At 48.4% G+C, this 65,222-nt stretch overlaps 1 protein-coding gene and 1 long non-coding RNA gene across 4 annotated transcripts; one reads left to right on the top strand and one right to left on the bottom strand.

The window, feature by feature from the left end:
- Positions 1 to 4,844: 4,844 nt before the first annotated feature.
- On the top strand, positions 4,845 to 51,528 carry C5H10orf71 (chromosome 5 C10orf71 homolog). 3 transcript variants are annotated; one of them, XM_048421492.3, is made up of 5 exons: positions 4,845 to 5,214; positions 26,111 to 26,217; positions 42,394 to 42,496; positions 42,933 to 43,055; positions 46,472 to 51,528. In XM_048421492.3, exon 5 carries the CDS (start codon positions 46,617 to 46,619, stop codon positions 50,868 to 50,870), a length of 4,254 nt encoding a protein of 1,417 aa, XP_048277449.3. In that variant the 5' UTR covers positions 4,845 to 5,214; positions 26,111 to 26,217; positions 42,394 to 42,496; positions 42,933 to 43,055; positions 46,472 to 46,616; the 3' UTR covers positions 50,871 to 51,528. The 3 variants fall into 3 exon arrangements, with proteins under 3 accessions (XP_048277449.3, XP_085543960.2, XP_048277450.3); XM_048421493.3 differs by lacking the exon at positions 4,845 to 5,214 and adding an exon at positions 25,673 to 25,990; XM_085687834.2 differs by lacking the exon at positions 42,933 to 43,055.
- Positions 15,858 to 25,841, bottom strand: LOC146894874 (uncharacterized). The gene is made up of 5 exons (XR_015001295.2): positions 25,440 to 25,841; positions 18,148 to 18,245; positions 17,588 to 17,769; positions 16,640 to 16,773; positions 15,858 to 16,018 (listed from the first exon to the last, which is right to left on the bottom strand). It is a non-coding gene; the product is annotated as an uncharacterized LOC146894874 (long non-coding RNA).
- Positions 51,529 to 65,222: the final 13,694 nt, after the last annotated feature.

The raw sequence follows: 65,222 nt of genomic DNA, 5'->3' as shown, positions 1-65,222 counted from the left end.
AAAAAGAACCCTTTTTGACATCATGGAGAAACAAGTCAAAGCTGATTAGAGACTTAAATGGTGAACCAAAACCATAAACATCCTTAGAATAAGACTAATCACTCCAATTTAAACCTTTTGATCCCTAAAGCACCATTTATATGAAATAAAAAAATGATACCATAAGCAACATCAAAATTAAAAACTGCCCATAAATATCCTTAAAAGAATAAATGGATCTACATGCAGCTTTCACATGCATAAGAAAGAACTTAAAGCTTATATATAAATAGATTTCAACAAGAAGCAAGTAACACAGTCAAAGATGGGCCAAGGTGTGCACAGTTACTTTACCAAGAAGAATGCACCCATAGGCCTGCAAATCAGGCCATTGATTTCAGAGTCCTGAGGGATGTGCAAAGAGAAACCACTACACATTGTCTGAGTGACGAAGACAGTTGTCTGTAAAAAGTGATGGAGGGGATTGGTCCCTCACTTGTCACCAGGGGGCATAGGAAATGGTGCAGTCGCTGTGAAGCTTCTCCAAAAACTAACTGTCCTCTATGAATATTTATAAAGAATATAAACTTACATCCACACAGAGCCTTGTGTACAAGACAACCTGATAGAAGGCTTGGGGAGGGTGTCAATAATTGGTGTAGGGGGTTCTTCTGTCTATGTGTTGCTTTCATTGGTTGAATAAAAAAACTGCCTTGGCCTTTTGATAGGGTAGCAGCTTAGGTAGGCGGGGAAACAGAATTCGATGCTGGGAAAAGGCAGACAGAGTGCCACCATGCAGTTGCCAGAGTCAGACGTGTTAAATCGTTCCCAGTACGTCATGACCTCATGGTGACATACAGATTAATAGAAATGGGTTAAACCAAGATGTGAGAGTTAGCCAATAAGAGGCTAGAGCTAATGGCCAGACAGTGTTTAAATGAATACAATTTCTGTGTGATTATTTCGGGGGTTAAGCTAGCTGGGCAGTGGGACGCAGCCCGCCGCTCAACCTACAACAAGTAATATAGAAACTGAGCAGTCCCAAGGGGGAGTGACTGAAGAGGCATTCCAGGCTCTGTTGAGAAGGAAGGAACCAGCTTGACTCCCATCTCATTTATTTTCTCGGCTCATCTCGGTCCATGCCCAGGAATGTCTGTACACGTGTCACTGACAATTGGTGTGTTTGTTTCCACTGCTCAGGTCACTGCTACCCTCAGTCTGTGACAGTTAAGCTCTACTTACTCCAGGGACTGTGGGTGCTTCTGTTGGGCCCCTCCCAGCTGCCTCCTCTCCCTGTCTGAGACATTTTCCGGTTCCAGGACACCTGACCACATCTATGGCTTACACCTAGGGCCACCCTTGCCCTGCAAAAGGATGAAATCCAAATGATGAACTAGCCCCAGTGGGTGATTGGAAATGGTACTTCAAGAAGCTGTTAGGAGATTTGTGCCAGACTGGCACATTAGCAATGGGAACCCCCCAGCCACAACCTTGAAGTGACCTTCACTGTCTTCCTACCCACCCTCATCTTAAACTCTCTGTGGACTGTCAAATGCACTACTTGTCTCTGGATTTATCTTAGGCCCTGATGAAGGTACCCAGAAAAAGATGCCGCAAAAGATGAGGATGCTAGAGGAAGTCCCTTTGGAGCCACTGATATAAGGAAATAATGATGGATCGGGTATGGTGGGGAGGTGGGGACTGGGCTCTAAGCTTGGCCAAGGTGAATGTAAAATCCAGGTCAGAGATCAGAGACATCAAGTCTGGATGGGAATGGCAAGGTGTCACTTCCAAGAGCCAAGACCAGGTCAGACTAACAAATGGGTGGCAAATAAAATAACAGAATCAAGCAACTTGCGGGAACACTTCTCTGGAAACCAGGATATGACTAGTTTCCTATCAAAGATCTTGATAAGCTGGCGCACCCCAGAGCCTAAAACGACTGGCATTAGTCTTAAATGGCTGGCACCTGACATTCAGGGGCCCTGTAACCCATATAAGAAATACAGCTGGCACTTGGGCTTTGAGAGAAAGAGAAGAAACCGAGGTCATAACAGTTGGCTTTGTACTTGAGGGTATGAGCTGGCCTGAAGGCTTTAAGCTACTGTCAGTAACTCCAGGGCCAGAGGGACCACTCACAAGGGTTTAGTAAGGCTGTGGCCTTCCTAATCTAACAGGCTGGAAATTCACTTTAGGTGGAAAAGAAACTTCTAAAACCCTTGTATGTCCAGTAGCAGAAGCTGAAACACTGCATGGAAAAGTGTCAGTGCTAACAACAGCAGCAGACACCTCACCCAGGGGCATGAATAGAGACAGGAAGCTTCTATCAGATTGTATGAGCAACACCGAGAGTCTGAATGAAGCTCAAGTTCAGAAATGACTAGTCCATCCAGCCATCCTTCTGCCCATTCAACTGTCTGTTCTTCCATTTGCCCATCAGCCTCTCTGTCTATCCATCTGCCCATTCACTTGCCTCCATTCAAATGTTCATATACCCATCCCATCATTCAGCAGGCCCTTGTAGAGTTTCCTATTCATCCATCCATCCATCCATCCATCCATCCATGCATCCATCTATCCATCCATTCCTCTGTCCATCCACTTATATACTCATCCATCTTCATTTGACAGGCCCTTGCAGACTTCCCCATCTATTCATCCATTCATCCATCCATCCATCCATCCATTCATGCATCCATGCATCCATGCATCCATGCATCCATGCATCCATCCATCCATCCATCCATCCATCCATCCATCCATCCATCCCTCTGTCCATCCATTTATATACTCATCCCCTCAAGCCTTTGCCGAGTTCTGGGAGTCCACATGGTGCTAGGCCCTGAAAGATATCCATGACTGACACATCCTCACTCAACTCATGGCCTCAGAGGAAATGGTCTGATGTACCCCAGGCCCCTAGACAGTAAAGTGGTCCCATTTGCCTCATTGATCAGTGCCACAACCGTTTATTCTGGAGCCTACAAACTCCATGATGAGTTAACGCACATAGTACCATCTTAGAACTCTGCATGGATTAATGCACAGCCACCTGAATAAGTAGGGACTACAGAGCTGAGGAAAAAGAAGACCAGAGAGGTGAGGCAGTTTACCTGAGATCACACAGGAAACCCAACCTAACTACTTATGCACTCCATCATGGCCTTTGTTGCCTAGCGGGAGAGCAGGCTGGGGCTCTGTTTACTGGGAAGAAAGGTCTCAGAAGCTAGAGTGGTGTCAGGTCATCCAGAGCCTCAGCAATGAAGTTATAGGAATCCAGTCAGATCTTTAAAAAATCAGTGCAAGGAGCTTCAGGAGGAGGCACTATCAACAGACTGACATTAAAGCCAGGGAAGACAGAGGCAAGGTGAAGGGCGAGAAGGGAAGAGGAGAGTGAGCAGGGACAGGGGAGGGAGGGCCTGAAGCTCGTGCACAGTCAGAAAGAGGAGCAGCAAGGCCCAGGCTTCTAGGCCCAATTCACCAACAACGGGGCAAAATCAACACATCCAGGGAAGCTGGCAGCTCTAGAGCTTCCAGATGCTACAAGGCCTGGGTGAGGCCACAGGTAGGGAAAAGAAAAGTCAATAAAGACAACTTTGAGAGCGCGGGGGGATTAGGGAGTGAGAAGATGCCATCTGAGATGAGTAAATGTTGTTGCCCCCACCCGAAGCCAGAGCAACCACTGCGTAAGTCCCTCCTGCGTGCAGACACTGCATACTTCACTGGCCCCGGGAGTACAGCCTATCACCCCCAACCCCTGCCAGGTGGGTATACTCCTCTGTTTTGCTGAGAAGGAAGTTGAGCCCTTCCACGTGTCCACAGGCAACAGTGATGGAGGAGCTAGAACAAGCTCCAGGCACCATGTGAGGACACCTGAGTCACCTGCAGTCAGCAATGAACAGGACACGGTGACAGCTGATCAACTTTGTGAGCTTCACGGTGGCAGAGTGCCAAGCTACAAATCACACCACATCATCAAGAGAGCCACAGTAGCCAGCAGGCGTCTCTGTGTGGCCTGCCGACTCCAGCTGTCTTAGCTCAACCGGATCTATTGACGATTCACTAATCCAGCCGATAGGGGGGCAGCTGACCCACCAGCTCCACTACTGCCCAGCCCAAGGTGACACCCAACCTCCTCCCTAGCCCTCGGATTAGATGGTGTTAGCCACCATTAAAGAGCTGTCTTCAGAACTGGCACTACCTAGGCAGCCTGGGGCATCCCCAGACAACATGGCAGAGGCAGTCTGTGCTCTGGATGCATCTGTATCTTGTGCTGAATTTCTCAGCTTTCCTGACGCGATTCGCCTGTCAGTGACTGTCTTAGCAAATTTCGTTTCTGAGAGGTTGCAGATGGTGAACCCTGCCCCTTCCCAAGAACAAGTCCACAGCCTTAGGCCCAGACTTGGGGACTGTGACCTTATTCGGAGAAAGGTGTGATTAAGATACGGAGGCGATACCATCATCTGGGACAGCCCTGACCCCATCAGCATGTGCGCTTTCATAAGCAGGAGCTAGGGGCATTAGAGAGAGGCAGAGGTTGAAGGGACAGTGGGACCTCCAGCATTGGGATAGGTGAGAAGGGTTCTTTGCATGGAGTCATGCGACCTTGCCTGATTTCCAGCTTCCACCCTCCATAATGCAAGAGAATACCTCTGAGTTGGGGCGTGTGGTCATTTACAGCAGCCACGGGGGGTTGGCTGGCAGTGTCTGACCCAGAGTGTGCTGCTATTTGCAGAAGGAATTGCAGGAGTTGGCCGGGTCCTGCTCTGTCTGTCCTTGGCTGGGAAGGGAATCCTGACATTGCATCTGCCAGGGCGTGGAGCTCAGGGCAGGGGCAGGATGAGAAATGGACCTATTTATAACTGCACGGAGCCACAGGGAGGGCACAGGGTCAGGAAAGGGCTTCACCAAGGTCAGAGGCCTGGCCCCAGGAGATAGGGGACTATGTAGGGAAGAACCATGCCTGAGAGCAAATCAGGGTACTTTATGCCTCTCACAGTGCTGGGCCATGGTCCCATTCTGAACAAGAATGTCCAGCCTGCTTCCAAGTCATATCTGGTGTTGGGCAAAGGGCAGGCTCCACTGGGCTGGGCATGACCAGATTCCTTCCTGCTATCTCATTGCCTCTCCGAGACAGGAAACAAGAGTATCCCGGAGGAGGGCACCCCTCTACGCCCAGTCTGTGGACCCTTGTGCCTGCCCTGCTTCTGTCAATTTGAAGGAGTCACCATCACGGTAAGTGGGCCACTGTGCCCTTAGGCTTGAGGGATTTAGTGACAATGGTGGTGTTCAGTTTGGGGCCATCTCACAAAGGATGCGGTGCCAGGCAGCTTTGCTCAGCCCCAGGCAAATGTGGGCCAGGAGACGCTCTGCCTTAGGACTCCAGGCTTCCTGAGAGCCGGCTGCTGCTGTCCTCCACAGCACCAGCAGCCTGGTCAGCAAGGAGGCCTGGATTGACTTCCAGAAAGAGCCTTCTCTCCTGGAGGCTCTTCTGCCAATAGCAGCCCAGGTAGGAGGTATTGTGGTACAGTCTTTCCTGCTCAGATTCGGGGATGAAGGGGTTAATTAATGAATCTCAAATTCTAACTTGAATCACTTCTTGGCTGTGCTGCTCAGAGTGAGTCTCTCAGTCTCTCTGAGTCTAGTTTCCTTGTCTGCAAAATGAGGCTAATGGGCCGACTTCACTGAGGTCGAGGGGCAACATTAGATGGGACGGCATGTATGACCAAAGCTTTTATGTCATTAGAGGACACCTTTGAGCAATTTATTTTCTGTTTATTTTTTCTCCCCGAGAAAGCATGCTAGGGCTGCTGAGATCCACTCCACTGAGCCCTCAGCAACACAAAGGGTACCTCTGGGGTTGGCCTCTATAGTTGGAGGAGGTTTTTGGGATACTCAGACACCTGAAGCTCCTCCCTGTGACTCTGGACCCTGCCCTGGCTAGTCATAGTCAAAAGACCGGGATTCTGGACGTGAAATAAAATTGTGCTTTCATTTATCCATGGGCAAAACATCTCCTGCAGAAGCTCCTGGTGAAGCAGACACAGAGTGCATGTGTGGTAGTGGTCACCTAGGACAGGGCCAGCCTCCGTCACCAGGAGACATGGGTGCTGCTTCCAGCCTCACCCCATCACCAAGAACCATCACGTCACCACACACCCCATACAATCCTGAGCCAGCAGTGGTCCCTTCCCAATATACACACAGACAGGCAGAGGCACACACACAGACTCACACACTCAGACAGCCCCTCTCACACATCTATATAGACTTACATACACGCACACATGTCCACACAGTGGCTCATGCACCGGAACACACAGACATCACCACAGCCACTGGAAGAACAAGCAGAAGGAAGGGCCTGTGTCACCCAGGTGTGTAGCTTGACCAGCGGATTGACTGAAGAGCGTCATCCCCCAACAGAGAGAGAGAGAGAGAGAGAGAGAGAGAGAGAGAGAGAGAGAGAGAACCATGTGCCCATGTGCTCCTCCACACCACAGCCCCACAAGGCTGCCCAGACAAAACATCCAAGAATGAACTTACTTCTAGGAGGGGTTGAGGGTGATCACCTGTATGCATTGTGTTCTACTGAGTAGGGCAACTTTTGTATATGAGGAAGGACTGAGAGGAATAGCCTGTGCATACTGGGAGGGGTTGAGTGGGATAGCCTGTGCATACTGGGAGGGGTTGAGTGGGATAGCCTGTGCATTCTGGGAGGGGTTGAGTGGGATAGCCTGTGTATCCTGGGAGGGGTTGAGTGGGATAGCCTGTGCATTCTGGGAGGGGTTGAGTGGAATATCCTGTGCATACTGGGAGGGGTTGAGTGGGATAGCCTGTGCATTCTGGGAGGGGTTGAGTGGGATAGCCTGTGCATACTGGGAGGGGTTAAGGGGGATAGCCTGTGCATACTGGAAGGGGTTGAGTGGGATAGCCTGTGTATCCTGGGAGGGGTTGAGTGGGATAGCCTGTGCATACTGAGAGGGGTTAAGTGGGATAGCCTGTGCATATTAGGAGGGGCTGAGGAAGGAAGTGGCTGAACTTTGTGGCTAGTTCAGTCTTCCACTGCTGTGCCCAGCACCTGAGAGTGTGTCTGGGGCCCGTGCAAGCTAGGTAAGATGTGGCGAAGGTCTGCTCCTTAAGTTAGCCTTGAAATGTTGCCTAAGTGCTGCACAACATGGGATAAAACATCCCACGGAGACTCTCGGAATCTTGCCACCAAGGAGGAGTTGGAATAGACACGGCACTGGGCAGGAAGGGAGAATGCCCAGTCTGAGCCCCGCCCACACTTTTCACTCGGTGGACCAATAGTGAGAGGACCTTAGGCCTTACTCTGAGTGAACCCATCGCTAACTCCAACAAATCAAAGCTCCATGTTTACAAGCCTTTCTTCTTCACAACGGATGCTGTTCAAGGTGAAAGCCCTGCCTGTCTGCCACCATCGCTCCTGGTCCTGATGCTGTTCAAGGTGAAAGCCCTGCCTGTCTGTAACCATCACACCCGGCCCTAAAGGCAACACTCTGTCATCTGTGAACTGAGCCTTGGCATTGAAAGCAGAATCTTGCAGTGCTGCTGCCCACGAGACAGAGCTTGGGGTCAGGTCTCATTGTCACCCACCGGACCTCCATATTTCTGACTCTGACCCCGAAATTTTAGGATCTGAACCTGGACACTGACGCAGATGCACACAGCCATAAAGCACAATGAGCTGAGAATGGCTGGGAGCTGTGAAGGAAACCCCAGTCCAACAGTCAGACAGACCTTGCCACGTCCACCTCCAGGAGAAGCAGCAACTATCCTGCTGAGCTCTTTCTTCGGATATGCAGAGCAGCGGACAGAGCACATCACTCCAGGGAGTGGAGCTGTCAGGATACACAGAGCACTGTCTCTCTGACACCCTGTACCTCTCAGAAGTTCTGGTCTCAATGGCAGATCTGCAGGGACTATGAGACTGTAGGGACGATGGCCATGATGGGTGAGGAGGCAGGCAGCCCTGCTCAGGAGCTGAAGGACCTTCTTTAACAAAGAGAAGCCTGAAGTGGGCAGGGCAAGGCTGTGGGAAGTGGACAGTGGACAGGACTGGTAGGAATTGGGGGGCTGGAAGTATCAGCACCCCGTTAGAACTGAATCGGCTGGTTCAATGTGAGGACTGCAGAGCCAGCCTCCAATGGTGACCAGGTCTGGAAGAACAAGCAGGGGAGAACCAGAGCCCTCCAACATGTGATGGAGCCAGTCATGACCAGAGATGCCCATGAATGTGTAAGACTTTGGACAAGTTAGCACTCTAAGGCCTGGCTGGGCATCACCACCTGCATCCTTCTGAGCTTGATCAAACAGTCCACCTTCCTGGTAGATGTGGGTCAAACTGTGGCCAAAAGATGTACACCAATCATGCACTATGACCTGGGTGGGCACTTATGTGGGAAAGGGAGTACTCAGATCTTATTACGTCAGGAAACTTGAAATGGGTAACTCCCCATTACCAGGGAGTGTGGAGTGTGCTGGATCCTAAATCCAGTGACAAAGGCCTTATGAAATATGCACAAAGGAGGATTACACCAGGAAGAAGCCACATGCAGACGGATGTCCCCGTGGTGCGAGTCTGGAGAAGCCACATGCAGACGGACGTCCCCATGGTGTGAGTCTGGTCCTTCCTGCCTCAGACAGGAAGCACAGCCATGCTGACAGTCAGATTGCAGACCTGGCCTCCAGGGCTGTGAGAGAATAAAGTGCAGTTGCTTTAAGCCCACTGGCTTTGGCCATTGTTATAGCAGCCACCAAAGACAGAAATAGGCTCAGATCTGCCCGTTAGGATTACAGGCGAGGGTTTTATGGGGTTTTGTGAAGTGTTGTGTTTTGTTTTTGCATCGTTACGTGGAAAAGGACGTGTAAACACCTCCATGGAAACTGGAATGTGTGCTGCACATCAGAGAAGCGGACAGTCGTCAGCAACGGAGAACCAAACATTTTTCACCTTGCTTGTTCTTTTCTGTTTCCAAGTTCTTCCCAATGAGTATGTTACTTTTATTATGAGAAATTAAAAAAAAAAAAGAACTGTTCTTAAAAACAACATCTTTCTGTGGTTGTCACAAGCGTAGAAGCTGAAGAGCCCAATTTTGGATCTCTATCCTCACAACACCCCCCGGCCCCCCGGGAGGTCCTGCTGCCCTCCCATCTCGTAGGTGAATCAGAGGGCTCCATGCAGCAGCTAGCTCATCTAAGAACAGGCCTGGAAACAGAGTACAGCCCGTCTGACCTGGAGCCCAGAGGAGGAGGTCATGTCTTCCCACCAGCAGACAGGCTTCTCTGCAGAGGCCACCACCACCCTCCTCCTCCCTGACCGCACCCAGTGCCTGGCCATGTCCTTCAAGTCAGGTGGTGGGTGAACGTCTCAAGTGCCCTCCAGGCAGAGATAAATATCAGACAGCAACAGGATCCTGGAATTCGGTTTCTGATCTTCAAATGGAATGAAAGATAAATCATTTCTGCTGTCTTTACCTGGCTGCGGGAGATGATGCATCACCATTTTTTAAAAGAAAATTAAGCCTTTAATTCCATGACATGTGTAATAAAATGGTACTTCAGCTCTCTGCACTGAATATATGGCCCATCGTGTCCTAATTTACTATTCTGACACTACCTAAAATGTTCTGGAGCTTTTAATGTGGCAATATATTCAAGCACCAAATTCAGCCTTCATACACTGTTGAAGCACTTAATTAACACAACGGATGGCTGTGGGAGCAGAACGGGGTGGCAGCAAGAGGTGCTGGGTACATTCTAGCCTTGCCATTGAAGCTGAGGTCAGCTGGTGGCTGCATTTCTTATTCTGGAAGGCAGAGATGACCGCACCCAGCTGTCCTCATTAGGCCCAAGGTACTATCATCTCTCTTTCTCCACTAAGAAATCCCTCATGCCATTTCCTTATTCTGACAAGGAATGCCATGGGTGTTTACACACACACACACACACACACACACACACACACACACACACACACACAAAGAGAGAGAGAGAGAGAGAGAGAGAGAGAAATACCTAGCACGTGCACAAATACACACACATACGCACAATCCTGGAGCGGTTCATCCCAAGGCTCTGAGCTGTCATATGTAATGTGTTTTGGATTCCAGGCCTTTATGGCCACAGATATGACCTGATGATCTATACAAAGGCACTAAGGCCAATGTCGTCATAAGATGAAGGGCAGGGACGAGGGGATTCTAGACCCATGCTTATCACATGCAGCTTTCTCTTCTCCTGCTTGCTTATAACATCGACTAGTATGACCAGAGCCAATGTATCAGCGGCCTCCCAACCCTCCCACCCCTGGGCAATGGGAACAACCACTGCATGGGTACCTTTGGATGTACAAATGGGATCATTTGGAGTGGCAGCCCTTCTCTTCTGCCAAACCGTCCGAATGAACTCACAAAGTCAGTGTCTCTAGCTCAGTCCCCAGACAAAGCAAAGTCCCATCTCATCCTAGTCAAAGGGTCAAGTAATTGGAATAGTTGATTTAACTTCTAGAAGACTTACACAGACATTTGGAAGCATGTACATCTTACAACAGGCATGAGCAAGGCTCCTGCTGGAGACAAGAGTCAGCTGAGACGAAGACAATAGCTGTGCTGAGACTAACTTTCTGAAGGAGACACGTTGTTATTAGCCAAACGACCTCACACAAATTCTGTCGCTAACAGAAGCACCTTCCTCATAGGGGTATTTGGCTATTCAAATTCTCCCACAGACTCAGACCCACACCTGACACACCATCACAGTCACTATGTGTTAGCTGCCGACTATCCCCACACATTACAGTGGCTTCATGAACTTGAGTGACTTCCCAGATCCTGCACAGTGAGTGTCCAGCATGATAAGGCTCACGTGTGCCTGTGGTTCCTCGTCCCTCGCATTCAGGCCTTAGCAAGTGCGTGCACACTCCCTGAGAAGGGCACTTCGACTCCCAGGGCCTCCTTCACTCCCCTTCCTATGCCCCTCTCTCACCCAGCTTCTCAATAGCTGCCTCACCCTGCTTTTAGAGCTTTCCATTCAAGGACAGGAGTTTGCGTGTGCTTGTGTGTGCACGCGCACACTTACATGCGTGTATGCATGTGTGTTAATGCACGGTAGGTTCTATAGGCCCTTGTTTAAACCTGCCATTTGCTTCCTATAAAACTGAGTAAATGCCTTGACCTTTAAGCCTGTGGAGATCTGGTCTTATCTGTCCTGAGCTCTCCTCACAATGATTTCTGACACTAAGTTTAAGTCCCGTGCAATGAAGGACTCTGACTATCTCCTTTGCGGTCTGTGGTAGTTAGAAAACAAACACTCTTTGGAAATAAAGAAATAATGAACAATCGAATCCCTGCAAACTACACGTCGAACCCACACACCCCTGAACAGCAGGAAAATATGCTAACAAAATGCATCACTTTAATTATAACCTCTTTTCAATCCCTACACAAAGCCTGGGAAGAAGTGGAAGTTACAAGGAGTTGGTACAAGCCCAGGCTTCATCTCTAAGAATCAAAATGGTCCTGGAAAAACCACTGCATTCAGCTGCAGAGGCTCCAGACTGTATAAATGTAGGAGATTTTAGACAGGTCAGTGCGGCAGGCCTGGGTCCCCAGACTGGTCCATCAGAGTGAACCCCCCACTGAGCCCCTTTCCTGGGTCCTGCCCAGACGCAGCTGTGTTTCTAAACCATCAACTGCTTTCTGAAGATTCCCAAACCAATAGCCAGAAAGCATAACTTGAGCGTTAGGTGAGGATGGAGCGCAGACCAGAAGAGGAGACACATTGTGCCTTAAACCCTGTCTTCTGCTGCTGCTTTGAACCATTTTTTAGTGTCTTGGGCTTCCAGCACCTAGAGACCCTAGGCCGTTTGGCCTTAATTCCACTGGCTAACTGCATGGGTAGCTGATAGGGAGACCCTTAAGCAGACCCTTGTGCTGACCATGTGTGGATTCTGCCTGCAGGAGGCTCTCCTCTTCACCTAGAGAACAGCATGCCCCGGCTTCCCTTACTTTGCCACAGTGGAAGCATAAGATATGGCCGCATGTAAGACCAACGAGGTACAATGGCTGCCTACCTACGACCCTATGCCAGTGTGTGGCAGTGGGAAGATGGACAGACCGCAACTATGGCCCTACTGCCAAATCCTGCAGCTCCCACTAAGCAGGGCTACTGCCTGAGGCTGGTAGAGGCAGACGAGTCAGACAGTCACAGCCTTGTGACCCATGTTCAAATCAGTTTCCACTCCCTCATCTCCGTCTCTCTCCCTAGTCTCCCTGGCCTTCACGGGGCCTAAGGAGACAGGATTCCTAAGAACAAATCCCCACCCCATCCATGGCTGAGTTTGGCTGTTAAGTCAAAGGCTGCCATAGCACTAAGACCAAAACCTGGGGACAGTGCTGCTGACAGCCCCGATGACAGCCCAGCTGGGAGGACAGCTATATTTAGCGCATGCTTGACCTAAGATGCTGTCTACCAGGAGCAGAAGCACAGCGAGGGGGCAGAGAGGAGTGGAGGAGAGGCCCCCGCGCACCCACAGGGCCCCAGCCTCGTAGCCTCAATTAGCTACTCAGGCAAGTGTCGGCTTTCCAAACACAATTTTGTTTGCAGTGTTAGGGAGGCCTCATGGCTCGCCAGGAGGCCTGATAGAAGTCACGGAGCATAGCGACCTTGTTGGGAGTGGAAGCTAAAAGCAGCTGCCTCTGTCTACACCAGGAAGAATTGCACAAAGGAGTTGATCCATGTGCTGGCTCCAGGTCACAAAATCAGTTTCCTGGGAGAACACAGAGTTTGTGTAGGGGTGTGGGGGAGGATGTGCCGGTGAACTGGGAGATCACAGTGTGACGGGGTTCCAGGTGACCTTAGAGATCGCAGTGAGGAGGGACAGATGAACTGGGAGATTGCAGTGGGGGTCCAGGTGAGCTTGAAGATCGCAGTCGGGGAGGGGGGCTGGCAGGTGAACTGGGAGATTGCAGTGAGTGGGGGAAGTCCAGGTAAACTGGCCATGACCAAGTTCTTTGTAAGGAAATTGTAAGATCCACAAATCAGCTCAGTGGTGGTGGCGCACACCTTTAATCCCAGCACTCAGGAGGCAGAGGCAGGCGGATCTTTGCGAGTTCAAGGCCAGCATGATCTGTAAAGTGAGTCCCAGTACAGGCAGGGCTGTTACACTGAGAGACCCTGTCTCAGGTGGGAAGAGGTAAACAAAAACAAACAAAAAACAGCTACCAAGCCTTCATGTGGTGATTTGGGGTTCAGCCCCATTCAATAAAGGTTCAGAAGGTGTTTTCCAAAAGTTTCATCATGGGCCTCAACAATACTTGGGCTGCAGGCATACTATTGTTATCTCCCACCTCTGGAGGTGACCCAAGAAAATCAAAACTGGGGTGGGGGCCTAACTTCCCAGAAGCAATCTTAACCTCTGCCCTTTGAAGTGCCTGAAATTGGCCTGAGCCTGCCCTGTCAGCACCTTGGGGGAGGTTCTGAAGAACAGAGCCCAATTACACAGGAGGCGTCTCTTCCTGCAGCTCCTGAGCTCATCCCAAAAAACAAGGAGTCCTGGGCAGTTCACTCTGGACCCTCACCCCCAGAAAGAGCCCGGTGGAGAGAAGTGTCTTAATGGAGGATTTGTTCTGGTGATGACTTCAGAGAGTTGAGTCCATAGTCAGTTGACATTCAAGGGACACATGGGACCATTGGTAGCCTTTACTTATCAGGCCGAGAAGATGGCTTAGCTAATAAAGTGTTTGCTGTCAAGCATGAGGACCCAAGTTCGATCCCTTGCACATACATAAAAAGCCTTCTCTGCCTGCTTCTCCGTGGATACCGTCAGTGCCGCTGTCACGGAGCTGGGGAGTGGAAATGAGGAAGAAGCTAATAGTCCCAAAAGTCGCCACTCCGAGTCTCTGTGCGTTTCCAGCCCAGTTACTTGCTCTACTCAAAGAGGTCTGCTATGTACTCTGGACTGACCCGCTATTTCTACAGTCATAGCTATTAAAATTGTTCTCCAGGGTGTGACCTGACCTTTGTGGCTTTATCTTGTTCCAAATAAAACTATGGTCACTGGCCGTCCATTTTCTCATGGACATCATTCTCACAGATGCCCTTGGTGCTGGTGACATCAGATCTATATCTGAACTGCCTTCTTGTGCAAGTCCTTTGCCTTAAAGCCTTCTAGAATCCTCTGCACCATCACTAAGAACTTGGCACCCCAGCCAGTGGAGCCTTCTTGGGGACACAGGTGTCTTTAGGTGGGGGTTGTCTATGAGTCTGCATGGAATGTCTTCACTCTCATTCCTGGGTCTCCACTTGCCTTCCAGCAAAGTCAGAACCAGGGTCAAGGGTCAAGATTCTTATATTCTCAACCTCAAGCCTCTGTCTACAGTGTGTTCATTGGAGAGGAGGTCTTAGAAGCATTCTTCCTTGGAGGTGTTCTATCTAGACTTGACTTCCAGTTCTGTCCCTCACTTGCTGTCTAGCTTTGGTAGGTCATAGTGTTCTAGATATCAGTTTCCCCATCATGAGCGTCAAAGGAAATAATGTGTAAGAATGCTTGATTCAGTACAGTGCTTCCAGGACAAACGGTCCCCTGCAGGGCTTGTTGAAGCAGGGGGTCTCTGACACACTGACCCTAAGAGCCAACATTTCCAGTAAGCTCCAAACTCCTGTAGAGAATTGGTTGAGTGCACACAGCGCGTTGTGCCGAGAGACATCCTTCTTGTAGTGCAGAACAGTGAGCAACCAGCCAGCCAGCGGAAACCACCCAAACATCCCACTTCACCCAGGTTGTGTTTCCTGACCCCAGATAAGCACCAGCTCCAGCGCTTGCTTAAAAACAAACCGGAGCCTCTGTCCAGGCTCCAGCAACTGGACATCCCGGGGGAGAGAGCTGGTAATCCTCACGGTGATGGGCCTCTCAGATAGAGTGCTCCTCAGCTGGGCAGAGGAACACTGCAGGCCCACAGCTCGTTCTGTTGGCAACAACTGTGTGTGGGCGGAAGCAACCCGTGTCCTTCCCACATAGGAATGTGACTACGGAGCCACTGCAGGGTTTCCCTGAGGAAGAGGCCTCCTTCAGCCTGCGAATTAAGACCTCCTGAGGCTGGAAGCGAGACTTCTCTGAAATGTGTATGTGGAGCTGGGGAAAGTATCTCAGAAACAGGCAGGCTAAGGGGAACTTCCTAGGGGGACCTCGCTGCTGGCATAGAACAAACTGCTCAAAGCAAGGCTTATTCACAGTAGCCCTCACAGAAAAAAAAACAGGAACATATATCAGAGTCACCTCTAACTCCTCTACCTAAGGCTGAGCATCAGCCCTCACCTATTGCCCAGAAACACAAAGGTGGACACATCTGCGGAGGCCCAATGCTGCATGGACAATCACTATGCACAGCACTGGCTAAGAAACCAGGCTAAAATGAGGGACTCACACCCCAGCTCACCTGATGCCTCCCATCAGCACAGGGTAAGACAAGTCCCATTTCCGCAAGAACTCTCACTTTAAGTGAAACTATGAAGTCATGTTTGGCTGCATCTTTAAAATCTGTTTTGGAAAAGTTGCTCAATGCCACTAATGATTAGAAAGATGCAAATCCAAACCACAGGGAGATGCCACCTCACACCCATTAGGATGGCCGCAGCCAAACAAATGAAGAAGGAAGTGGGAAGTAACAGAGGTGGGAAAACATCAGCCCCCATGCAGTGTTGGCAGAATGGAAAGTGGGGCCACGTCTATGGAAAATAGTTAGGCAGTGTGTCCAAAATTAAACAGACTCGACATATGCGTTCACAATTTCTTCATTCATTTTTCCGTGGGGGGGGGGGGGGCGGGGGAGAGAGAGAGAGAGAGAGAGAGAGAGAGAGAGAGAGAGAGAGAGAGAGAGAGAGAGGACAGCAGGCTCTCGGGTATTTGTATCAACAAAGGTATCCCATCCACAGATGGGTGGATGAACAGTAAGTATGCAGTAGGCACGGGCAATGAAGCACTCTTCTGCTTGTAAGCTGGGGGAAATTCTGGCACATTCTATGATGTGAACAAATTTTAAGGACGTTATGTAAATGAAATATACTAGACACACAAAGGCATTGTATTATTATACTTATAGGAAGAAAAAAACCAACCGAAATGGGAGTCAAATCCATAAAAAAGGAAGAGGAATAGACGTTTCCCAGACACTGAGGAAGGAAGTGAAGGAATGGAGAGATGTTGTCGAATGAATTAGTAGTTCAGTTTTGCAAGCTGAGAAACTCTGGAGACCAGCTCCACAACTTTGGGAGTGTGTGTAACATCACACCACAGCACAGTGTGGAACTAAGACGGTACATCTTATGCTGAGTGTGTTTTATCAGAATTCACGAAGAGAAACACCGCACTGAAAGAAAACCTTGACACAGAGTGGAAATGATGAGATTTGCTCGCAGTGCGGGGCTTTTTGTTGTTTTGTTTTGTTTTTCTGAACCAAATGTTTAAGTCAGGGCTGGCAAGCAGAGACACCGAGCCTTTGTGTGTCGGTTTTCAAAACATCTCCAACAAAGGTGCAGAACACTCAGAGGACGTGAGTGTTCCTTTCCCAAACACAGAAAGAACCCACTAGGGAACCGTTGCGAGGGAGGAAAGTGGGCCACAGAACTCCCAGGTGCTTACCTGACACAGCTCATGTGGTGCTTTCAACTCCGATGAATGTCGTTTGTTCCCTTTTCTCCTCTCCTCATAGTGACCAGGTGCTCGGTTATGGAAGCACAGAGCAGGCAGGGGTCCAGGAGGCAGAAGACGTAAGACTAGAAAGAGAAAACCCGGGGCAGAAATGGCTGCACATCCCCAGGGCTGGCAAAAGAGACTCTAAATGGACAAACTTCATCTGGGCCTGGGGCTGGGAGCCACTTACAGGAGACCCTGACTGCAACTGCTTCTCCTTTATAGCCCTGGCCAAAGCACAGTAGGGAATGAACGAATGACAGTTTGCACCATACCACAGTGGGGCTACTTTTCCAAGAAGGATATCGCTACCCCGACTGGTCTTTGCCCAGCTGGCCTCCAGTGAAGTCTAGCTCCCTGTCTGAGGCCACTTTGGGAGGCTGTATCTACCCATTTGTAAGCCTCTTCTAAGCAACTATGGACCTTTTCTGTTATGGAAAAACTAAACCAGGTCAAATTCTGATCAACTTCACTTTTCAGGCTCACTCAGGGAAGACAAAATCCATTAAATGCCCCTGCTCTCCTGTGAGAGGCACCGAACCCCCATCGCAGTGAGACAGGACTTCTTGAGGGGACAGACACGTTTATGCGGATCAGTGTCTGGCTTATTGACGGTGCTTAATAAATATTCGATCACAGCAATCTTAATTACTGGATTACATCATGTCTGTCTTAGGGTAGGATATAAATAAATAATGCCACCATAATAACGAGGGACTCATGGAAGGCTGCTCAGTTTCAGCTCCCACCACTACACAGGAGGTTTTTAATAAATTTGGGTGGATTTCATATTTTATAAAGAGGTATCTATCTGCTCACTGCAGGTGAACATTTCTGAAGATAAGACTTATTTGGTATTAATAAGTGCAGAGCTTTCTGGTTGTCTGTTTTACATACTCATGTTCAACTCAACATAGGTCATAGGAGTTTGCAGCCAATGCCAATGAGGGTGATTAAAGTGTGCTACAGTATCTGTACTGCAGGGGGCGAAAGTGAGCAAATGACATTGCAGCCTAAGCCAGGTCCTCTTCACACAGAGCCCCAAACTCAGACATCTTCCAGCAATGTTCCAGAAGGTTCTATATGGGAAGGAAAAGAGCAATGGTCAGCAGTAGGGACAGACCCTGCCCAGTCTGAAGAAGTGGCCTCACAAAACTCCCATGGCCCTCTGCAGAAATAACACCCAGAGGTGTTCAGTCTCCCCTGTTAAAAAGCCAGTAGTACGGCTATAGCCATACGAATGGCTTCAATTCTAAAGGCTACTCATCAATCCATGTCCCTCTAAAGCCCACTGCCTGTGGCTTTACGGACCTCATCTGGCCCTGCACTGGAGGTGAGATCAGAGGCTAGTGCTGAGAACCAGCGCTGCTCCTTCTGTGAACACCTAGACAGACAAGGGCAAGAAAGATCTCGGCCTAGCGTCACCCACTGCAGGGTGCAATGGCACTGGTCCTTACCTGCCACACACCCCATAGAATTCCCCGTAGTCTCTCCTGCTCCTCTGCTTCAGGTGGGGAGGCTGATGAGACTGTGGGTCTCTGCTGGGCACCAGGGCCTGCGACAACAACAGGAAGCCATCTGCGTGCTTGCCAGCACCACGCTGTACCCGAAAGCCTCACACTGTGGACAGAACTGATTTCAAAGTTGTATGGAAAACTCTGGAAGGTTCCAGAAGAAGAACTAGTTTTCAGGAGCATGCCAGATATCAGCCTGGGAGGCAAGATGGTAACCTGCAAAATCACTTCTTCTAAGAACACACATTCTAACTTTACCCAACTTCATACTGCAGTTAAGCCAAGTCTGGTCTTCTGGGCACTGAACCAATCAGCAGAATGAGAAGGAAACTTCTCTAGTGGCAATCATGGGGTGGGGACAGCCCTGGTGTCCTCCATGTCCCTAAAGGAAGTCCTGCATCTCTGAGAGCAAGGTGGATGCTCTGAGCAGTTGTCCATGAACCTGAGTACTCCTTTCCCTCCTGGAATCCCAGGACCCATAATGCAAAGGATCCTACTCTGGAGGAATCCTTGACTGGCCCTTGAGAACAAGCAGACAGCACAGGGCTCTTTCACGACACCCACCCTGCCATGCCTCCATTCTATCACAGGGACGTTAGCCACTAACCCTATGTGGTTTTAGTACAGGGACGCCCTTGGGGTAAAGATTGCAAAAAGCCTCTTGTTAAGAGTAGGATATGTCTTAATCACTATGCTTAAAGTCACCAGCATGGCATATACAGCATTAAACACACACACACACACACGAACACACATGCATGCACAGCTTACAGAACAGTATCTGCTGGTTTGGTTTCAGGTTATTTTTGTATTTAACACAAGACAGCAGAGTACTTGTGTGTGTGTGTGTGTGTGTTTTCTTTCTTTACATGTATATGTAGAGTTTTATATTGGCATATGCAGTCCATTTTTACATGGTTACCTAACAGTCCACACTAATGATTTTCTCCCATTCCAGTTTTCTAATTTGGAAGGGCAGCCTCAGACAGCCGCACTCTCAGCTTGGACGTTTAACTGTTTCTGATGTTTGTGGGCTTGCCAATATTCGTAGAGATGTTGGACTCCCTGAAGCCACTTAGTATCAGATAACCCTAAGTGAGGTTACCAGACAGCCTGGAGTCTGCGGGACGGGCCAGGCTGGCCCAGGTGCCACCGTCTCTGCCACGTGGGGAGAGGAACAGACACAACTCTGCCCCATCATGGTCTGCCTGTGTTTCTGGTTCCCTGGTTGCCTCTCCTTCACTGAGCCCTCAGCCCCCACCCATTCACACAGATCATCTCTTTTCTGTCCTCCCCACTTGGGGAATTTTTCTTTTCTTCTTAACTTCTGGCATTTCATACAAATGCATACAAATCTCAGAAGACAGGCAAATGACTGACCAAATTCAGATCTCCTGTAGCCCAGACCCTGACTATTATAGATGATTATCTATTAACCTATATTTCTTAAGTATACATTAAATTTTTAAATTAACTGAACAAGCACAATACCTTAATCAAGAGAAGAAATATATATATAAATAAATATATATAATATATAAATTATATATATTATTATATATAATATATAAATAAATATATATTTCTTCTCTTTAGTTCAAAATTGAACTAAAATTTGTATCAATAGACCAAGATCCATACCAATGCAAATTATTAATCTCTATAGCATATCCCCCTTCAAATGTAAACAAACATTTATAAACAATCCTTTGGGGAATTTGGGCAGAGTTCTCTCCAAACTGCTTTGTTCTTTTTGTTGGGTGAAGCAACTGGGGATTCACAGAGACCTTTTGAGGGGTCTTGGTTTATCAAACCACTTTAGTCTGGAAGGATTCCACAGATTCTCATCCTCTGTGGACACAAAAGAAGAACCATTTTTCCAAAGCAACAAATCCTTAGACCCAAAGATTAAAGTCATAATACTTTTAAAATACATATGTTGATTTAGCTTAGCAGCCCATACAATGAAATGTCTCTCTGTACTTAGCTCATTCACAGTCAAGAAATTCAAAGAAAACACAATAATATACATAATCTAGACTCTCTGTGTGTATATTCTATCTTTACGTGGCTTATTTTTCTTACTCTATTACTTTTTCTACAAGTTTAATATTTATTTTATTATCTTTACTCCTTTAATCTATGACTGTATTATTTTATATTTAATTTACTGTCTCTATACTCTTTTTCTTCTCTCTACCAAGTCTACATATATTTTTTTAAACACATTATGTCTTGTTTAGAGGTCTTTTCTGTCTGACTCTATTCTATTGTGCATCTGAAACCCTTTTCTGACCAGGAGTGCTTCTTAAAATGCTAAGTGGTGTTGCTAGAACTAAGGCTGCTTTGCCTTTTGGCTCCACCCAGTCCAACATGGCAGAGGTTTATTCAGTGAGAGCCATGTTCACAGCCCCATTTTCAGGCACACAGTGGGTCTGTGTTGCCATTGGGCAAATTGTAGCACTCTGCTCACAAAAATGCTCCATAGCTGGACCTCCTGAAGGAGTCAGAGTTGTGCGTGCAACTAGCACAAATAAGGAAACCTTCTTATAAAAACTTTTTTTTCTTATAAAAATCTTCTTTAAAAACTTCTTAGCAGCAGTTTTTGCTGCTACCGCTGAGTCAGGAAACCTTCTCTTAAAAGAATCGTGCCTCTGCTTGTTTTTAGCAAACAGAGCCACCAGAAAAAATTCTGCTACCAAAAGCCATGCTTAACGCTGTTCTTTTGTGTCTAGAATTCCTTTTTAAGATTTCTCAGGTTTTTTGTGAATTTAGCTGGCACATGTTGGCATGTCAATATATAAAAATATAATTTAGTGTATAATTCCATAAAGCATTTTCATGGCTCCAAACTAAAGGTACCCAAGAAAGGGCAGCTTCTGAGAGATCTAACTTCCATCCCTCTCCCCACACCCTGCCCCATTCCTTCCCCACTGGTAACCATTTCTGGTTGTTGTCTATTTATGATGTCCTTTTAGAACAACAACGACAAAAGTGGCATTCATTCACAGCCCCCTCCCTGAATTGATAGTAAACCACATTTCTCTCCCTTGTCCTCAGAATTAGAAGTTACAAAGACAGAGAAGAGGTCTTTATCTCCCTCTTTATAGTTTGTGTAGTACTCCAAGGCAAAGAGGCATGCAGCTTCTTGATAATTCCTCAGCGCCAACTCCTAAGGTTGCCATTCACAGCAGATCTGTTGTCACCCTAACTAGGACACAGCCAGAGCAGTCTTATTATGACAAAATAATGTCATGACCTGACTTTCCTAGCCATGACTTAATGCCAGTGTAAACTCATGTTCTGTCTCATTAGATCCTTGCAGGGGTCTGGAGGCACCAAGTGAAGAAGGAATCAAAGCAGGCGCCTAGGTTTGTCAGTGATTGATGGCCTAGAAAGAAATGCCTTAAACCTCTGAAGTCAAAACCTACAATGCAGGTAACTCGGCTATGAAGAGCCCTGGAAGCTTCCCAAGGGCTCTGTAAAGACTATAAAGGTGAGAAGTGGAAAGACCAGGGCTAAGTGCTCTAAGCAGAGAACCTACTGGGCACAAAGGATCCGAGGCAGGAGAGAGGTTAAAAACAATCCTGTCGCCATAGAAATGAGTGAGGGGCAGTTAGACAGTGGCTTTTCTCTCCCTATAGTTATTCTGCAGAACAGAGCCTGTGGGGACAGCCAGCGCTCACCTATGCTTTGTGGTCCACGGCTCATGTACAGGCAGCCTTGGATGCTATAAGATCAGATTTGTACCGACTGCATGGAAGCAAGGTCTAATGATAGGTTTTTGTTTTTAAATACAATATCCCAAGCATGATGCTCCCCAACATACAATGACCTTATGGTCCAACAAGCACATGGTAAGCCAAAGATTCACCAGCTGCAAAACAACAAGTTTCAACGTGCACGGTCATGTGGGTTGCTCCCTTCATGACTGGCTGAGAAGTACAGCTTCTTGTCCCTGCCCAGCGCTTCCAGAATAGTGAGACCAGATGCTACTAACCTGGAGCAGATCAGCATTCATACCATCAGATACATGCCTTATTGTCACAGATACAAACTGGAAAATTCCAAGCAGGGTCATTGTACATTGTAGATCACATATACTAGCATCACAATGTGATCAACACAGAACATGACTGAAGTGTTTATGTGTCACGGGAATATCTCTCTCTCTCTCTCTCTCTCTCTCTCTCTCTCTCTCTCTCTCTCTCTCTCACACACACACACACACACACACACACACACACACACACACACTTACAAACTTTCATTGTACCAAGGAACCCTGGAGGGTAAGCCTCGGAGAGGCTGTCTCACCCTCGAGCCAACATGTCCCTCCAGCAGTGATGACAAGCCCCAGTGTGTCCAGGCAGGAAGAACAGCAGCCCCGTGGAAGAGTCCTTAGCTCCTTAGCTACATGGGTCTACTGTTTTCAGACTGGGAGATACTAACGGAGCACTCTTTCTGAGTTTAGTAAACAGTCAGCATCCCTCTACATCCACACAGACTATTAGAGTCTGACTCTGAAATGAGCCACATGAGCTTATGTTTTGAGCATTCTAGCCCAGCTGTTTGGTGTGTCTTGACCCCGTCCCCAGTCCTGTGCTAGGATCAAACCTAGGGCCTCATACAGGCTAGGTACTGCCTTTCTTCATCTTTTTGTTTTAATTTTGAGAGAGCAGCTCACTAAGTTGCCTAAGCTAGCCTTGAACTCACTCTGTAACCCAGGCAGGCCTTAAACTTGTGAACCTGTTGCCTAGGCTTCACAGGCTTGCACCAGCAAGCCCAGTAGTGGCACAACTCAAAAGGCTATGGAGCCTTTAGGTGGTGTGACCCAACTGTACTTCACTACGGGCAGGGTGAGTGTCTCTTCTTCTTATCTCCTCCTCCTGAAGCTCTGGGATTGCGAACTCACTAGTGTAAGAACATTGAATGGTACAAGGCACAATGCAAGTGTTCTGTGTGGGCTGGCTAGCTTTTCATTTTATTACCAAGCCAGGAAGATGCCCCAGGCTCCTGAAGACAATGACAGAAATGATGCCTAAAGAAAGATGGGTGCTGGCAAAGAAATGTCTCCTATGTTCAGGTCACAGGGGTAGAAGAATCGGGTGAGTTACCTCCTGATCTTTGCAGGGATGTGAGCTTCAAATAACCAGAGCCAGGAGCCAGCTGCAGGAGCCACCCTGCACTGCCCTCGGCCCCGCTTTTGAACATGTCTAGTTGTACAGGTAGAGCACAGGTTTAAACTGATGTCAAGTGAAGCTAGTGATCACCATACGCATCAAGGCCACAGCTCGGCCATTTTTCCTCCTGCCATTAAGCTGGCACTCTGTCCTGCTGTGTTCCTGAGGCCTGCTGAGGACCGTCCTTGCAGGGACGGGACTTGGTAGCACACTGCTTGAGGACAGCTTTATTTATGTTCCCGCTGAACGGACAAGCAGGCCTTGTTTTTCTAGACCATTCAGAGCACGGTGGCTCACATAGCGCCCATGAGTCTACATTTAGAATGGTGTCTTCATCCACATTCTTTCCATGCAGCTCATGGCTCCTGGGCTGGAAGACAGTGGTCACTTCTTCTTAGCCAGGAACCATGCAGGCTCTGGGCTACGGAGACCCTGTGTTCTTGATCCAAAGCCTAACTCTTGCCTTTGCCGGGGGGTGGTCTGTGTCAATGTGCCCACAGTAACAAAAGCAGATGTGGGATCCATGGTTTGCCAAAGGTGGAACTTTCCTGGGGGCAACTGAGTTCTGGAGTGGAGCACGGTGGTCTGGTTAGCTTGCTAGGAGGTCCCGGCTAGGCAGATTCTCTATTGTTCTCTCCCAACACAGCTGACAAAGCTGCCCCTTCACTCCCCTGACCGCCAAAAATGCCCCTAGTCTCTTGTCAGTCAGTCAAGCAAACAGTATCAACTCTTGCCTGGGGGCACAGATCACCGTTTCCATGATCCCAAACCAGACATGAGGTCATGCTTGCCACCTGTGAGGCATTAAGAGTAAGCTGGGAAGAACGACACAGAGGACGACAGCGAAGAGCGCTGGGAAATCAGAAGCCCCACTGAACGGTTCCGTTCTTGTTACTCGTCCAAAACAAATTCTACATAGAATGAGGTCTCGCAGTGCACTTGCCTAAAGCTGGGATGAAGTGACTCTGGCCACACATAGATGACTCGGAACTGACTGGATTTGTTTGCATGTGTAATAGGAGAAAACAATCGCTAAAATATCAAATCTATGATTTCTTGAGTATTGTTTAAGAGAAAGCTCTATTTTAAAAAAAAAAGTAAGTTGGCTTAAGTTTTATTTTAAGAAAACTAATAAGTGATAATTTAGACGGTTGAGGCTCTCACAAAAAATTGTGTAACAATAATAAATAAGTAGCTAACATTTGGGAAACTTGACAGTGCAATTATATGTGCATCATCACTCCTCTTACAGAGCAATGGGTACTCTTTCCAGTTTAGGAAAAGGAAAACGGAGGTTTATCACGGAGGAGTGATTTGACTGGTGTTAGAGAGCCAGGAAGTAATGGACGCAGGGCTTCCCGGGTCTGTGCAATGCTTTCACTCCTGTTCCAAGTTGTGGTTTGTCTTGGTGGGATGGATAACATTGAAAGGTTCGTTTTGAGTCTTCTTCAAACCATCTCTAAATGCTGGACCAGGAAAAGTACAGCCTTGCCCACCTCCGGAGCCTGATAGTCACAGACTAAGGTTCAAGGCTGGACAGAGGTGACTGCCCTTGAGGTGGCCACAGAGTCAGGACAGGCAGTTCACAAATAGATCCAGAGGTATAGTGCTCTAGGGCTCCCCAGGGCATTGAGCGCTGCATGGAGCCAGCTATCTGGCTGGACAGGACAACTTGAAGCCTTCAGGCCACAGATCAAGGGAGCTTAGATGGGGGCTTTAGGCAAAAGAGAAGAAATTCTTGTATTGAATCGTGGCAGTAATTGAGCTTACACAGGATCTGCTTGGGGAGGACAAGGAGGGCAAGAGACTAGCATGGCAGAGGCTGAAGGAAGCAGGTGGTCGAGGGCCACTTAGAGGTAGAGCAGAAGACCCCAAGCCAATCTAGGATGCAGTCCATAGAGAAGGCAGGTGTGACCTCATCTCGGGACTTTGGAGTGGGGGGAGGGGTCCTTCCCAGAGAAGAAAAGGGGAGACCTGGGCTGACAGGAACGATTTGTCATTGGTCCTCAGGTCTTGCAAACACCAGGGCCAAGCTGTCAAGTGGACACTTACCTTCTTCTCCCCTGGTTAGTTCACATCCTTCTGCGCCTCTCCCCCTTGAAACCCAGCCCAGCCTTCCCCCAGCCTGCGGCGGGCCAGATTCTTTTGCTGCAAAAGCATGGCCGAGTACAGCTCCTTACTCGAGGAATGCAGGCCGTGGTTGTCCAGAGCGGATGATGAAACAGGCTATTTCTGCCCTAGGACATCAGCAGGCCTCCGCTGCTGACTCCAAGGCACACGCTATCATGTTCTTAACGTTTCTTGAGACAAGTGTTTTCCTTCCCACTTTGAGATACTTTTATTCGAATCTAGGTTCTGGGGTAGTTTTAGAAACCATTCCGAACTGAAGCTGGAATCGTGCTGAGGGTCCAACTGAAGCGGCAAACAATTTTCACTCCCCAAGTTATCTATTACTCGTGGCTGATCTGGATGTAAAAATAGCCTCTGAGGCTGTTTGTTTAATCTGACTGTTACTTGACACCACGCGGGTGTTGCAGAGCAGACTGTTTGCCTCTTCCCCACCAAGAACACCATTTGGTTTCCCCAGGCCAGTCTCTGTTTGGGTAAGCTACTGGGCTTTCCATATCTAGCAGCTTCTGGCCACTGATTTTGCTCAAGCGGGTAACTTGGTGAGACGCAGGCAGTCTGAGCATTGAATCCTCTTTCCTCTCCTCTCTGGGCAGTGTGGCTAAGAGGGAAGAAGTTTGGGCAACTGAGCAGCGCCGGGTACCCTCCAGATCCTGGGAAGGCCTGTGGAACAAGCAGCTGGGACGCAAGTGGAGAACGGAAGGTACAGTCTGCACACTCGCCTGCTCCTTGGCACAGTCAAGGGAGTCTTAAGCGGATCGTGGAAGGGGTGTCTGCTTGGGGAGGGCTGCAAGTGTTGAGATGTGCAGGATGGCATCTGCAGGGGAAGAGCACACTGAGTGCTCGGGCTCTCGGGGGCTGAGCGTGCTTTGTGGACCATGAACAGAAGATTTAGGGCATATGTGTGTGACTTTGTCCTCCCACGTCTCTGTCAGGGTACTCAGCTCCTCCTCGGCAGAGCGTGCACGTGCTCGCGGGTCTGTGTGATCCTTGCGCTGGCAAACGGGACCACCGGGGTCCCAGGTTTTACAGCGGAGTTGAAGGAGACGACTCCTTTGCCACTCCCAGCTATAACAGAGACAGACGCTGGCTTATGGGGACACTTTCTGGCACTCTGAGTGATAGGCTTTGAAAGCACGGTGGGTCTCCAACACAAAGCCCTCAGCAGACTGCCTGTCCTCATGGACCCCAGGGAGCCCAGCCAGATTCCCTAGGAGCCAGGCTTGCCCAATGGAAAGTCATCCTTTTTCTTTTCTTTCTTTTTGCTTTCATTTTTCCTTTCTTTCTTTCTTTCTTCCTTTCTTTCTTTCTTTCTTTTTTTTTGATGGAGAAGAATTAGTGAGTGATGAGAACACTTTTGAATATAAATATATGAAAATGTAATAGAATTAAGAAATATTACTCAGTACTTTAAACTGCCTCCGTAAACCCAGGAATCAGATGTGCATGTCCAGCATTGGGAAACAGTGCTGACTGAATGCCCTGTGACTGGGAGCCTGGATTTGTAAATAAAGCTCCACTGGCACACAGCCCGGCGCCTTCATTTGCATACAGCCAGGCTGCTTTTACACACCTGCCCAGGCCGTGCAGTGTGAAAACATGAAATCAACTGTGTGATCTTTTACAGAAAAAGGTTGCTGACTTGCCCGCGGGGCAAGTGCTCCTGGAGGCAAGCAGAATATTAACCCACGTACACCCACAACATCAAGGCAGCTCATGCAAGCGAGTCTAAATTCAGTGGCTCACCCCAAAACAAAACAAACAAAAAGACATGCAGGTAGGAAGTTTGAAGCATGAGGCTTGGAGGAAGGAGTCAGCTGGGATGGGAGAGGAACGAGAGAGGGCAGAGGGGTGGGAGTAGTCAAAATACACTATACCTTGTCAACGGATAAAAAACTAAAAACAAATTTAGGAAGAAAAAAGGAAAGTTTGAAAGCAAGGCAGTGAGGGCTAGCAACTGGCGGGTCATGAAATCTCCTTCCCTAGGCCTGTTTGTCAGGGTAACACCGGAAGTGTTCGATTTTGCCCTGCAGGGCTGAGGGTTACCCTAGCCTCAGAGTCACCACCAGTCGTGTGGCGCATCCGTGTGGCCAGCTGACCAGAGAGGACTGTGCTTATTGGGGATTTATAAATAGCCATCTTGGGGTGACTCGAGTCCAGCCTGTGTCTGCCCCTGCGTCTTTGGGCTGGGAGTAAGGGTTGCCCGTTTTTTGGTGACCAGAAGCTGGTAGGAATGGGAGCAAATGCTCACACTAAAGAGGAAGGGGCGTGGGGTGATGGGCGACTGGATCACTGAGGCAGAGGGAGCTGTGAGAAGGTGAGAGGAAAGGCAAGAGGCAGCCTTGTGGCCTCAGAGGAAGAGTCCATCTCTTTGGCTGACTGCCTCTTCTCAGCAAGTATCTGTGCTTCCTGCCTCTCTGCTCTTGTCCCTGACTAACAGGGGGAAACCCCGTGTTCTGAAATAGCATACTCCTCCAGTCATGGGCAGTCTCAGTAACTGAGCCCTGCCCGTGACGCCAAGGCTAGGCTGACTCGCTTGGTGCTTCTTGGGGTTTTAGTCTGTGTGTGCAGGGTTACTGGTGAGAAGTAGGGGAGCTCTAAGGGAATGTCCTGGGGGAAGGTGCACAGGGCTGGCATCCCCTAGGAAGATCCAAGCAGGCTAGAGTGTGTAAGCCTTGTTTCTGTTGGTGGATTTAACCCCATTTTACCAAATCTAGCCAATTCATAGACCTGTGATTCCATGGGTTTTCATTTGTTTGTGGTTCCTGCTTTTTTGTTTTTAAACATAGACTGTCCTTGAACTCCCAATCCTCTGTCTCTATCTCCAAAGTGCCAAATTCTGATGGTACTGGAATGTACCACCATACCCTGCCCATCTTGACTTTTGTTTAGTTAGGTAAAAAAGCTCCAAGTGCCTCTGGGCCTCTGCTTGGTTCCCAGGGGCTTGCATGACATGAGCTGGTATGAGTGGCTGGAGGGGGAAACCAAAAGATCAATGGAGGTCAGAGATCAGGACCCAACGGGGAACCTGTGGAGTACACACCAGTACCGAGACACATCACACAATGTAAGCCACAGGGTCAGTGTGGAGCATAGCTGTATGTAGTAGTAGCGCAGTATGAACATTTACGGCCTTCTGGAGTCAGGGGAAAGTGGAGCATGGTCTTGGCTTGAGGAGCAGCCTCAAGTGGCAGATGGAGCTGAGGTGAGCCAAAACACATTCTGATCTGGGCCTGTGTAAGCTGACCTTAGAGGAATCTGACAGCGAAAGAGTTTGAAGAACCCAACAAGTATCAGTGTGGCTTCCCTAAGGACTTGAGAGATAGTGTTCTCAGTCAGCTCTCCAGGGTCCAGCTCAGACAGGATGTGGACCTAGGAAGGGCTCCCAAAAATCAGTTCACAGTTCTCACACTAAGCTCCAACGGGAGTCCCAGGCTCTTGTCAGCCTCTTGCGGTCCATATTTTCTTTGAGAGGGCCCCTTCTTTAGAAACTCCCTGGCTGGGAGAGACAGATATCACCTCAGCCATTTCCCATCTTAAAGCCTTTGCCCAAAGGAAGGAGGGGGTGCTGGCACTCGGCTGATGCATCTACAAGCAGGGTTTCTGAAACAGCTCAGATCTTTCCCCAGCCTCTCCCTGTGGTTACTGTTTTCACACCTGGTGCTACTGAGCCCCACTTTTGAGGAGCAGGTGACATTGGAGTAGACCCTTGACTGGATCTGAGACAACCAAGGTGACAGGCAGCATTGTGTTTGGGGGGTCAAAACCTGGGCCTTGGCAGCTCTACCAAGATAGGCCTGACTGCCTGTCTTCTACGTGCTGTGAAGAGATTTAGTCCATGTGACCACATTGGAAAGAGCAACAAAGCTGTCTTGGGGGATGCTAACATGAAGTTTAAGTGTAAACATTATGTGCATGCCCAGCTAGCTCAGTTAGTGGAGCAAGAAACTCCTAAGTTAGACGGGCGGTTGTGGCACACACCTTTAATCCCAGAACTCAGGAGACAGAAGCAGGCGGATTTCTGTAAGTTCGAGACCAGCCTGGTCTACAAGAACTAGTTCCAGGACAGGCTCCAAAGCTACAGAGAATCCCTGTCTTGAAAAAAAAACCAAATAAAAAGAAAGAAAGAAAGAAAGCCCTAAGTTTAAAGATAAGAATTAAAATCATTGGCCAGTTATAGGCAGTCTATGTGGTCATAAATCTCCATGAGAGACCAGATCCTCCTTTAGCTGGCACCAGGCTTTAGTCCTTCCCTTCGACTCCCATGAGCTTTCTGGGGAAATTTCAACTCCCTAGAGACCTTTGTTTCACTCTCCTGATTGCCAAAGAAAGAGCAGAGGCACAGAGGCGTCTTTCTCTGTAGAACAGCTTCGCTCCTCCTAGTGTTATTACAGCACCGACAGCTAACGCCTGTTCCCAGTCTGGTCTTATCTGACTCTCACAGGACCGAGGGCCCAAGTACTCCAGAATTCAAAGACACAGGGCTACACCCTGTCCTCAGCTCCCACCGAACAGCCTTCATGCAGTGGCTAGCTACATGTTTCCAACAGATAAGGCCTTAGCATGTCTGGATTTATGGTTGAGGTCACCCAGCATGATGAGTCCTTCATAGATGCAAACACTGAGACTTAGAGAGGTTAAATAACTTGGCCAAGACTGTACAGCTACTGAAGCAATGACGCAATCAGACCAGAGAAAGCTGATGGAGGAGGTCCCCAAGACCAGGGAAGCCTCGGGAGCCCTGGTTGGCCCCAGGTCAGTGGCGGAGTTCTCAATCATTCTGTCTTGGTGTATTTAGGGGAAAAGCACAGCCATTCCAGTGACTCTAATGACTAAGAGTGAGCCTAGATTAACCAAGTTACCTGATAGTGATGACCGTGCCATCTCTGCTTCACAGACCCAAGAACTTCTTCATTTTCACATGAGGCAGGCATGTTCCATGCATCATGTATGAAGAAACTAAGGCACAGAAAAGGGGTTGTTTGTTTGTTTGTTTGTTTTGTCATCTGTTGAGGGCCACGCTCAGCTAGTTCAGCCAGGATCCAAGTCCAAGGGCATCTGGATTTCATTCCCATGTTCTTCCTATTGGGTTATTCTGGCCCTGTGTGGGGATTAGAAGCGTAGGGAGTGACACTGAATGAGCACCTACTGTGTGCTTTATGGGTGTGAGCTCCTCTGACACACTTGGTATTCCGTTGGCGAATGCGATTTCTACCACTGAATAGGGAATTTCTTCCTGACACTGTGCTCCAAGACCCCATGAACCCTGTCGTAGTTTACTCAGATTAGCCTCTGAAAAATACACAAATGGCTTATAAACAACACAGTCCTGGCAGCTGCAGAGTCTGAGTTGACGGCATCAGGCCTGCCCAAGAACCAAGTCCTCACGTATAGTTTACCCCAGGTCTCCCCGTGGTCCTGCAGTTCCCGCCAGGTCTCCCCGTGATTTTGTAGTTCCTGCCAGGTCTCCCCGAGGTCCTGCAGTTTCCCCCTTGTTCTCTCCCCAACCTCCCAGGGAGCTGACAATTACTGCGGTTGATCGGGCAAGTGCTCAGGGGGTGAGGAAGAGCAGCCAGGTAACTCGTCAAGCTCTCACAGGGCTGAGAGGTGGAAGCAAAAAGAGCTTTGAGTCTGACTCTTGACCTCTACTTCCTGTTCCTGACCTTAAGGTAGCCCTTCAACCTCTCTGAGCCTCAGTTTCTGCATCTGAAAAATTTTGACACCAAACCTACCTAACCTTCTAATTAGAACTCCGAACAAGGTCATATATTCGAAGTGTGTGGTGAGGATCAGGAGTCAAATCAAATTCAAGGACAAATGGCCCTAGAGTGTTGGTGTTCAGTGAGCATCCTGGGGTATGGGTAGTCGGTGATGGCTGCTCTCCCTCCTGTGCGTCTCTGCTGCATCACCCAGCCCGAAAGTACCATTTCCTGGGTGAAGCAATTGTCCTCCAAGAGGGTATGAAAGACTCTCTGGCTCCCCCTTTGCTTCCCTGAAGAGGTACTGCCTGAGCCAACTTCTCTATCTGACCTGGAACACTTTAGATTCTTTCAGGGGTTCCACCTCACCTTGTCTGGCTGTCTTCTGGGAGCTGGAGAGAGGATGATTGCTGGGTAGTGACCTATTCCCAATATAGCCACATGCCTCTCCTAAGGGACCATCGCTGTTTGCATCAACTGTGCTAGGAAAAGGCATCTGGGTGAACAAGGTTCTGTGATGTGGGACCCCCTCTGTACAACCTCTGTAGAGTCAGAAGTGGGTCCCATGAGTGCCATAGTGCTGGGGTTGCCAGCAAGCCAGTACCAAATAAGGATCGGAGAAGTAGCAGTTTGTGTAAAATATGTTGTATTCTGAAATGGTAATCCAGAGAGTTGGTGTCGCTGTCTTTTTAGTATACTACAGGGTTTCAGGGTCTTTGCATCTCATGCTTAAGAGTCTGGTGAGTGGGTGCAGGGAGCAGAAGGACATCCTGTAGCCAGAGGTCCAAGATCAGCTCTTAGGAAACTCAAGTGCGAAACCAGAGCGCGGAGCACGAGGGGCAGCACGGCACTGAGTCATGGTGCTTGGGCCAAGTGGGCATCCCAGAAGCTGCTGGAGATGTTCACATGCAATGTGCATGTGTCAGGAGCCTTCCCCTCAACCGCACCAGGTCTAAACCCCACACGGCCAGATGCTAAACCTCTCTAGACTCCACATTCCCTATCCATAAATAAGAGGAAGTCCTGTCACATGCTCTTGTTGTACTAAATAACAATAAATATTGATGATATTGGGCCGTACAGTGTTATTCTTATGCCAGGTGCACAGCCAGTGGGAATGTCCCCCATCCATCCATTCATTCCGTTGACAAGTAAGAGCCTTGTCTCTATGCTAGCACATGCACTGTGGGGACAGTGAGCACGCAAACCTGCCCGTAGACTACCAACCGGGGAAGCCTGCTCCTTCCCAGTGAAACGTGTCTGACCTTGCCAGTTACAGGGCTGGGAACTCAGGGTTCCAGTTCCCACTCAGATGAAAATCACTGTAAAGAGAGTTGGTGTGAACTGTTTTACAGTGACAGTTAGGAGCTATGTCCAGAATGACACTGTCATCGAGCCAGGCGGCTAGTCCTTCCTGTGGCCGAGAACCGCCTCTGCCGCTGCTTTCCAGTGTCAGTTCCTGAATTCTGTGAGTCCGGGGCAGGATGCCCGTGGAGAAGGTGGAAGGGGAGCATCGACGAATGTGGAAAGGGCCAGATACCACTCCCAGGGGACTGCAGTGTCTGCGGTGGCCAGGTCAAGCAGCCCCGCTAGGAGTGCCTCCACAGTGTACTCAGCATTAAGCCCACACCTCAGAGAGGAAGCTCCTGGTTCTAAGATAGTGATTCCCAACCTTCCTAATGCTGCAATACAGCTCCTCATGGTGTGGTGACCCCAACCATAAAATTATTTCGTTGCTGCTTCATAACTGTAATTTTGCTGCTTTTGTGAATCGTCATGTAAATATCTGTGTTTCCTGATGGTCTTAGGCGACCCCTGTAAATGGGTTATTTGACCCCAGAGGGGCTGAGACCCATGGGTTGAGAACCGCCGCTCTGAGGCTTGTCATTTCTTAGTCACAGTTACATTGATATGCAGAGTTATATAACACCAGGCTTGCATAACACGGAATCTTGATGCGAGCCAAGATCCCACATAGAGGGCTGTACCAGTGGACCTTGTATGTCTTAGAAGCTGTGTGGCCCTCCTCTGATGGCTTCCCTGGCGTCGGGCCTGGCCCTGAAGTTTGGGTGAGTGGCAAGGTGATCAGGTCTTTGGAAAATACTGGTTGATCAGCCCTCTCACCAGTTCCGACAAAAGCACAAGGAAGGGGGTCACAGAAAGTCCAGAGTGCTTCTGCTCCCACCTCTGGTACTAGTACCACTGCTCCTGTAAAGAGAGACCTCAGAATCTGAAGGGAATGGAGGCCCCTAAGGCTTGGCATCTGCATCTGCCAACACAGTGGCAAGGCCAGCGCAGGAGAAATACAGAAACTCTGCTCTGGCCAAGTCTACCAGGCACCCAGAGGAGTGTCATCTAGAGCTGCCCTGCCTGAGGTGGGTAAGAGCAGCGTAAGAGTGCAGCAGCCAGCCAGAGGGCAAGCTTCCGCAAGTGAGACTTTCCACTCCAGCGGCAAACACAGCTGGAGCCTACTGGGACTCAGAAGGTTTCCAGAGTCCCCTGCACCTTGCAAAGCCTGCTGTGCACACCTGGTCCCAACTCTGCTTTGGGAACATCAGGCTGGCATCAGGAAATGAGCCAGTGCCTACGCCCTAGAGAGCTAGTCAATAAACACCGTTCGGCCTGCCATGGTCATCAGGGATCCGGGACGGAAGCTGGAAAGGGACAGGCGGCTGGAAACCCCTCAAGCTCAATGCTCCCTTCTTTCCCCCAACCTCTCATTTCTCTTGAGACTATATCCTCCCTTAGGTCTGTGATGCCCAGAATCAGTGTTCTCAACTCCCAGTTAGATTCCGAGAGACTCAGCCCTGGGTCTAGGCAATGATCAGAAGTTTCTGGAAAACTGGTCCATCGAGACGTTGTAGCCTGGTAACCCAGACTGAATGAACTTGTGGCAGGTTGAGCTGCATGAAGAAGATGCCTCACAGGCCTCAGGTAGCAGGAGAGACCACACACTTAAAGTCAGTACCTAGTGTCTGTTAAGTTCTGGGCAACTGTTGTCTTCATCTGAAATCCCAGCAGTGTGTTGGGTGCTTAGCTGCTGTAGGGCTGAGAGATCCCTTCGTGGGTGATGTGGTTAGAGGAAGAGTCAAGCTTCAGCTAAGCCAGTTGGGACTGTTGGGACCTGGTACAAACACTGCCTTTCAGACTGGGGAAAGCAGCGGCGTACTCCACCAGAACACTGGGTCAGCTTGAAAGCTCCTGACTTCCATTACCAATCTCCTAGCTTGGGGATTACTCAAATCAGCCCAGGCCTTGAATAGTACAGTTAGTTTGATTTCTGTGGTTGTGATTAACACCATGATTAAAAGCAACTTGGAGAGGAAAGGGGCTGTTTCACCTTACAACTCTCAAGTCACAGCCTGTCAGTGGGGAAGTCAGGGCAAAAACCCATGGCAGGAGCCTGGAGGCAGGAGCTGAAGCACAGAGGGATGTTGCCCACTGGCTTGCTCAGTCTACTTTCTTATACAACTTAAGACCACCTACCTAGGGGTGGCACTGCCCATGCTCCTGCATAAATCATTATTCAAGTCAGTTTGAATTGAAGTTTCCTCCTCCCAGATGACTCTACCGTGTATCCAGTTGAAAAAAAAAAAAAAAAAAAAAAAACCACCTAACAAACGTCAGATTCAGGGAACCAAACTGGCAAATGCAGATATACAACGACTCTTCTACTAATCAAAGGTCTGTTGTTACACACATAAGTGATAACATCAGAAAGCAAGAGAGACCAAGAGACAGAGACCAGTCTAATGACATCCAGAGTACAAAGACACCCTCCCAGCATTCTCTATCCCACAGTGAGAGGACTCTGATCTCAGATCAGCCCTTCCCAGACTTTGCCTCCTGCACCAGTTACGAAGAACATAGTAAGTACTGAACCAGGACTAATGGGACTTACACATGGAAAAAAAAAAAAAAAAACTTGAGGCTCCACTCACGGCTTTTCTCGGCAGAGCCCAAATCTCTGGTTTTTGAAAGGGATGACAAGGACACAGCCATTGTGATGTTGTGACGTTAGGCTGATGGTGGAGGAGAATCACCGTGGCTCCAGAGAGGAGGACCCCTAAGGCTAAAGACAAGGTTCTATTCCACACCAAAACCCAGGTGCCTTGAGCAGGGACAAGCAAGAACCCTGGAAGCCTCTGTCTCCCCAGTATAAGGTGGAGAGGAAATCCACCCTACTGAATCCTGTCAGTGACTCAATAAAGACAGGTGTGTACAGGGACCTAGGTCTCCCGTCCTGGGAACACCCTGCTTGCCCCTATCTTCTCCCCTTGCCTGAAGGAGCCAACCTAAAGAAAGAATTCAATTTGGCCGTTTCATTTTTCTCTGCTATAGGCTGGATGCTTGTGTACCCCAAAATTTGCATGTTGAAATTTCAATTCCCTATGGACTAGTGTTCCGAGGCAGGCCCGGGAGAGACAATTTAGTTCGGAGGATAGAGTCCTTATGAGTGCCCAGTCCTTAGGAGAGGAGTCCAGAGGGACCTTTCCAATGCCATTGCCTTCCCTGTGTGTGTATTCAAAAGCCAGGAATGAAGCCTTACCAGAGAACATGTCTTCCAGCACCTTCAACCTGAACTTCCCAGATGTAAGAGCATCAGTGTTGGTGCTTAAAGAACCCATGTGGTTCTTCTATCATAACAGCCAAGTCAACAGAGACAGTCCCCTCCAACTGTGTAGAACATAAACAAAGGCCTCTAAAGAGCAGGGATGTCAAGTGTTGCAGAGCCCAAGGGCCTCGCCAAAGGCTGAGCAGCAACTTTTGGCCCAGAGTGAGGGGCTGGGAGAGGATGGTGGGGGGTGCGTATTCATTTACGGCTGGAACGAGGCTTTGGGCCTGGGCACCGACGAGGGAAATGTCATTTCTCCGCTCTAAATGGCTTCTTGTGGTGTGTGCGAGCTGATACCTCCAAACACCACCCCAAAGCCCAGCAAGAGGCATCAGTTCCAATTTCCTAGGGCCTTCTGGGTGTGATAAAGTCAACCTGCCACCCCTCCTCTTTTCCTGCTTCCCTTACGCAGAACGGAAAACGCCATTCAATTAAGGCGATTACATCCTCCCTAAGACATTGGGCTTGAAAACCACACCACAGGCAAGTGGTCAGACTGGTGGTGGGACAAACCCCAGAGGCCTCCTGTGGTGAGCAGCAAGCCAGGGAGCAGAAGATAGCAGCACCACGTTGGCCCTGGGCCAATGGAGACGGCCCCAGCCCTAACTAGAGAGTGTCCAATACCAAGGTCCCAGAGCACTGAGCTTTCTCCAAACAAACAGAGGGACCCATGTCCCCAGCCCTATCAGAACTTCTATTCCTGTGGCTTCCGTGAGGAAAATAAAAGGCCGAGATGGCCAGGAAAGGGAAATGAACACCCCACTCCATCCCTTTTCTCCACCCACGCCTTCAGTTCTTCCCTGAGTTCTATCTCTCTCAGGAGCCCAGAGTAGCAAGGAAACCTCCCAGCATCCACTGGAGCCTGAGCCCCATGTTCTGAGTTCCATACTGTAAGAGACACGGAGGAGAGCAGTGTTAACTGGAGCTGAATCCCAGCCTGATTTCTTCCTTTTCTTTACGAGCTGACACTTAGCAGTATTCTGGACCCTCCGAGCCCTTCTTTCTGCACCTCTACAGTGCTGACAAGGTCTAGTAAGCCTCCTCAAAACAGCCCTAAGAATCAACTAAGATAATGGGGTGCCAAAGAGAGCCAAGAACCACGGGGTGATGTGCAGGAGTAGCCGTGAGGTCTCTGTCATTTTACGGCTGATGCCACATTGGCTTCCTCTGATTGTCATCCACTTTGGGTGCTGAGAGCTGGAAGACCCCTTGCCAGACTGAAGAACCAAGAGGGCAATGGGATTCGAACTTTAGTGTAATTTTAGTGTAATTATTCCCCCCCCACACACACACACACACATATATATATATATATATATATATATATATATATATTTACACTTTAGAAGGTGTTTACTGTCTGAAATTCTCATTTCACCAGTCATGCCGTACTTTTAATTTGTTCATTCTGTCAGCCTAGGCATGTCAGCCTCCTGCTATGCACCCCCTCCCCCGGCTCCCCACTGCTGTGTGTGGATCTCAGAATCACACGGCCTGGGTGCCCAGCCTAATTCTATCACTCACCAACTGGAAGACACAGACTGTCTGTGTCGCCTCTCGGAGGCTCTGCTATCTTATCTCCGAAGTGATACCAATAATGCAGGTCAGTGATAGACGCCCAAGCTGGGACCCCATCCCAGAATCACCCATCAGGACTCTGATTGATGAGACAGCTGTGCTCCTCATTGCCAGGGTGGGGGAGAGGGGGCGTGAAAGAGTGGCTAGCTATATGTAGAGCTCCTGGAACTAAAGGTTCACACCCACAAGTCCGGGCCATCTCTTGTGTTCCCCAGCTGGATGCAGGGAGGTCAGGATCCACCATAGAGGTGGTGGCGTGGCGCTCTCAGTCCAGAGTCAGCAGCCGGCCTGATCTCTGAGGGAGATACGGAGAAGCATAACACCTCTGAGCTCTCGACCTGCCCCCACCTGTGTACCACACACTCCAACCTTGTCATCACGTCCTTGTGGCCCCAGAAATGTCCCCCACCACAGCAACTGACAGCTTTCGCACAAGGCAAGCAGGCACTGGACCCAGGGTAGAGGGCATGTACCAAACTGGACTCACTCCAAAGTTCTCAAAATGTAGCTGGAGGGCAGGTTCACACAGAAAATTTGGAATAACAAAAAAGAATAGAGCCTACAAGGATTAAGTCCAATGGGGACCAGGTAAGTGGTGTTGCCAGAAACAAAGAGAGACATTCTCTGCAGGGGAACTACCACTCAGACAAACTCATTTAGGACATGTGTCTGTAGGTCCCTCAGCCAGTGGGTGGCAGGCCAGGGCAGGCGGAGGCACTTGGGAAGGGAGTCACACTTGTCCTCCCAGAGTGTTCCAGGGGTCTGGCAGGAGGCTGCAGGCCATCTTTAGGATAAAGTGACAACGCACCTTGAGACACCGTGAAGAGCATCCCACACTTAAGGTGCGCTGCGCCTACAGAGAGGACCTTGGGGCTCAGCTCCAGAGAAGGCTGGTCCAGTGTGCGCCCTCCCATTCGGTTTGCTTGATCTATTCTTATTCAAAGAGACAACCTTGTCAAAAGAAAAAGACAAAATACACCTTTGTGTATGCTTCTCCCCCTGTAGGCTTGGTACATGACTCACCTGTCCCCACATTGACCAGGGCTGTGTCAGCAGTGTGCCATTATCTACCTGGGGAGACTCTCCCCAGTGTGCTCTGGAATTTTTCAGGGTTGGCTGTGCCATGCCGGGCCAATGTCCCGCTGTGTGTTATGATACCCACCATCATACTGGTGTCACTGGGTGATCATCGGCAGTGTGACTGTCAAATGTATTCAGAGGGAGTGGCCAGACACTGGTCATTCCAAGGACATCAAAACTACCACAGCTTATAGCACTGGGAGCAGAGAGAAATAGAGAGTTGGTAAGATCAGGGATTTCTTCTGACTCAGTCCTGACCTATGCATTGCGAATGGGTGCCTGGGACGCAGGTAGCTTGTGAATGACCTCTAAGAATAATACAGTTAACCTTCCATCTTTGATCACAAACAAACTCTGTACATTTGGGGGCTTGAAATAAAAACAAATGAAAAAACCCACTTGGATTTAAAATCCTCTAATCTGGAACTCATGGGACTTCTGTGATTCTCAGATTATGAGTCACTGAAAGAAACCCACCCAAGTCAGTTGGCAGCGTAAGCAGAGTCACAGTGGGAGTGAGAAACCTGCTTGGTTGCTTACCAGGTCGCATGCACTGTTGATGCGAGAAAGACAGTTGGAGAAGAAAGTCAGAGGCAGGAGTGGTGATGCGCACAGACTAACAGGACAGACATGGGTGCAATAACAAATCACGAGACCCGACAGTTGCCTTTGGGAGACTGCTAACATACATAGAACCTAGTGAAGAAGGGCGTAACTCAGGCATGACAAGGCCTGGAGAAGCTGCCTTGTTAGAGGGACACGTGATCCTGGGCTCTGAGGCATGTGTATAAGTTAACCATGTAGCAGGGACCAGAAGAGAGAAAATAATTCAAGGTACAGGAAGAGCATCAGAGTAGAGCACCAGACAGCGTGTTGAAGAAGCAGAGGAATGATGGTGGGATAGGGGCAGATAGTCCAACGTGAGAATTCTCGGAAACGTGAAAGCCACTGAGGGTTTGATTCCTAGAAGCTAGGTGGAGTATAGGAATATCTATTGTCCCCTGCAGTCACCCACAAGAGCCATGACAGCACCTGGGTCCAGGTACTAACATGGAGATAGAGAGAGGCAAATGGGGGAAGGAGATCTTTAAAAGGAATCTCGGGGGTTGAGGAGCTCGTACAGTGGCTGAGGAGGATCTGAGTTCATGTTCCCAGAAGCCATGTAAAATGAGGTGTGGTTCCAGTGTTCCTACATTACTGCAGGGGAAGCAGAGATGTGATCATCCACAGGAGTCCCTGGGCTGGCCAGTCTGGTGCACACAGCTCAGGCAGCAAACAAGAGACCCTTCGAACAAAGTAGGAAGTGGACTGACTCCTGATGTTGTCCTCTGATCGCCACATGAGCTCTGTGGCAGGCACACACCTATACTCACACACTTAAATCTACATACACACACCACAGACATACACACAACACATGGACACACACACACACAACACATCAACATATACACATGCACATATATATATATATAATTTTATATATATATATATATCATACGCACACAACATGCATGCACACACACACCACAGACACACACATAACACACGGATGGACACACACAACATACCAACGTAGACACACGCACATATATATATAAAACACACAAACACGCACAACATGCAGACACATGCACACACATACCACAGACATACACAGAACACACAGATACACACACACAACACACCAACATATACACACGCACATATATATATAACACATAAACACACACAACATGCAGACACATGTACACACACCACAGACATTACATATAACACAGACACACCACACAAACATACACACATGCACACATGCAACACACAGACACACACATAACATGCAGACACACACGCACACACACCACAGACATATACTTAGCACACATACACACACAACACACATACACATATGCACATATATACCACACAGACACACACACCATAGCCATACTTATAACACACAGACATACACATACACACAACACACAAACATACACACACGTACGCCTACAATACACAGGCACACACATAACACACAGACACACATGCACACACACACACACACACACACACACACAAATAAATCTCGGAGTTAAGAAATTGAGAAGATGAAGGACTCAGGAAGAAGGAGAAAAGGAAGTTGCCTGTATTCCGTATTTCTGAGGTTAGTGGGATCCCCAGAGACACCAGTGGCCACAGTCATCAACTGGGTGCTTTATGAAGTGTGAGGTTAGAGGGAGGGAGACACAAGTATGGAGCTGGCTGTCTGGTGGCTGGAAGCTTTGGCTGGGGTCACTTAGCTAGACCTAGACACAGCCTTGGTATGATGATGCTTAGGTGTGAGCGAAGTCACAGTTCCCAAACGTAGAGAGTCACACCAGTGTCCCACCAAGCTGAGTTCAGCCGCCTGAACAAATCCTTGCTCCTTAATAAGCTGATCAAAAGAACAACGGTGAAAAAGCAGAAAAGGGAATTCTATTCAACGTGACACACGTGGAAGAGTGACAAAGAAATCCAGAAACTTCCCCAAGTCCATTAGGGAGGTCCTGACATGGACGTAGGATTTCAACAGAAAGCAAGAGATATGCATGGTCGAACAGTGTGGCCAGGTGTGACTCCTGCCTTCCCCGACTCTAGCTCCAAGTCTCTCCTGCGAGGCCATTAGGTAATTCATAAACTCTTTCTCCAGGAGACGGCCCCTCCTCTCACTAACCCCAGGCTTTCAGCCATCTCCCCTTCCTTTAATGCCAACCCCTGCCGTGTTTCAGGAGAGCCGCTGGAGGTGGGGTGCATTTTATTTGATGGTGCAAACTAGTTGATCGAAACCTTTAAGATGGCCCTAAGGCCTGAAGTCAGGGCCTTTTGTTACCAAATTTTCTCTCATTTTGCTCCCCCGACTGTGTGTGCCGTGGTTTGCTTGGGTGGGGTATGAATCATGATAAAGAATCTCCGTCAGAAGCATTGGCACATCAGGGCGGACATGGTCAGCATGCAGACACATAAGACCCTCATCCCAGGTTCAAGGAACTTTGAAGTTTATAAGAGAAAGAATCAATCATCAATTTGTAGAACATATGGGTCCTGATATCTGATCTGTCACAGCGCAGTGTGCTCTGGGAAAAGCAATGGCAGCATGCTGTGGGAACAGGAAGGAGACCCATCAAAGCCAGCTAGGGAGTCGGGATGGGCCTCGCCGTATGGCAGTTGACACAAAGCTCCTTCCTGATTCTCCAAAGAAATATGCTCCCCAAATTTGAGTTATTATGATTATTAATATTATTAATAAACTAGCTTAGGCTAGATTAATATCCAGGAGCTACAATCTGGAGAGGGTCTGGAGGAAGCCCCATGGGCCTGCCTTTAAGATTTGCATAGTGGCTTTATTTTAATTAGTTTACCTTCATCCTGAGCGCTCTGGAAACCCTCCTGGGCAGCTTTGGGGTTCTTTTAGCTGTCAAAATAGATACTCACACCTCCTGCCAACAATGAATCGAACGCCACAGCTGTCTGACGAGTGGACTTGAAGTGGCGGTTCTGTGTCCCTTTACCGCAAAAACTAAGACACTGATTTAGTTAGGAAAGGAGTCCTTGCTCAGGTTTCACTAGGAAAGAAAAAGTCCATCACTGGTTCACTTCCTGTTAGGAATCCCTCACACTGGCTGTCAGGGGTACCTGGAGATTCCACGGACCACCAACAAATTCGTGAATGTTAGGAAGAATATAAATTTCGTGTCGGTTTTTACTGAAAGTGTCTATCTTTGAATTTCAATGCACAGAAATATGAATTTTAAGAAGGAGCTCGTCAGTCAACTGTCTTCCAAACAGCACTATTGCCCTTGGAAGACAGTTTTTCTATTGAAGACTCCACAATTGGTGTCATGAAAACCTATCTTCTTCTTCATTCTAGATGGGCAGTGATGATGCCAGATCGCAGAATGAAAAATTGTTTGAAAAACACAGGTCCTAAAAGCCAGCAGGGCAGGCACCTGCAGCCTCCACTGCCATACCAGGTAGGTGGGTGAGTCGGCTTCCCATTGCTGTAGCAAGCACCTGAGATGACATACAAAGGGGCAAGTCTGGTTTGGCTCACTTGAGTGTACAAACACAGTGGGCTCCATGGGTTTAGCCCTGTAGAGAGGAGTGGATCATGAAGAAATAAGCCGTGAAGGTGAATGATCACCTCATGGCAGCCTGTAAGAAGTATGGAAGAGGACAGAGCCCCGCCTCTTAGATTTTCTAACCTCTCCCAGTAGTTCCGGGCTCCTCAAGGACTAAGCTTTTCATATGAGGGTTTCGGGGGGACATCCTGATCCAAATCAGAGCCCAGTGGAAGCAACCTGAAAGCCAGTGTCAGGAAATACTTTCTGTAGTTGATGAATGAACCAACAGTACCACTGGGGAGGGTCGGACTGAAGCTACTGGTGTGACTATTCCATTTGACTCCAGGTATCATATAGAATTGAAGAAATTATCTGCATAAAGCTGGTGGGCAGAAGTCATGTGGCTATTTTCTGACCACCAGTGAGCCTCTCCCCTGTCTGTTTGGAACCACGCTGAGCCCAAGATCAGGTAGGGTTACCTGCATGCAACAGCAACAGAATCTGAACACAAACACAGAAATGGTTCAGTGTGGACAGGGAACTCATGCCAGCTGTGGTGGTGCGTGCCTGTCATCCCAGTACTCGGTGGATAGAGGCAGCAGGTTCAAAGTCATCCTGGGCTATATGAGAACCCGTCTCAAAAACAGAATAAGGTGCTCGATGTGGAGGCTGAACTTCACAGAGAGCACCTTGAGCATTTTCCTGCAGAGAATTCCTTGCGCAGCTGCAGGACAAACTGCAATACATGCTTGTCCCTCTAGGAGCTCAGCCTGACTGTAACATCAACCTCAAGGGCATTGTGTTAAATAAAATAATCCAGAAACAAAAGAACAAAGCACTGTGTGATTACAAAGTAGAACTGAGGACTGGGTGGGAGGCAGAGCAAGGACCTAGGATGATTAAACCCTGCCTTTGAACTTCAAGCACCACAAAAAGTAAAGCACTCTTGGCCAAATATAAAGGTGTATTCCTGCAATCCCAGCATGACTGGTGGGAGAATCCCCAGCGGTAAACTTACACAACAGTCTCATCTCAAACAAACGAATCAGAAAAACAAGGTAAAATAGCGGACGTGGGACCTAGGAGAGATGCGAGCCGAGCTGGTGTTTAATGGACAGAGTCACTGTGAAGCTCAACCCATGCTAGAGAAGAGGGTGAGAGGGTTGCACAACAGGAGTGTGCTAGAAACGGGTAAGACGGCAAACTTTATTTTTGTTTGTTTGTTCGTTTTCTGAGACAGGGTTTCTCTGTGTAGTCTTGGCTCTCCTAGAACTAGCTCTGTAGACCAGGCTGAGCTTGAACTCACAGAGAAGTGCCTGCCTCTGCCTCCCGAGTGTGGCATTAAAGGCATTCACCACCACCACCCAACTAAAATGGCCAACTTTATATTGTGTGTATCCTATCACAGTTTTTAGAAAAGAGAATGTGATCAGTGGTGTTACTGAGGAACAGGCAGATGCGGGAGAGCCAGGGGATGTGGAATCATTCAGAAAGAACAGGAGGCAGTGTCCTGACAGTGGTGGGAAGAGATGCTTTGGGAGCCCAGGGAGTAGCCAGAGGTCCAGAGGGCAGTGGTGCCTTCAGGACTCCTGCAGGAATGAGGCAAGAGGGAGGAGTATCTTCTGGGCAGGATTCTGAGATGCATGGCAACTGGGGACCAGACTGCCTGCACTCTTCTAAGCGCCAGGTGCACACCGTAGAACAAGTGGACGAGAAACAAGGAACTAAAGAGACTAAAAAGAAATATGCCAGTGGAAGGTCAGAGAAGGACACGGCAAACATGCATGGCCCCCCCTGAACTTCTGGTGTCTGATTCATCGGGCTCTCCAGAACAGAAGCAGTAAAATTCCAAATGATAGAAATACAGCCTAAGGGCTCCCCCCAGCACACTTGGTAGCGCAGCGTTGTTAACAACAGGCACCATACCCCACAGGACAGCTCTAGGTCTTAGGCGCCTTTTTAAAAAAACGCAAAACTTTGGGGCTGACAAGATGGTTCAGTAGTAGGTAAAGGTACTTGCCACCAAGCCTGACTGGCAACCCGAGTTTGATCCCATGTACCCATGTGACACAAGGAGAGAGCAGACTTCTGCAAGTGTGTCCTCTAGTCTACACACATTCATGGTGGCACCTACATGCTTACACATACATACATACATACATACATACATACATACATACATAGAAATGATTTAAAATCAAAACTTTATTTGGCATCACCCTTCTGATTACCCTTCTTGAGGCCAGCTCCTGGTGCCCACCATTCTATCCTCTGTTTCAAGGATTCCCCACAGAAATGGTGTCACATCCACCCAAACTTCTGTGACTGATTTATTACACTTAGCACGATGTCCTCTAGAGTCATCCATGTTGTCCCTAACAACAGACTTTCCTTTGTTTTTAAGCATACACAACATTTCCCTTCCATTCGTCTGTCCATGCAGGTCTAGGCTGCTTCCGTGTTTAGGCTGTTGACAGCAGGATTGCCAGGAACATGAGAGAGCACTGTCTATGTGGGCCCTGGTGTACTGCATGTGCACTGCACTGGTTACCTGCACATGGCTGAACTGAAGAATTTTTATCATAGTTAGTGATCATAATGGCCATAACGCTGTAATGACCAACTGACATCTTAATGTACACATTTATGTGGATGAGTGTTCTGCCTGCGTGTAGGTATGTGCATCATGTCAATGCTTGGTGCCTGCAGAGGTCAGAAGGGGGCATCAGATCCCTAAAACTGGAGTTACAGGCAGTTGTCTGCCCTGTCAATATAACCTGTACTCTTAACCACTGAGCCCTCTCTCCAGCCCCTAATTTACATTTTCAACACCAGTGTGCATGGGCCTTCTTTCCTCCATCACATTTTTTTACATTTCATCTATTGTATGCACTGTGTGCATAGGTATGCTCAGGCGATGGTTTGAGGATGGAGGTCAGAGGGTATCAAGTGAGAGTTGGTTCTATCCTTTCGCCATGTGGGACCTGGAGACCAAGCTCAGGTCCTCGGCCTCGTCAATGTGTACCTTCGTCTGCTGAGCGACCTCCCCATGTGCCCCCTTTTGTTTCTGTTGATGACTCTGTACTAGTTAACCTAACAAACACGGTTTCTCTCTATGGTTCTAATTTGTCGTTCTCAGACAGTTAGTAATATTGAGCAACCGTTCCTACACCTGGTCACTGTGAATGTCTTTTTTGGAGAAACACCTTTGTAATTACTTTCCTTTTATTTATTTATTCTATATTTTTATAAGACAGAGTCTCTCTACACAGCCCAGGCTGTCCTGGCACTCACTATGTAGACCAGGTTGGCCTTGAACTCACAGAGCTCCGCCTGCCTCTGCCTCCTGAGTCCTGGGATTAGAGGTGTGCGCCACCATGCCTGGTTTTCTTTCCCAATTTTTAAATTGAGTTCTTTGGTTTTATTTTTTAGGGTTTGATGCTTTGAGGTTTTTTGGGGTTTGTTATTTAGTTATAGACATTTCTTACGTATTTGAGATGTTAATCCTCGGAGATATGCAGTTGCCTTTTTATTTTGTTGACAGAAGCCTTTTAGTTTAATGCCGTCAGCTCAGCCAATTTAGCATCTGTTGTCTGTCACCTCAACCATCTTTCTCTCCAGACCTTGAAGAGATTGGGTAGCATTCACTGGCATCACACACGGCAATCTGCTTTGCCCAGAGTCTACTAGTTTTAAAGCTACTTACATCGAAGAAATACTGTCATGGCAACCTCCAGGCTAGTCACCAGTAATAGTAGAGTTGGTTAGCCAAGTTGACACACGAAATCGACCGCAGAGACCTTTATTCACCTAAGACTGGCATGTAGTGTGTGTATAGATGGATTAAGCTGGGTAGACTAACCATACCCTGTGCTTCTTTTACAGAGAAAAAAATATCCTCACTTTGCTTCTGCACCTGGTCAACTCAAAAGCTCTACCTTGTGACGGGCAGGTTTCTCTTAACTCCTTCCAGAATCTCACCAAAAGACACCTGACAGCTGGCGGACAGTTCTACTCGAGCCAACAGACTATGCAGGGAAACAGAAAGTGCACAGATGGGTTCAGTGACACCTCCAGCATTGGCAGCGTGCTGGACGAGGCAGACAGGGAGGTGAGCAACCTCACAGACCGGGCATTCCGGAGTCTGTGCATCTCAGAGGACACTTCCTTCCACGACTCTGACCTGGCTCTGTCCCCAGATGTTACCGGCCAGGGGTTTGGGACTTTTCACCAAGAAACAGTGAGCCACAACAACAGAAAAAGTGGAATTTGGAGCCAGCTTCCTTCTCAAGGCACAGAGCATTCTGGCTGGGCAGCCACCTTCCAACAGCAACCGAAATATGTTCAAGGGGAGGAAAAGTACCCCAAAAACAGTCCCCCGACCACACCAGTCCAGAGGAGACTGGAGCTGCCCATTTCTGGCCTGAGGAGCAGCAGCAAGCCCATCTCCAAGGTCTCATCATTAATTAGGTCTTTTGACAGGACAGAGAATCAACCTTGTGACAGCCGGCCTCCTCCCAGCAAACCTCCAGCTCTCAAAAATCCCCCCAAATTTGCACGTCCCCCAGAAGGTGGTGTCAACTTCTGCTTTGATTCTGCCTTTTTGACTGTGAGGAGGGTACCTGCTGAAGTCTCCAGCACCCATCAGAGCAGCCACCAGCCTAGCAGGATCCCTGGAGAGCAAGAGTCTCCCAAGAACCCAGAAGCAGCCTGCCACAGCTCAGACAGCCTCCTCCAGACACCTGACCACGTGGCTGACTCATTTGAGCCAAAGTTCCCCTCTCCACCTCTCAAGCCAGCCAAAGCTGAGTCAGGAAGAGGCAAGGAGTGGGTTCCCAGGGGGACTTTTCTGCACAGTGAAAATAGTGCTTTTGAGTCATGGAATAGCCATCAACCAAAGCTCCCGGAGAGAAAGAATATTGCGGAAACAATCCCAGAAAGCAAAGCTCCCAAGCATTATGAGGACACGCCCTTGCTAAAGGAGCCCCACCCTCCTGAGTCCAAAGCCTCCCCTTGCCAAGCCCGGGCTAACTGCACCCAGGATGATGATGGATCAGCATCAGCGCCTCAGTCCACATCTGGAGCCCGGGGGGCCAGGGATCCAGGATCCCAGGCATTCCCTGTAGAGGGAAAGACTTCACAGATTGACCCTCAGATGAAGCGGAGCCAGCCCCCATGGAGGAAGCCAAAGACTGGCAAAGGAGGAACAGATGGCCCACATGATGCTTTGGAAGACAAGAAACAGTCCAATAGGAGAAGCCTACCACCTCTGTATTCAAAGCTCAACCCTCAGAGTCAGCTTCCAGAAAATGGTGTTCCGGACATGCCAGAGGATCCCAATGACCATTACAGCCCCCCCTTTAACATCAGTAAGCTCCTCACCCCAATTATACCCACCAAGCACGTCCTGGAATCCTCAGACACCAAACCAGCGGAGATCAACCCATCCCCTCCAGAGCAGCTAAATGGGTACCAGGAGAAGGAGCCCAGTGAGTCTCAGTCTCGGGATAGCTACAAATCCAAAGCGCCCAGCCTGCTCTTCAACCTCAAGGATGTTAGGAAGCGTGTCAAGAGTACGTACAGTCCCTTGCCTCTCTTAAAAAGCTTTGATGAGAAAGCAAGAGGTAAGACTGATAGTGAACAAGAGCCTTTGAGCAATGGGGTCATCCTTCCCAATGGGCAGGAAGAAAACCCTCCCGCAGAGCTTTTGAAGGAGATGCCAGCTAGCATTTTGCACAGCAGTACCCAGAAGGATCCTGCTATTAACTCCTCTGAGTCTTTTGCCGACAGTCACCTGACCGTTGGCTCACCTTCAACTGGCTCCAGAACCCATTTCTGTGCCAATGGGGAGGTGACAGAGGGGAACAGTAGTGAGAAAGGAGATGCTGATGGGACATCAGAGCAGGGTGCCTCTGAACACAGCTGGCATCCAGACTCCAGAGGACGCCTTCCCCGGAAACATCTCTCCTTGAATCTCTACAGCAGTGAGTCTGAAGCAGGACAGGCTACAGAGAAAATGAAGTCCCACCAGCTGGAGAATGGGCTCTCGAGGTCCATCTCCCAAGAGACAGAGCCCGAGCAAGAGACGGGGCTCCGGAACCTACCCTCGAACCGGAAGTACTCGCCAGGGCCCCTTTCCCCTGAGGAGGAGGATGTTTTTTACAGCGACTGCCAATCTGATTTTACTCCGGGCCTCCAAACCAAGGTTAAATTCAGCACCAGCTCTTCGGATCAATCCTTTGCTTCTTTTGATGATCAGCAGAAGATGTGCTTTACGGAAGGCCCCTGGGACGACAGAAAGAATCATGGGAGTGCAGGTGACAATGAAAAGGACGAGAAGGAGACCGTGATGGAGAAAAATGAGCCACAGCAACGTGCCTTAAGTAATGGACAGAGAGGTGCGGAAGAGCACAGACAGGAAGAAATACAGAGAAAAGCGCAAGGTTGGTCGGGAGGGACACCCCGGAAGGAATCAGTGGAGGAAGTCAGTTTCAGAGGTTCTTGGGCGGGGCCTGATAAGGAGACGGCTCTTCTACACGCCAAGGACTCAACTCCCTTGTCAGTTTCTACCAACAAGCACAGACTGTTCCCAATTAAAGACAACACACTCAGGGCCACCCCGGTGATAAAACCTATCATCCTGCCTCTCCTGAGGACAGTATCCTCAGAGGACTCACTTAGTGGTGGACACAAAGAGAATGAGTTACCAAGGCAACGGTGGGGCGAGGATGCCGGTAGCCTCTGTGCCTCAGAAAATCAGGAAATGGGTAACACTCCACAATCCAGTAACACGCAGGGCCCACCATGTGCGGTGTGTGAGAACGTGGAAGAGGACCCAGCACACTCTGCAGCCCAGGCTGAAGCTTCTCAGCAAGCCCGGAAGGGAAGTTTTTCTTTTCTACCACTGGTGGAAGAGGAAAGCAAGATGAAGCCACCCCCAGATACAACAGGAGAAGCGCCAGCGAGTGGTAAGGGCAGACCTGCAGACTCAGGGAAGCTGGCTGCCCCACAGCACATCCCCACCATTGCTTTACCCACAGATAGCTTAGAAGACCCGCCCCTGTCCCTGCCACTCCACACCTGCTGGGAAGAACAAGGTTTCCAAAGCCACTTTCTGTCTGCACCCAGAGCAGGACCTTCAGGAAGGAGGCTGGTCCCCAGTGAGGTAGAGACTTCCCCCAACCCCAGCTCTCTAGGTGAGAGCAGCACGTGTTCTCCTGTGGCCAGCAGTGTTTGGGAAGAAGCTTCCCAGGCTGCTGGGGAACAATGGCTGCGCCAAGAGTCTCAGGGCCCCAGCCCCTGGACCACCCCGGGCCGGACTAGGCTTACCCGGAGGGAGGACATGACACACGTCCTCACATGGGACGCTGAAAGCTCTGATCCCCAACTCGAGCGGTTGGCAGATCTCAGGACCCTCTCTCCAAGAGGCGCCTTGATGGCAGACGCTGCTGAGAAACCCGAGCCCCCTGCTCTGATGGAGAGGACAGCGGGCAAGCCTCCTGCAGTCCCGCCCAAGACGGAGAAGGCCCTAAGGCGGGCAAAGAAGCTGGCAAGCAAGAGGAGGAAGAGCGATCAAGCGCCGGAGAAACACACCGAGACCTGGGAAGGCAAGTCCTTCACAGAGGATGTGCAGGGGACAGAGAGGAGGCCATTGTCTCCGGGAAAGGGTCCTCAGTCCAGGTTCCCTGCAGTCCGCTCCCTGCCCCCACCCACGCACCGCCATTCGGTGTCCTGCGGCTGGGAGCCCGCGGGGAGGCAGTCTTGGGGGTCCCAGCCCCTCATGCCCCTGCCCCCTTACCCCGCCACCCAGAAGGTGCTCCAGGATCCTCAGTCGGGACAATACTTTGTCTTCGATGTGCCTCTCCAAGTGAAAATCAAGACTTTCTATGACCCCGAGACTGGCAAGTATGTCAAGGTCTCCGTCCCATCCTCGGAGGAGGCCTCCTCAGAGCCACCTCTGCAGGATGCTCTGGCTGCTCCCTACCTACTGTACCCAGGCTTCCGACCAGTGCCTGTAACCTCCTTGATGCCTCTGCGCTGCTCCTCTCAGCTAGCAGCTCCCACCTTTCTCAGACAGGGCTCTGGCCACAGGCCCCAGAGCTCTCAGGGTGCTGGGCTACAGCCTCCTCCCACTGAACATCTGGGTGAGTTCACCCAACATGCCTCTGCTGAGAGGCCCCGTGGTCCTCCCCATGGTCCAGAGGAAGAGGGTGCAGAAGCTCCAAATCTTAACATCATCTCCACCGATGACCTAGAGGACTTTGCCACAGAGGGTGTTTCTTGAGAATTTCAGCAGATTGACTCCCAACTCCCCCCAAACCAGAAAAGCTCACAGTCACAGGGCCTCTCCAACAAAGCTTCTATTTACCTATCTACCTACCTACCTACCTACCTATCTCTGTCTACACACACACACACACACACACACACACACACACACACACAACTTCAATTCATACTTAGCCATTTGAGATCCCTATAGTCAAAAAAGCAGTGGCGATCCCTGTGGGCTCCCTACGGCTGGGATTCATTCCCCTCTCCCCCAGCCATCCCTCTGCCCTTCTCTGATCCCGCAGTGGGGTGGATATGGCATGGGACATCAGCCATCCTGAGACTTACTGGGTTCAGGGCACCTCCACATTCTCCTTCTCAGGGGTGGGCTCCCTCAGCAAGGTTCCCAGAAATGCTGAGCCCCACAGTGGGTGGGAAGCACTCCCCCAGGTGGACCCCACCACACCCAACCTGGGGTCATCGTAGCACAGAGCAGCAGCCTTAGGTCCCCTCTGGTGGCACTAGCTAAGGACAGACTCACCGCGATCTTGCAGAAGTAATCACTTGCACAGGGGTTTTCCTCATGGCGGGAACTTTGTCTCTGAAGGATCTTCTGATAAAGCAAAGGATACTATTGAAAATGAGAAACAGGTTTGCTGGTGTGATCCTGCCCCTGGGCTTCTTGTCTTTCTTCTGTGCGGGTTCTCAGCTAGGAGGCAAAGGGTCATAAATCCTGCAGCATCCCCACCCCAAAGCTGCCAAGAACTTCCTCCTGTGACAGAGACTCTGTACCTTCTCAGGGGAGGTTTGTTGCTTCTGTTCAAAGGGGTGCTGTTGCCACATGGGGAAGGGGCAGTGTGATCACACCTCACCATGTCTGAAGACAGGGTTTGGGCGATATCCTGAGTCAGAATTTGATTTCAGGATTTTGTATCTAATTATTTTCCTAGCAAGTGAAACCACACCTGGATCTCACAATGACAAAACCCCACATACCTCTACCCCACCCATGCCATTTGATTTGACTACACTAGTCAGCCAGATGACGACTGGTCAGGTGTTCAAGTCACTCGTCCCAACAAACATGGCTCCTCCAAGTCACTGACAGGAGACAAGACAGAGATTCTGTTTGGGTGATGCTACCAAATCACCTCCAGGGTCCTCTCTACTACCTCTTCATCTGACTAGAATATGAAAAAAAATCTCTTCTTGAAGGTTTCAAGGCCCCTAGAAAAGAAGTACCTAACCAAAATTATATTCCAAGGCTCAATGTTACCATAGTTAGAGAAACTTTGTCCCCCACAAGGAAAACTACCTGGAAAGCAGTCTTGAGGCAATATTGGCAGGACTATAAACAGAAGCCCAAAGCTCATCGGGAGGATCTTTGGAGGTCAAGGTCACCTCTCCTAGGTTGTAGTAGAGGAACAGGGCTCAGGCAAATGGTGGCATCTACTCACACTGGGAAGCAGGGATGTCATGGCTCCGGGCCCCCCCAAACGAATCCTCGTTCACAGTAAAGCATCAGTGGTCCTATTTCAGAGGATAGCTCAGAGAGCAAAGGTAAGTTCCCACCCAGGGAGACCAACTCACTGATGTGATCTCCTTCAGTTCCTCCCTGTCGAGAATGACAAAGCTCACTTACACTTCTCCACATTCTGGCGATTGTTGGTGCTATTTGTCCGTTCTCTTCCTTCTCTTTTCCTTCCTCTATTCCTTCCTTTCCTCCTGCCTCTCTTCCTTCCTCTCTTCTTCTCTCCCTCCTTCCTTTCTACAAAGCTTTACACTATGATAGACACTTCAATTGGACACTGAAATTACCATGGTCTCTGCACACTTGGAGTTCCAGCATAACAGGCAAGGAAGACAATTACCATCCCGTATGTTCACTAATTTAGAGGTAGCTCTGAGGAGCACCTAAGTCACTGCAGAAGGAAAGGGGGCTTCCTTGGGCAGATGGCATCTGAGCCAAGTCAAGACGCCCAAGATGTCTCATTGGTCCATTAAGACAGAAGGCCTCCCCTACCATTTGTTTAACAAAGATGACGTTGATCAAATACTAAGAGATTTGTTATACCATACCAAAGTACATTAACTTAGCTAATTATTCATTATGATTTCTAATCAGAGCAAGAGCAGAAATTGTAGCCTCATGGGATGGACTTGTGGATATATCCTTCAGCTTTTGAACTGATATTTCACCCACTTGGTTGCCCAAAAATATCCCTCCTTCTGCCACTATATCTAATGAGGAAGGGATGAGAATATGAACAGGTGTAGCTTGTGGAGACTGTGGACGTTACTGACATTTCCTGTTTAGAAGGATGGCCCTCCTCTGTGAGCTGGAGCCCCTGTGAGTGTCTCCTGAGAGGGGACCTAAATAAAGAACACCTCTCAAGGGCACCACTGAAAATCCTGGGGCTGTTTAGCTTAGCTAGACTGGCCAAGAGCTTACACGGTGTGGTGTGTTCTCCCTCGCTGAGCCTGATCTCAGTTCCCTAAAAGGTACCTCAATGGCCTCGCTTCACTACAATGCAGTCCCACCATCACTAGGGAAGGTCTGTGCCAAGGGCCACCCTCTCTTCTGTAAGTGAACATCCTTATCACCTAATCGGTGCTTCGGAATATGCAAGTCCCCATATTTGCCAGCACTACCTCACCAGGGAGCCGACTTGAACCTAGAATTCTAGTCTGCATCATCCTTCGCCTAGGTGACGATGGCTGATCTGCACAGTGAGTGGCGAGAGGTTCACAGAGAGGGCTGCTGACCTGCCTCCTACCTGTGTGGTGAGAGAGTGGCCGTGAGTCTGGTTTACACTCAGTGGGAGAACATCAGCTCTAACAACCTGAGCTGCCCCCCTCCTAACAGGAGCAGCCGGGATCATTGTTTCCTTATGTCTGGAATGGACAACAGAAGCCAAGCATCTCTTTATTAGGACAAGGATGAATTGGGATATCACAAGAGACCTGGCTTTCCATAACCCAAGTCCTTTGTGTAATGAGCTGAAGTCTAAACAGTGTGGCCTTATGCAAATAATGGGGGATCATTTACATATAAAAAAGATCTCAGCCCAGACTGTAGCATGAAATTGAGCACAACTGTCATGAAAGTCTTCCCCAATATGCAGGTATAAAGCCAAGCTGAGCAGACAGCTCTGAGTCATACCACCAGAGTTTGTCACCATTCAACTCCAGCTTGGCTTCCTCAGTGTCACAGTTATAGACCCCTATGAGTAGATGGCCCTCCCTTCCTTCTTCCAGGTATCTTGGACCGTGGTTAGGGAGATCTTCCATTCCCAGCATTCTAATCAACACAAGTCAATGCTGGAAGAAGAAAAGATTCCACTGATCTCTCTTCCAAACAGGGATGTGTATTAGTCCAGTTTCATGAGGACGTAAGAAAAGCCTGAGTCTGCGTGCCACACAAAGAAAAGAGTTTTGTTTGGCTCAGGTTTCTGACATCTGGGAGGTCCAGACAATATCCCAGGGAGAATCCCTGACTGACAGCCTGGTGGAGAATGCAGGAGAGGAACTGGAAACCGACTGTACTCAGAAGAGGCATATTTCCCTTGCAGCTGTGACAAAACATCTGGCGAAAGCAGCTTAAGGAAGGACCGTTGAATTCTGGTTCACAGTCGGAAGGGACAGTTCATCGTGTCAGGGAAGGCATGTTGGCAAGAGCACCAGGCCGGTGGTCATGTTGCATCTGTGATCAGGAAGTAAAGAGAGATGCGAGCTGGTGCGAAACTCTCATTTTTCCTTTTCATTCAGTCCAGGACCCACGTGCCACTTGCATTCGGGGTAGGTCTTAAGTTAAACCTTTCAGAGACACATCCAGAGATGCATTTCCACGGCGTTTTTAGTATCATAAGTCGACAGTAAAAATTAACTTGTCACAGAGAACAAGGGTCCACCTCCACTCTTCTCTAACAGCCCTTCAGGACAAAGCTAGCAAGCCCTTGGCAAGACTAGCGCTCATCATCACTAAGCATCAGGGAATGCAAGTCAAAACCACAAGGAAATACAACCTCATCCCCACCATCTTAGCTGCCACCAAGACAACAGTGGAAAGAGGGGGGACCCTCTTGGAACCCTCATGCTCCATCAGGGAGAGTGTGAAATGGTGTTGTGGTTTTGGTCAGGCAGTTTCCCAAGGTGAAAGTGAAAGGCTGCTCAGTCTTAGGATATGAGACCTAGTTAGGGAGAGAGGTCATTGTGTGGAGTGCCCTTGAGGTGGCTATTGGGACCAACTCCTCCCACCTCTCTCTCTTCATCCTGGCCTCCATGAGCTAAGCAGTTTCCTTGGTCATGTGATCTGCCTCGCCATCGCCACAGTTCTGAAAGCACTGGGGTGGGCTGACCGTGGACAGACACCTCTAAAACCGTGAGCCGAAATCAGCCTTTCTTCCTGCAGTCTTGTTTCTCGCAGGCATTTTGTCACGGCAACACAGAACTGACTAACACACATGACGAGACCATCAGGCAAAACAGTATGGTAGTTCCCCAAAAGTTTGAATATATAGTTACTGTATGGTGCGGCAGTCTGGCTGTTGGCCACTCATGCTTATTGAAGTGTTGCTAAGAATAGCTAAAAGATGAAAGCAGTTCAGGCGCCCACTGGTCAATGAATAGACACAAATATATGGCATACCCATACAGTCAAATAGCATAGACCTGCAAAATGGAAGACTTCTGATACCCACTGTAATGTGAACCAACCTCGAGAACCTTATAATCTGTAAAATAAATCAGCCACAAAGGGACAAATGTGTGAGATTCGACTTACATGAGAGACCTAATACAGTGATATTCACAGACAAGGAAAGCAAAATGATGCTTGCCAAGGACCAGGAGAGAAAGTAGATGAAAGTTGCTTAGTAGGTAGACAATTCCATTAGCAAAGATGAGATAGGTATGGAGAAGGATGGATTTACTTAATGATATCTAATTTGCACCAAAATACTATAAAATAATAAATCATATATATATTTAACATAATTTTAAGAATAACAACATACACACACGTGCACATACACACATGCATGCACATGTACATATGTACACACACGTGCACACTAGTAAAATCCTTTGCCCTATGTAGTGTTTTCTATTCACTCGTGCGAAACATCCCAGCACAGCCTCGAGGAAACAGCCTTCCCATGCCCAGCTCACCTCCACTTCTTCCCCAGATAAAGGTGTAAGTTGCCAGCGCAGTCCTAGATTCAGGTCTCTGAAGCAAAGGTAAGGTGAGAGAGTCTGCTCAGTGCCATACTCTGTGACAGCAGGGAGGGATGAGAGGCAGCAACTGGCCTGACCCCACAGAGCAAATGCCGGAAGAAGCCCTTCTTCCACACCAGGTCTTCCCCTTCTTGGCCCCCATGGTCCTCAGCTGCCCTTTCTGGCGGTCCAGCTCCCTTCTGATGCTCTTCTGCCACTCCCAACTCAATCCAGCCCCAAACTCAATCAGTTCTGCCTAAAAATGTCTCCATCCATCTGCCCTTTATCCTTGCTCCTTCCTCCAATTGCTGCGGCTCCTCAGTGCCCCGACTGGCAATCTCTGCCTTCACAGTGCTCTATAGGGTAGCCCAACATCCCAACTAGCACTAACTAACATGTCCATGCTTACCTCAAGAAAAAAAATGGAACTCCTTGACACCTATCTGTCCCCGAAGCTCTTCAAGACGCCAGCTTCCCTGAGCCTTTTTGGACTGATGATATACTACACATGCAGAATTCTTCTTACTGAAGTGTTAAGATGTGTCCCACATTTTTGGTCCTTCTATTAGAAGGGGAAAAAAATGTCATACCGCTCCCATGGCCCTCAGAAATTTCTCAGCTGCCACAAACATAATCCACAGTCCAAGGCCACTCATCTATGGAGAAGTCTGCCAGCCTCTGTGAAGATATGGCCTTGAGAGGCCACTAGACCATATAGCAAAAGAGGGAAGAGTGCCCAGCTCCATCTAGAGGTGGTCACATTCTCCTCGCACATTCACAAAACCATGAGAGATAATAAAGTGATGTGGATTTAAGAAATTCTGGACTTTTTTTTAAAAAAAAAGATTTATTTCCTTGTTTTTTTGCTGTAGGCATATGTTTATGTACCTGTGTAATAATGTGTGTGTGCACCACATGCTTGTAGGTGTCTAAGGAGGCCAGAAGAGGGCATCAGATCTCCCAGAACAGGACATACAGGTGGTCCCGACCCAATGTGGGTGTTAGGATCTGAACCCTGGTCCAGAGCAAGAGCAGTAGATTCTCCTGAGTCCCTGAGCTTTCTCTCCAGCCCCAAGGGATGTCATTTGTAAGCCTCTGGGCTTTGGAAGGCTGTTACAGGGCAGTAGCTAAACAGGTCCGCTCTTCTACTTCACCTTCCTTTCATTCCTGCTCCCTCCCCGGCCCAGCCAGTCTTCTGTCCACTTTCTACTTCCTGTGCATTATAACCTACACCCCTTCCCTCCTGGCTTCCTCTGAGTCCTGTCCTCATAAACACATCCATTGCTTGATTTTTTGTACCTCCTGATCTCTCGACCTCCTCCTGGGTACTCTCTGTGTATCCTATCTGCAGAGCTTTTTCTTGTCTGCTTCTTGTGTGTCCTGCCCGCGCTGCCTCCTCCTGTCTATGGCTTTGGCAGATAAACCTTTTCTTATATATTTCTTATGGATCTTAACCTGGTAATTTTTGCTTACTGGATTTCTACAGATTCTGATTTTACAGCCACTACCTATGAGCCCTAGGTTCACAACTTTTTTCTTAAGGCATCCTAAAGTACCCTACCTTAACCTGTCAGGTGCCTAATAACTTCCTGAGTCTGCAGGCGTCATGGACTTCCCACATGTCATTGATATTATAATAATGTATGCAAGGTGTTTATGCTGCCTACTCAGTGATCAGTTTTGAAGTAAGAAAGTTGTCCACATTACCAATTCATCTCTCATGGGGATAGTTTCATCTGCCACATGGGAGCCTGTCAGAAAACCTCACTGAAGTCAGTGGAATTCTTCTTTTAAAGTGTTGGGTTGAAGATAGGGAAAGGAAAAGTAGCCATTGTCACTTCATGTTACCCCTTCTTCCAACTGTGGGACATCATGTAGATGAGTCCTAGGCCCATGACAAAGCCAGCACTTTGCTGCTCTGATCCTTGTGTTGGATGACCATCCTGGACGCTATAAGTGGGGTCTCGGTGACCCAAAGCCCATGAACAGATGTCCCACCATGTAACCTGTAAGCACTCACGCTTTCCTAATGGTCTTTTTTTTTTTTTTTTTTTTTTCCTAATGGTCTTGATGAGAAATCTATACCTGCCAATGAAAGGAGGCCAAGAAGCCTGCCCAGCAAGCAAACGACATCCAAAACCCAAATTAGAACCAAATAATGATTTGGCTCTGTGATGGTGGACTGATGAGGACATTAGGCAAATTGTATTAACGTGGAAGTGTTAAATGTGCCTGAGTTTTGTGCTTATTACCGTTGGAGACCTCTGCATTAGAATTCAGTCTTCTAAAGTATTTCTCATATTTCATTGCCAAATGGGGAGGTCAGTTAACGCAGGTGGGTTTCAATTTTCATGTCACCTACGAAGATCCAAGATGCCAACCTTCAGAATTGGAGAGGTGAGTAACTCTTTCTTCTTATTTTCCTTCAAGCCATTCCAATGAGTCTGCCTTGCTTCAGTTCCCCAGAGGGTGAAGGGGTGCTATCACAGACATGAAAGGCTCTGGTAACTCACACCCTCCCCACATATCCAGAATTAAAGCCGGAGTAGTGTTTCAGCATCATCGGGCACAGAGGAGCTTTGGGAACGCCCAGAGCATCTTCAGAATGCTGGTGTCCATGTCCTAGGCCATTTTCCTGAGTTTTTGAAATGTGTGCTTCTGAACGTTGCTAGGAATTCAAACCAGCCATTGGGAGATTATCCAAATGTCCCCAAAGGTGCAGAAGTGTCCTTTGAACATGTTGCTTTGTTAATGTTTGTTTGTCTGTTTGTCTGTCTGATTGTTTTTCTGAGACAAGGTTTCACAATGTATCCCAAGTTGCCCTAAAACTGCAGTCTTTCTATCCCAGCTTCCTAAAGACTAGGTTACAAGTGTGTACCCAAATACCTAAAACCTGTTCTAACGGTTCCAACAACTTGAAACCAGTTGACACAATTGGGCACAACTCTATTTCCTGATAGACCCCAGGAAAGACCTTTGTCTCTTCCACTCTTCACACAAGAAGGTAGGGTGAAAGTCATCAAAACCAGAGAAAGGAAGGGATGGGGAGGAGGAAAGAGGGAAGAATGGAGGAGGGTGTGAGGGAAGAAACGAACCTCTAAAAACACAGCACCACAGTTTCATCTAAACTAATTCCTAGAGGTTGTTGACAGAAGATGCTAAGTGCACATCTTCTAAGTAAATCTGAGCACTGTGTGGATGGCCCTCTTCCACACAGACAAGGATTCCAATAAAGCGAATGAAATGTGATATCCTACTGGCATCTGTAAGTCCATCCGTTCCCTCTTTTCTGAGGAAACCAAAACTTTCTGAACTTTAGGGGAAACTCGGTATCAAAAGAAAAATATCTAAAAATAATTTCACTATGCCCATGATAGTGATATGTTATTTGTATTTTAATAAACAAATCTTGCGTAAGGACCAGAGGCAAAGCTAAAGCCACTAGAGGTCAGGTAATGGTGATACACACCTTTAATTCCAGGATTTGGGAGACAGAATCAGATGGATCTCTGAGTTCAAAGCGACCCAGGGCTACACAAGTTCAATGCAGAAACAAATTCAGGTGGTGGTGGCTCCTTTAATCCCAGTTCTAGCGAGTCGCGCCTTTAACCCCAGCACTAGAGGGAAATTAAAACAGGAGGACAGAGAGTCTTAGTCCGCTTAGCTGCTTAGTTTGTGGTCACCTAGCCTTGGTAAAAGTAGTACTTCTCTAGCAGCTTGCCTGCTTTGATTTTCTGGTTTTTGGGTTGAACTGCAATTCCTGACTCTGGGTTTTATGATTCGTGCCACAGCCCATTGTGCTGGCTTGCTTTGTACATCGAGCTAGTGTCGTCAGAGGAGGAGTCTCGGCTGAGGAAATGCCTCCTCAGGATGGCATTTTCTCATTTAGTGATCAATGGGGGAGGGTCCGGCTCATGGTGGGTGCCATTCCTGGGCTGCTAATCCAGGTTCTCTAAGAAGGTGGGGTGAGCAAGCCGTGGGAAACAAACCAGGAAGCAGCTCCCTTCCAAGGTCTGTGCATCAGCTCCTGCCTCCAGGATCCTGCCCTGTTTGAGTTCCTGTCCTGACTTCCTTCAGTGATGAACAGCAATGCTGAGGAGTAAGCCAAATAAACCCTTTCCTCCCCAACTTGCTTTATGGTCATGGTATTTCACTACAGCAAAAGAAACCTTAACTAAGACACCCATAAGCAAACCCTTAATTGAGTTTGCTGGTAACATAAATTAGTTACCATCCCCAAACAAAGTATACTTTATGGAAACGGGCTTCTTAATAGCTTTCATCTTAACAACCAGCAACCTACAAGAAACTCTTTCTTGCTTGTCCCTGGGCAACAGGCAACGTGAGGTCCTGAAGAGAAGGAACCAAGTCATCTTCTGGAAGCAGTTTCCATGAAGGAGAAATCTGGAAATCTGAATCGGTGGCCGCAGAGATCCGAGTCAGAAGAAGCCAAGAACATCAGCCTTACCAGGGGAACAGACTAGACAGAAGGGGACATCAGCCTTACCAGGGGAACAGACTAGACAGAAGGGGACATCAGCCTTACCAGGGGAACAGACTAGACAGAAGGGGACATCAGCCTTACCAAGGGAACAGACTAGACAGAAGGGGACATCAGCCTTACCAGGGGAACAGACTAGACAGAGGGGACATCAGCCTTACCAGGGGAACAGACTAGACAGAGGGGACATCAGCCTTACCAGGGGAACAGACTAGACAGAGGGGACATCAGCCTTACCAGGGGAACAGACTAGACAGAGGGGGACATCAGTCTTACTAGAGGAACAGACTAGACAGAGGGGGACATTGACTTAGCCGAGGAACTGACTAGACAGAAGGGACTGTACAGAAAGAAAGGACTAGAAATCTCCTGCGCGGTTCCTTCCAGTTTTGGCAGAGTTGTGGCATGCACACATGTGAGAGTACACATATGCACATATCTGACCTCATATCCCCTGCTCCTGTGTAAAAGCCAGGCATAGCAGTGCATGTCTTTAGCCACAGTGCCAGGGGACAGAGACAGGAAGACCCCAGGGGCTTTCTGGACAAACAAAAGGGCTTGCTGTAGGTTAAGTGATAGACCTTAACTCAAAAAGTGAAGCAGAAAAGCAGATGAGGGGAACATCAGCCTTTAGCTTCCACATATGGCCACATGACTGAGGGTGCCCACACACATGTATACCATATATGCATGCGATAATAATAGAAAAGCTAGTTGTAAAGAATCTAGCTGGCTTCACACCACTTAATTATTCAGAAGACCAAAATAAAAGTTTGTGTAAAGGAATACAACAAAACACACAACCAGAACTGTAAAATTACAGTGTTCTCACTACACATAAAATCAGTGTTCACCCTACACATAAAATCACAATGTTCATACTACACAAAATCAGTGTTCATACTATACATAAAATCACAGTGTTCACACTATGCATAAAATCACAAAGTTCACACTACACACATAATATCAGGCTTACAAAGAAGCAGAAAAATAAAATTCATAACCAAAAGAAAAACATACACTAAAGATAGATTCTGAAGTGGAGGAAATTATGGATGACATTTCTTCTCTATAGAGTCAGGACTGTAGAAGACAGCGTGAGTAGGATGGGAAGACAAACTTAAAGAATATAAACAAATAACTGGCATGTAGCATCAAGAGGGGAGAAATAATACATCTAAGACGCAAACCATATTGAATGAGATCAATGCTTTATTAAAGAATTAGAAATCAGGAGACTTGGCAATGGGCGCCATACAAAATGAGACACAGGAAGAAAACAAATCTGAGTTAAGAGCAGCAGCAACCTGTGAATGTGATTTACTATACATTTGACTGAAATCACAAAGGAAGAGAAAGAGTAAGAAAACATTAGTGCTACGATAAAGAGTTCTTTCCAAGTTTAATAATAACTGTAAATTTAGAGATATCAAGTTCAACAAGCCCTAAGTAAAATAAATCGAAATAAAATTCTTGCCAACAAATGGAAAGAGAAATGTTTAACCATAGAAAATGGATGCCTTACAGTGCATCACATAAACATTAAAGGTCAAAGGTAAAATTTACAGTCAGCTGATCCCTGGAAACTCTTCAGGCAGGAAGAGGGTAGAGGAAACAGCTTTGAACATTGAAAGTACTTTTAGGGTAGGATGTAGTTCAGTGGTAGACCACTAGTCCTGAGTTAGATCCCCAGCACAGGAAAAGAAGGAGGGAAATGAGAGAGGAAGCAAGGGGTAGGTTAGGAAAATTAAAAATTCTGATGATCCCAAGTGTTGATAAGGCTGGATAGATAACAGCTCTCTAGTCCAGTCTCAAAATGTTAACTAGTACAAATACTGTGTCTGCTGTCTCTTACTATGTAACAAAATGCCAGCAATATGGCCACTTCAAACTCAACTATGGCTACAGAAATGGCTTAGCAGTTAAGAACACTGACTGCTCTTCCAGAGGACCTGAATTCAGTTCCCAGCAACCAGGCCTGGTGGCTTACAGTCACCTATAATCCTAGCTCCAAGAGATCCAGTGCCCTCTTCTAGCCTTCAAAGGCACCTGTACACCTCTCTGTCTCTCTGTCTGTCTGTCTCTCTCTGTCTCTATCTCTCTCTCTCTCTCTCTCTCTCTCTCTCTCTCTCTCTCTCTCTGAGGGGTTTCTGTCCTGCCCAGTTCCTACAATTGTTAAGTCCCAAAGAAATCACACAGAGGTCTACATCAATTATAAACTGATTGGCCCATTAGCTCAGGTTTCGTATTAATACTTATAACTTATATTAACCCATTATTCTTGTCTATGCTAGCCACGTGGCTCAGTACCTTTTTCAGTGAGGCAGGTCTCATCTTGCTTCTTCTGTGTCTCAGCAGGACTGCAGAAGGAGCTTCCCTTTTCCCAGAATTCTCCTGTTCTCATTGACCCGCCTTTACTTCCTGTCTGGTTGTCCCACCTATACTTCCTGCCTGGCTACTGGCCAATCAGTATTTATTTAAAACATAATTGACAGAATATAGACAATTGTCCTGCACCCCCCCCCACATACACACACACGTGCATGCACACAAACAGGGAGAGAGACCAAGATTTATAAATAATAAACAATAAAATAAATGCTTGAAATTGCTTAAGTTTTCACAATATTATGAGTCGGAAATGCAGGCATAGCTTATCTATGTACTCTATTCTGCCTTAGAGCCTTGTGTTAATACATGGGTTGAAGCTAAATTTATCCTCAGTGAAAAGGTCTAAGACCTCAGTCCTGGATGCCTAAAGTCAGAGCATGTAAAAATTGCAAACCACTAACCACCCAGCTAAGGTCCAGGCTTCCAGTTAGGTTGTCTTGGTTCACCACAACCCCTTGCCTGAGCTCCTGTTGACCAAGTAAGCTACTCTGAACCTCAGTCTGGTTTTTTTGTTGTTGTTGTTTTGTTGTTTATTTGTTTTGGTTTTTGTAGTAAAACCTCAGTCGCAGAGAATGGCGATGAGGATTGGCTGAGCTAGCAAGGCCAGTACCTGGCACTAAGTGCTCCTCAGTGTCACCATCTTCCTCTGGTGTCCTCAGCACAGCCCTGGCTATCACGGTTCTGGTCAACTGCTTTAGACTCTGAGCACTAAGCATGGCATGGCCCCAGGAAGTAAGCCAGGGCTGGGCCAGGACCAGGGATCCTGCCTGCCCCAGAGCTCCTACTCCCTGGGACTGAGATCAGTCCTCGCTGCACATTCTCTGAGCAGGACAGAGACAGCTGCCAAGGGGAACCTCGGGGACATAAGGGGCCTGGGATATCTCAGTCAGCTGCAGCTGGAGCCTGGCATTTGCAGAGAAGGCCCAAGTTTAATAAAGGATCATTCCTAGACTGAGAGACACATGGGGACCTGGATTCAGATAACAAGATAAATGCAGCTCAGTTGGGGACGAGTGACTCCCTCCTTCCTCGTGCCAGCCCCAAAACCTGCATTCACAGAACTAAGAATGGCAGGGCTGGTGGGCTCCAGAGGAAAAGCTGGGAGCTTTGGTTGTCTTGGCCAACAGAGTCCGGCTCCTAGGATGAGGTCCAGGGCTTAGGGTTCAAGTGCTGACCAAAGATTCGCTGAGATGCAGGTTCCCAAGGCTTTGGAAGCAAGCTAGTACAGGAAAATCCTTGCCGGGAAGAGCCCTAGAGTAGGAAACAGACCTGGCAGTGGCTGGCACGCCAGTATCCCCACCCACTCAGAAGGCCTGCCACCCCTCTCTGCCTCACATCTCTGTCTCTTGCCATCAGGGCTCTTTGTCCTGATCCGTACGTCCACTCGGCCATTCTTTGTCCTCATTTTCCCCTAGTACCTGTCCACCTAACATGATGCAACCTGAGATTATTAACTGTTGATTGGCTGCTTCCCCTATCAAGAAAATAAGCCACTGGAGACAGGGGTCTCTGTTGGGTTTGTTCCCTCTGAACCGAAAGCATCCAGAGCATAGCATCCTTCATGATGGTCAGTGAGAGGCAAGAGGACGGGAGCAAGAGAGGGCCGGGTGAAAGTTATCCGAATCAAAACAGGGTCATTCAGCCACCCCGAGCAAAACAAAGCCAGCAGCTCACAGAGACACCGCCCTGCTGCATGATCTGCCCAATAACAAGAGCATCACAGCAGAACATTAGAACCACAGCTTCGCATAGACAATATAGCGCTTCTATAGGAGTATCTACCCAGCCACTGCCTATGCAACCATACCAATCATTGTATTAACCCTGGAGCCAAGGACACTTGCTTCACAACAACTCTGTAACTCTCCTCACTTACCTTTAAAGTGTAGCTTATTAAAAGGAAAGGCATAAATTATAACAAGAGGATTAAGAAAGGAGGATGGAGTGGGAGAAGAATGGGAGGAATATCTAACACTAAAGGCCTTTTGGAAAAACCATATGATAGCCTATTGCTATTAGAAGCTTACTAAAATATATACTTATATTAGGGGTATTTAAATGGAATCACCAGATAATGGGGGAGAAAATACCCCACTAGACATCATATTACTACCAATTAAACCCCCAGTACCAGAAATATAACACATCTTTTTGGAGTTGTTAGTCAGACACTACTAACTACTGCAAAGGCCATTTGTTACCCTGCACAACTTGAGAGCAAGACCCTATAACTGAAGGTACCACGTATTTATGGCA

The sequence above is a fragment of the Myodes glareolus genome, chromosome 5, assembly GCF_982192425.1.
Source record: "Myodes glareolus chromosome 5, mMyoGla1.1, whole genome shotgun sequence".
Lineage (NCBI taxonomy): Eukaryota > Metazoa > Chordata > Mammalia > Rodentia > Cricetidae > Myodes > Myodes glareolus.
The sequence above is the reverse complement of the archived record's forward strand: the minus strand, read 5'-3'. Positions and strand labels throughout refer to the sequence as shown.

Coding starts and splice junctions, on each gene's coding strand:
- C5H10orf71 (XM_085687834.2), top strand. CDS start 46,617: ATGCAGGGAAACAGAAAGTGCACAGATGGGTTCAGTGACACCTCCAGC.